Below are 72,089 nucleotides of genomic sequence, written 5' to 3' on the forward strand. Positions count from 1 at the left end.
AATTTAGCATATAAAAATGGATATTGGAATGAGTAAGGATTATAACTAAGTGGCTTTAAAATATCTATATTATTAAAATTGAAGTACAAATTGGGATTGTTCGGCAATATGGATAGTAGTTAAAAAAATAGTTATGTTTGGAAACATTGATAGCAGTAAGTTAGAAAAAAAAATAATGGGTTCATGCTACTAAAAAAATTAAAAGTCCATTACATTGTATTACACAAGTAATGGGTCTATGTTACTTGATATATATATTCAAATCAAAATAATAATTTAAAATTGATTTATATCAAAAATTTATTCAAAAATATACATATATTCAAAATTTGATTTTTACTAACATATTTTCCAATAACTATTATAAAAATATTTTCAATATATATAATAAAAATACAATACAAAGCCCAATTTCAAACACCAACTTAAATTATGGCTTTTATATTTCACATTAAATTTTAAAATATAATATATGTGATTATTTATATGATTGTACGTATAAAATATTATTAATTATAAAAAAACTTATTTGATGGTGCGTATAAAATATGATTAATTATATGATAACACATATCTTGTGACCTATGATGACACATATAGGATATATATAAAATAATGATTAGGTGTGGGAGTTTGGGTTCGTTTTCGAGTCTTTTTGGATTTCGTGTTCAGATCTTTGAGGATTTGGTTCGGATTTGGATAACCAATTTAAATAGGTTTGGTTTAAATATTTGGATAGAGAATTATTAATTATTTAAGTATTTTTGGAGTTTTGAGTATTTTTAATTATTTAAGATATTTACGTTTAATTATTTGTATTTATTTTCAAGCATTTATGCGAACTTAAAGTATCATATATATTCTGGATGTTTCAATTTATATATATTAAATCTAAAAATAATTAATATATATATAAATATATAAATCTATTTTGGATACCCAAAATACTTCGGTTCAGATTGGATTAGGTTTCAGTTCTTCAAATACCAAAATTTTGAATACTTCAGATATTTAATCAATTTTGGTTTGGATTTAGTACTACTTATTCGGATTGGGTTTGGTTTGATTTTTTGAATTCGAGTTTTTTGTCCAACCCTAAATAGTGACATAAAAAGCAAATAGCATTATATTTTTTTAAAAAAAATACATCCGCACGGGCGTGCGGGTCAAAATCTAGTTTGGTTTATAACTGATTGATTTCAGTTGGTTTATTACTGATTTTGAAGACAATGATTTGTAGGGTTCAATTACACTAACCCAATATACGTGCGGTTTATGACTGGATTTAAAAGGTCTGGTTTATGATTTTTCTTATTGTATCAATTACTTAGATGTATTTGTAGTATCAATTTATTTGGAGAACCAATCAAAGGTAATTTGTACGAAGTAAGTTTAAGGGTTGGTCATGGCTGTTGTTAACCGACGAGAAAGCCTATTACTGATGTATTAAAGGAGTAGTTTTAATGTTAATAGCATTTGATTATAATTATTAAGGAAAAATTAGGGTTAGATCCAAATTGTATTTTTATTTTAATAGTTTTAAATTTTAATAGTACTATGCCGTTTTCTTTATATTAATACTGTAGTAGTAGCACTAAGAATAGCTCCATTAGTGGTACTAGATTTTTTAACCGCGCTACGCGCGGATAGATATTATATGTATTTTTCAATTCTAAAAAAATGTAAAATATTGTATTACATTATTTAAAGAATATAAAATAAGACTACATAATATAAATATATTTTTTAAATTTTCTTTGTGGAAATTATTATGTTGTTTGATTGTTGTACTTGATTCACATATTTACATAATTATTTGTGATGGATGAATAACTATATTTTTATTATCAGTAAAAAATATATATTAATTATATAATATAAGAAAAATAAAATTATTTACTTTTAAAATAAATTTGTCTCATGTTAGGGACTCGATTATAGACATATCATATTCGAATGAGACATTTTTACAATTATCAATCTTCTTAACAGTCAAGAAACAAATCTGAATATCAAAACAGTATCTCATACGATCTCTTTGTGGAATAACTGTTCTGAAGAAATAGAATTTAGGCATCAAAAAGAACTGAAAATGGATGTGCAGATGTGTTATATAAATCAGCTTTACAAAATAATATTCATAGTTCATATATCATTTATGTCCATCCTATTTTTTTGTCCATCCTTTCTTAAACATCTTGAAATAACTGATGCTAATTAATAATAAACTTTTGGCTGGAAAAAAAATCAAATTTGTCTAATTATCGCTTAAATATTTTATTAATATTATCTAAGAAACTTTCAATTGATATCATAGTTTAATTTTTATTAGTTTTTTTTGTTTATTTCAGAGTTTTTTGTATTTAAGATTTTTTTCCATATTAAGCTTATATTTCTTTCACATAATATATATATATATATATATATATATCATAAAAATTACCATCAAATCAGTTTTACTTATTTATTATTTTGTTTTTAATGAAAATACACTTTTTAAATAATTTAATTTAAAATAAAATTGTATATTAATTTGTTGTATTCTAACAATTTGATTGATTTAATTAATTTGCTTTGGTGGATAACTTAAAAAGTTTTCATATGAATCAGAGAAAGCAAGCTTATGTCGTTATATTATATTTATTTGTGTATATGTAATCTATAAATAATGCTAGTGTAATAAAGAACGAACATTATTTTTTTGTAACTTCAAAAAGATACATTATTACAATTTGAAATTATTCAAAATTGAATAAAATGGTAATCAAATAAATCTAATTGTTTTTTTATCTTGTTATTGTTTTCTAATTGAAATTTGTTGTGTTATTGTTTTGTCTATAAATTACAAAATTTATTGAATTGATATATTTAATTATGCACCTTAAATAATATTTTATTAAGACATTAGAGAACTATGTTTTGAGTTGTTTTGTCGAAATTGTACAAAAATCTATGTTTTTTCATATTTGTCACAAAAATTTATATGTTAAACTTACTTTTACAAAATTCTTAAGTTTGTCACGAAAACAAAAATCTATGTTTTTTCATATTTGTCAATGTTCTCACACTTTCAAAAAATATATTAGCTCACTTACTTATTTTTTTTACAAAACAAAGTATCGGAGTCTTGAAGGTTGAATCCATATTATTGTAAATGTACATAAGAGTTTGTGATTACATATTTAGTGATTCTTGTATATGTGTCCAAGAAAGTTTCAATGGCTTAGTGGTATCTGCCTTATATTTATGTCATACTAACCCTGTTCGATTCTTTCCTTTGCATTATTTTTTCATTTTTTACGAAAAAATAAATGAGATGACGTGGCAACTTCGGACTCTCTGATTGGACGATTTTTTGTGACTACGTGGACACTCTAAGAGGGACTTATATCTCCCTTTTAGTATAGTATAGATGTGATGGAGTATCTAGAGAACATTTTAATAATATAAAATTGAAAATGCAATAAAAACAAGAGAAAAAAATTACATTACGGTATTTAAAAGAGATACTTTCCCTGACAATTTAGAAACTCTTCATCCATTTAACCTCTCTTTCACTGGACAGTAATTTTCATTAAATAAAAATATTTACTTTTAAATTTTCAACACCTTTACTTGGTTTCTTGATGTTAGGAGTTTTCAAGGCTCCTAATCAAATGTTATAGTATAAAAGATTGTCGAACCAATCCTAGGTGATTCTAAAGCAAAGGGAATGCAAGTTCATGCTTAAGCTAAGTGCAATCCGGTTTTAAAGATGGTATGAACTAAGAACTAATAAGCTAATGCAATAAAGTAATGATCTTTCTTTTCTCAATATGAAGCAAGAGGACTCATGGGGCTAGGCATTTGATCTTGGGTGATGTAGATTCAATCTAGAGGTGGTAAGCTATCAATCAAACACTTTCCTTATGCCTAGACATTAAGCTAAACAAGCTCTATCTCTAGATGAATGTTCTTTTGCTAAAACAACTCAAGCATCTAATCTCTTAGGTTGAATGTTACTAAAGCAAACATTGAGAACAAGTCTAATAGCAATCTTAACTCCTTTAGCAACAAATCTCTTAAGTAAAGCAAGCTAAAAGCATTGAAGAGTTGGTTAAGGCATTTCAACATACACCTTGTGGGCAGGAAATGCCTAGAGATCTATTTTAGTATGATCATGACTAAAATAGCATTGAGAACTCTCAACAAGCAAGGAAACAAGTTTATCTAGCACTAAACATCCTAGATCTTCTCTAATCACCCTTAATCACTATAGCCCATAAATCCAAGATAGTCTACTCACTAATAAACATGAATAACCCCAAAATCATGTATGATTCAAGGCTAAACATGATTAGAGAGTAAGATAATCAAACAAAGATTAGATTTTTCAACTAGAAATTCTTTTTGATTAGATAGAAATTAAGATTCTTTCCTTTTAGGGATTACAAGAGTATTTATATGTATTTGGTAAACTTAATAGTTTCCATTAAAAAGTCTAAAAAGCCCTAAAAAACATTAAAATTCGAGTGAGGAAAAATATCGACTCGGGTAAGATCTTTGGGGCTCAACCCGCGTAAGCTTCCCCGCGTCAAGCCATCGCCACGCCTTCAGTTCATGCGAGCGGGTACATGACCCCGCGTGAGACTGGTGTTGACGTCTCTTCCGGTGCGAGCGGGTATGCGATCCCGCGTCACTGAACCCGCGTGAGATCGTCGATGCGTCTTCCTGACCTCGTCCAAGCCGCGTCGTGAAACCGCGGTCTCTTCCATCACTGGCTCGACTCGCGGAGGTCGTCGCTTCAAGCTTCTGTCGTGGTGGTGGTTGAGCTCGTGCTCTCAGCTCATGGTCGCGTGCTCAGCTCTTCGTCGCCGTCGAGATCGAGCTTCAACGTCTCGGAGTTTCGACGCGACCAAGCTTCTTCGTCGCTTCTCGTCATCGGCTTCTCCACCACGGGATCTCTGGTCCAAGTCATCTCCTCCTCGCCGTGATCGGATCTCCAGGCCGTGGTATCCGCCTCCGCCGTCGTGCTCGTCATCTGCTCGTAACGGAGGAATCACGATGCAACAATGGTGGATTTGAGACGTTTTGCACATCTGGTCCTTATTCTTTTGGCTATTTACGAATTGACCCCAAAACTATCAAACGTGCAGAAAGGTCCACCCGAATCAACCCCAAAGTTTCCAATCGTGCGATTTAGCCCAGGCGAATATTCAGAATTTACAACTTTGGTCCCTGGATTCTTGTTAACATCACAGTGGACCCAAAACTTCCAAAATGTGCAATTTAACCCTTGAATTTCGCCCCAAACTTCCAAATGAGCATTCCAACCCCTATGATATGCAAATGAGTATGCAAATACAACACAAAGACCTAAATGCAACCTAAAATGATCATAATAAGCTAAAAAATGAATCTAAAACTTATTAAAATCATGTAATATCATTTCTACCAATGTGTATGCTCTAAGTTACAAAATATTAATAGCATTGAATACAATTCGCAGAAAGAATTTACTATCGCAGTTGTAGAGGCCGTCATTATGGCTACTCACTCTTTTCCTTAAAGTTATATATATTACATTTTTTACACATCTTAATAAAACACATTAAATCTGTATAGTTTTTTGTATTTATTTTTGTTCCATAATTTTAAGCCAATAAAAGTTTAACTAGTGCAATTAATTTTTTTGAAATTTGCAATAGTTAATAAAACATGTATTGAAAATATAAAAGATGAATCTTTTTGAAACAATTTTTTCTCCAGAATATGTAATTTTAAGGAACGGAAGGAGTATATGGTACTTCCTCCATTTCAGATTACTTAAGTAAAATTTTGTTTTAAAATAAGTATCATTTTATAATTTAAATGTAAAATTTATTAATTTTATATTTTAATCTATTTTTTAATTAGTTGAAATGTTGTTAGATGTATTATAAATTATGTTTTTATCTAGTTAATATACAAAATTAAATATTTTCTTAATTCGTGTCTTGGAAATCTAAAACGACAAGTAATCTGAAACGGATAAAATATTTTAAATATAAGAGTTTTTGAGGGAACGCACCTTCGGGATCTTTCATGGCATTGCAAATTTATGACCAAAGTTTCAACTACAGTTACAGTATGTGTAGAAACCGAAAAATTTAGATTTTTACATCCAAAAAGGTATTTTGAGTTATCACATCTCTAATAAAATTTTGGTAGTGTTACATGTTACCTCACATTAAAGAAAGCAACTTAGTGGTTGCAAAAAGTTCAGTCAAAAAAATACTTAATGGTTGCAGATACTTACACGCTCGTAGAGAGGTCTTCGAACCCGTAACCCGAGAGATCTTAGCATTTTAGATCATCAAATGGAATCCAAGAAAAACAACAAACGACAAAAAGTCGTTTTATTGAACAAGAATGATATTGAAGTTGTTCACTAGAGTTTCGTTAACTCAACTGGAAATGATTTTTGATAATTGTAGTATTAAAGATCCTTGGTTTGCGTGATATTGAAACGTAAGTACTACTCCTTCTGTTTCAGAAAGATGTATATTTAAAATTTTTCAAATTTATTAAAAAACATATCATATTTTAATTATCTTATTTTCCGTTATTAGCTATTCCCTATAACTTTTAACCAATAGTATAATTTTAATAAACACAATTATATTTTTTGAAGTTTACAATTTGCAATTAATTTATGCATTAAAAATGTAAAAAATGTATCTTTTTGAAACAAATTTTTGTTTGAAACAAAAATGTAGTAGATCTTTTAGAAATGGAGGAGGTATTACATAATGTGATTTTGGACTTAAAATGATTACTGACTTTGGTTTCAAACTTCCTCGTATTAAAAAAATGTGTAGGCTAAATTTTATTGTGTATCACATATATACTATCTCTTCTGTTTCAGTTTAATTATCGTTGTAGACTAAAATTTTTATTTCAAAATAAGTGTTGTTTTAAAATTTCAATGAAAATTTTATTAAAAATATTCTCCGGCTTATTTTTCTATTGGCTGAAATATAGTTAGATGTACAAATAATGATATTTTTATTTTGAAAATATGCAAAATTAAATATTTTCTTAATATGTACGCATACACCTAAAACAAAAAATAAAATGAAACGGAAAAAGTATATTATAGTGGAAGTATGTTATATGACACACATGGACTTCTTTTTTCAGTGATTGTTAATAAGATTCAAATCAAAAATTATTTCTACAATGACCCTAACTTGAGCTCAAGAGTAATCAGAAAATTATGTTTTTAAAAACAAGAGAGTTTGACTCAAAATCTAACTTGACTGTGATCCCAACCAAGTGACTACGGCATAGGATATCGAGAGCAACCTTCTCTCAAAAGATGAAATTTTATTTCTCATCAGCTTATCAGTGTTTTGATGGATTTGTAATGAATCCATTCTCGCTCCACCATGACGACGTCTGTTCCTTTCCCACCAAAAGTGAATAAATTGTAGCTTAGAAAATATACCTCATAAAAAATATTGAGGTGTTTCGTCCCCGGAAAAGTCCACCAACAATTTGAACATGTGATTCCAATCCCATGAATAATTCCCTCCTAAATTAAAGTAAAAAAAGTAAGTTTCCTATTATCACATATGAACTTCTCTAAACATAATGCTAATTGTGATTTTATATATATGCTATAAATTGTAAGGAATGTGTTGTATTGTTATTTACAATAAAGAGTTGCTATATACAAGAGGTAGTTTCCTAAAGTGAATCGATTATGATCCCCTAATATATTACAGAGAGATATGAGTGTCGCTAATATGCCCCTTAAGATGGAGGAGGAGAAGAGACTCCAATCTTGTTTCGTAGCTCCATAAATCTACCTCGATGTGATGGTTTTATTAAGGCATATGCGAGCTGATCTCGTGTGTTAACATGAGAAACCCACAGTGCTGCCTTATGGACTTGACCGCGAACAGAGTGATAGTCAATGGTGATATGCTTCATGCGAGAGTGACAGAACGGGTTGGCGCATAGAAACGTAGCCCCCATATTATCATATAGAACTATCAGTGAAGCATGTAAGGTGATTCCGAGCTCATATAAGATGTTGCAGATCCAATTGAGTTCAACAACTGTGTTTGCGACATCCCTGTACTCGGCCTCCATCAAAGATCTTGCAACTCATTCTTGTTCTTGGCAGTCCATGATATAGGTTGTTTACCAAGATATATGATGTATGAGTTTGTGGATATTTAGTCATCAAAGTCTCCAGCCCAATCTGTGGCAGAATATGCGTGTAACGTCAATGGATTTTTGGAGCTGAAGAAAGGACCATGACCTGGAGTTCCTAGTAGTTGTCGATACTTAGAAGGATACGCAAGAGATATGCATGACTCGAAAGTTAGCTTTGGCGAGGAGGCCATTAGTGTTATGACTGGCTTGGCATTCATCATGTTATATTTGTGCAGAAGATCAAGTATATATTTGCACTGCGAGAGATGGAGACCATCATCTGTTTGATGAGCTTCAGGTACAAGGAAGTAGTTAAGATCTTCTGGGTCCTTGACTCAGAATCTTTCAGATTGGAGAGCGAGTATGGTTTGAATGTCGGATTTTGAGCTTCATGTTACCAAAATATCATCAACATCGATTAGTAGGTACTAGGTAAACAAACTGATTTTCTCTCTGAAAGACAAATAATGACGTGTATGTGAGGGAGTTGAAGAAGCCCAAGCTGAGGATAAACGTTTTGATTTTGGGGTACCACTCCCTAGGTGCCTTGTTTAGACCATAAATGGCTTTATGCAGATGAAAAACATGGTCGTGTTTGTCAGAGTCAATGAAGCCATGCGGTTGTTCTATGTACACTTCGTTAGTGACAGTTCCTTGAAGGAAGGCGTTGTTGACGTCAAGTTGTTGTATAAGCCATTTGTTTCTTATTGCGATATCAATGACCAACCGCATGATAGTGGATTTGGTTACTGGACTAAACATGTCACTATAACCTAATTGTTGAGTGTAGTCTTTTGATAAAAGTCGCACTATAGGTGTCTTGAGAGTACCGTCTAGATTGAATTTTTTTTGTAAAGCCACCTGCAACCAGTAACATTGTATTGATTTTGTATGGGCACGAGGTCAAATGTTCAGTTGCGTGCAAACTCATCAATTTCAGTTGACACTACACCTCTTAATATTTTATCGCGTAGAGCTTGAGTGAAGTTTCTTGGTTCATACGGTGTTTATGAAGACATAGCAGCTGAATCTTTTTACTTGGGATTCAGTTTGCTGATCAAGTTCTTCCGTCCGGTCTTCATCGGGTGATTGTTTGTTGGAGCTAGGGCTGGAGCAGGTGTGTCAGGCGGTGATGGAACCGGTGCGGCAAGCGGTGCTGGAGCAGATGCTGCCGATATTGAAGAAGGAGATTTGTGTTGAATCGTGATTCTCACTAACTTGAATGGTGGTTGAGATCGATGACGAGTGACTGGAGACCTGCTCAGTAGATGATGTGTTTCTTAAGGACGGTGAAGAAACATGTACTTGCAGATGTGAATTGAAGCTCGAGGATCCCATCGGCTCTACGAGTGGGGCTGAGGGTGTAGGTTGATGGATTGGTATTTGTGTTATTGGTTAGGGTTGGTTGTAGGTTCGGGTGTGGCAGATTGTCTTAGAGGCCGGGTTGATCTGAAGGTAAAGATGATCTCATCAAAACGAACATGCCGTGAGAAATAAATTCGGCCGGTGTTCGGTTGGAGTCAAAGATAGGCACTCTGCGTTGGTGAGTAGCCGATAAAAATACATGGTGTCGAGCTGTCTTCTAGCTTGTGTGAGTTGTATTGTATGAGCCACATGAAACAGATATCTAAAAACCCGAAGCTTGGAGTAGTTTGGTTGGGTTCCAAAGAGTTTATGGTAAGGAGAATCCAAGTAGAGAAATGGTGTCGGCATGCGATTTATGAGGTATGTTGCAGTCGCAAAGGCGTATGAGCAAAACTTCTAAGGAATTGACGCATGAGTAAGCAAGCTGAGGCTGGTTTCAAACAATATGTCGGTGTTTTCTTTCTGCTATCCCGTTGTGTTAGAAAGTATGTGGATGAGTGGTAAAGCGAGATATTCCTACTTCACTGTGAAACTTGCACATAGCCACAAATTTGCCGCCAAAATGCCAATGGTTGTGGATAAGTGATTTTCCACCAAGGTTTTGAACGCTTTGAATGTTCTAAACACTTGCGACATGAGCTTCAATGGATATATCTAGGCGTATCTCATGTAGTGATCGATGAGGGCAAGGTAGTATTTGTAATTATCTATTGAGGTTACTGGTAAACTCTATAAATCAGTATATATGTAATGAAGAGGCCGGGTTGATTGTATGGTATTTTGTAAGAAAGGTAATTTATGAGCTTTATTGATAGTACAATGTGAACATAAAAAGTTTGATGTTACAGATTTTTCATAGAGTAAAGAAAAAATTGAAACAATAGCTTTAAGAATAGAATAAGCAGTATGACCTAAGCGAAAGTGCTAATCATGCATTTTTATTTTGGGTACTGAAGTCGCGAAAAAGACTGAAGAGTGATTGGTTGGGTAGACTACTCGTAGAATTCATTCTTGGTCTTGCCTTGGATCAGTGAAATTTCTGAGCTGAGATCCTTCACTTGAAAGTAAGGAGGGAAAAATTCAACCAAAACCTTGTTAGTATTGCATAGTTTATAAACTAAGATAAAGTTTTTCTGAATATTTATCCAAGACTTTATATGCAAGTTCAATGGTCAAGTATGTGAAGATAGAGAGATAGATCCCATGTGTGTAATAAACAAACCAGAGCCATCTCCTATGACAACCGAATCATCTCCATTGTTTGGTATGTGAATCGTCATGTTGTGGAGATCACTGGTCAAGTGGTGACTGTCAGGAATCTGATCTGTTGAACTGGTTCGAGTACTGAGTCGCCTTTTTTCCATTCCAATTTCCAGTATTGCCATGATTTTGCTGAAAGTGCTGGTTTTTTGGTCTTAAGAGGTCGCCATATGAGCATTTGCAGGTATCATAGCTATGGTGTTCGTCGAGAGAAGTCATCAGTTTGGCCTCCTTATTGATTAACTTTAAATGGATTTCAATGATTGAAGGTGAAGTGTCTCTTCCTTCCATCTGATCTGCGATTGATTTATACTCCTCGAGAAGGCCATTAATAATGTACTCGACTTTGTCTTAATGATCAAGAGGCTTGCCTAGAAGAGCGAGTTGATCAAAGCAACAGGTTAAACCCTGCATATGTATTCATCAATGCTCTTGTCACCTTCGATGTGCTGCTTAAGATGAAGATGTAACTGTTGAATGTGGCCACGGCTGGGAGTAGCGTAGGTTGCGCTGAGAGACTTCCACACTCATGTGAGGATTTGATGTTGGTAACAAGCGCTTGGATGTAGGGGGAGAGTGTGACGGTGAGGCCACTATAAATGACGCGATCTTGCCTTCGCATTTGGTGTTGGCCGGGTTGACTGTGGCCTTGCTATCAGCGTGAATCATTTGAGCATGCGCTTGGATCAACCCAACAAGGTATCCAGAGAGATCATAGCCGTCAAGAAGATTATTGACTTGTACATTCCATGTCATGAACTTGAATTTTGTGATATTGACCATGTTGACATTGAGGAGACTCTGAGTTGAGTCGATGGTTTCAGCGTTTGCGGCTATGGAAGAGGTTGTGAAAGTTTGAAAGAGAACAAGGTTGCAGCCAAAAGAAAAATTAGGGTAATCATAAGGCTCCGATTATCATGTAATAAATGTGTTGTATTATTCTTTACAATAGAGAGTTGTTATATACAAGAGGTAGTTTCTTAAAATGAAAGGATTGTGAGCCCGTAATATACTACAGAGAAATAAGAGTATAGTTGATATAAATTATTCTAAATTTTAAAATAAATGACGTATTCGATCAATCAATATATACATTGATTGATAGAAATCTTCACACTGATGTATTTGATCAATCAATATCATTTGATATATATATATACTAGGGTCGGCCCGCCATATTAGTTAATTTGATATTCACTATTCGAGTTGAAATTTGTTTTAAGATTCAAAAATTTGGTTAGCTGTTATGTGTTACTTATTAGTATGCGGTGGTATAGTTGTTTTTTGATTATTCTTGCTTTGGTATTGTATCAAATTAAATAATTGTCTAACTCATAATTATAGATGTACAAATGTGGATTTGTGATAAAATTTGATGACAATACTGTTTTTTTTTAATTCTTATTCACAGTGGAGTGTGCATGTGTCAGAAAGAGGCCTATAACAACTTTTATGTTTTTGCGTATGGATTTTAAATATATATTATTTTATATAATGCATACTTGCTCTACAACATTTCCTTGTAGACTAAAAAAACTGTTTTCTATATTTTTAAAAGAGAAAATATTTAGTCTAGAATATAACATGGACATATGTATTGACTATATATAGAAGTTAGATGTTATTTTAAAATGACATATGTATAGAGGTTTTTCAACCATTACTTCAGTGGCACAAAACATTTATAAATGTAAATACTTTCTTTTAAAAGCAAAACTAATAAAAGCGTGTACAACAAATGTATTTTGATATATATTATATGCATCAAGTTATAAAGGTTGAAAGCATTGCAAAACTGTTTGGAGCAAAGTTTTTAACTTCACGATCTTCATCTTGACGTCAGTTCAGTGTCGGCCCTGGCCACAAGCAGAAGTAGCTTGGACTTCCAGCCGACACGATAATAAGTATTTTCGCGGCCACATATTTATAAAAAGTGACTTTAGCCTAGTGGTTCTAAGAGAAATTACCAGTGCTAGAGGTGTTGGGTTCAGTTACCCATGACTGCATTCATTTATTTTGGCCTCAAATATAAAATGGGATACGTCTCACTCCCATAACGCACGACTTGATGACGTGGCATCACAGGAGAGAAGCGAACATATTTATATATATTTAGATATCTTACTATAAATTAATTGAGAAGTCACTTAAATGACTTTTACTTAGGTTGTCATTCATAGGTGAAGTTTTGAATTAATTCTCTTAATTTGATTAATTGTTGGTATTTGAATTTTTATTTATTTAATTAAAGATTTTAAAAGAAAACTAATCCTAGAACTTCCTAATCTAATCTATATTACCATACAAACAATTAAACATTTTAAAGATAGAAGAATTAACATAATTTGTTTATAGAAACAATTAAATATATAGATTATATTATAGAAATTGAAAATATAAACTTTTAATACATATGGTACGATAGAAATAATTATATAAACGATTTTAACATATTTATGTTAATAGTAGATACAATAAAGTATAGATTACATAAAACAAATTAACCTAAACCTAATAATATTTTGTTATATTCACTATATATATTTTGTTTTTCAATAATGTGTCCAATGAATGCAAAACAGTCAAATATACAATTTAAAAAATATTCAATCATTTTTGAGTGACAAATGTTGATTATATAGTTGAATTATTACTTTAAAAAATGATTAAAGTATTTGTATATTTTAAAACAGGAAAATATATAATAAGTCTTTTAAAATAATATTAATAAATAAAAATATTTATTAGAATATAAAATTGAAAAATTGGAACATTATACTAATACAAGACTAAATTTAATATACTCTATTAATATAATTCTTATAGCCTTGATTATAATAAAATTATATGGTAAATTTTTAAAACAATATTAATCAATGAAAAAGTTTATTATAATATAAATTAAAAAACGAGAACAATATATTAATACAAAACTAGAGTTAAGACTCTTTTGATATAGTTTTGATTATAATAAAATTGACATGCTTATTTTGTAATAGAAAAAGAGAGAATGCATATACAAAACATCAGTGAAGAATATTAAAACTTGTTTGTTTTATTCTTGGTTGTATTATTTGTTATTTTATACTTTTATGTACTTAATTTCTTATATGTTTGCCGAAATACATGTTGTTTATGTATTACTATAATTGTTAATTAATTATTTGTTACTATTTTAGTTTTAAATAAAATAAAGTGGTAAAAAATTATGCAAAAATAAAAAGTGATATAAAATATGTTTTTTCATTAATTTTTGATTTTTTTATTAATAAAAAATTATGTCATAAAAGACTTTTTGGAAACTTATAATAAAATTCATAGAATTAACAATATATGTCAATAATCTTCTAAGATTCTACAATACCAAATTTTAATTTTCAATCTATTTAAAATAAAAAGATTATCTTTACTACTTATGATTATTACTCAAAATTATAAAATTATAAACATAATATGTAATTTTCATAAAATATTTATACCCGCGAAATCGCGGACAACTACCTAATATATATTTATATCAAAGTGCTAAAATAATTTGAATATTGTCTTGAAGATTTCTGGGAATTCATGTAAATATTAAAATATTTTGAAATTGAAATCACTTAAGCAGAACACAACATAAAAAATGAACTATATTTTAAAGTAATTGAAATAACTAGAAGTCCAGAACTCGTATATATATATATCAACATAACTAACAAATATTCAAATAAATAAATTTTAGTGTTAAAAAAAGTAGTCCTTTCGTTTTATTTTAAATGTTGATTTAAATCTATGTACACATATTAAAAAGTTAATTTTTATATATTTTAAAAATAAAAATATCAGTACATATACATTTAACCATATTACAATCAATAAAAAATAAACTAGATGATATGAAATATGTTAATTTTATATTAAAATTAAAAATAATACTTATTTAATAACAAAGTTTTTATTACAACAATAATTAATATAAAACGAAGAGAAACAAATATTTTATTGAAAATATTATCAAGATCGCTACCCCAAAATTTAAACGAATATTTAGAAAATCCAAATAGGGTCGATAGTGATTGTGAGAGAAAGCTGGCAGGGACCATTATTCCGCAACCTGTTGGTTGTCACCCTTATTCTCGTCGATAATTATTCACATACTCCATGGGTCACTACTCTTTCTCTTTTCTTATTTTCGTTTTTTCAATACTCTTGTTAATAATATATACGCTTTCATTCTTTTCAATTTTGCTGAACTAGCACAAGAATCATAATCATGATAGCGAATAATGGATATTCACACTACATCTTTATGTTATAATCAAGAGATTTGAAATCAAACTTAAGATAAATGTAATACGAAAGAAATTGTGCATTTGTAAACGATACTCCCTAGACAAAGCTAAATCGAATTTGATGTACACTTTGATTGTTTACTAAATCCTTTAAATATATTTTAAAGCAAAACTGAACTGGACCAAACTTAATGCAGTGAAACAAACTAAACCATACTAGTATTGATTACAATTTAAATAACTGAATGGATTTTGATTATATGAATGATAGTTGTTAATTTAGGATAATTTCCTAATTTTTAATTATTTTTTATAATCCAAAACCGAACTAAAGAGAAAAAAGGAACCAAATAGCCTAGTAGCTGATCAAACTGGACCCCAAAGAATTATGTCCAGTCCACCTCTACATCCATCCTGAACCAATATCCAACAACCTCAACCAACATGACATAATCTGACAGCTACAATTTGAAGTTTCTCATATTTGTGTTTATGCGGTTTCGAATGTTAACCACGAACTAATTCCATAATCTAAGTATTTGTTACGTGTGTACATGTTAGTTATGCTGTATATAAAATAATTTCTAATCCATCTCTATTTTAGATATTTTATTATTACAGAAAAAGACACAACCAAAATATTTATCACCTACGTGAACCGAGAAGTGGCTATTATATACATTAATTTATCATAAAACTATATATATGTTTATATCTGTGATTTTTTTTTTTTTGTGAATCTGAATCCTTATAAGTCTGAGAAAATAAAAATTATCTTTATCATTTTTGGTCGAAAATGAATGTTTATCATAAGAAAATGAATTCGAATATTTCCAAATACTGGAAATCATATTGTTTTGTCAATATCTTGAACATATAATTAAAATTATTTGGAAATATATAATATAAGAGAATGATAATGGGGGTTACTCTGGGGACGTCCATGTGTTCACATTATTGCAGTTCACGTGCATTTGCTTGTCCACTACCACCAGCTTTCTCCTAATTTTTATTTCTCTGCAAATACTATGATTATTATCTTTTAAAATTATCAAAAGCCAGTAGGTCAAACTCTTCCTATTCGATGGTAGTTTTTTTTACCAAAGGGTTCTTTTAATATTCTTAGAACAAAGTTTTTTTTTTTTTGAGAAAGGGCTTCTTACAACAAAGTTGGAATTTAAATTTTGTGAGTATAACATTCTTTATATACTATAAATATATACCTTTGAAAGGTTTACATGTTGTAGTTTCATTTTGTTTTGGGGTGCAAGATGCCCACGATCATTCGTTTTTCAATTTTGATGAAATTTTATAGTTGAGTTTGGGTGAATCGAGAACCACATAACATAGGCTAAGAATTGGAGATGGGAAAAATGGTGGGCCGCATACTAACGATGGACCATCCACCTTTGACTTCTATTCACAAAGAAATTACAAAACATAAATATTTGATGGAGTATACACTAGTAGTTAAAAATAGTGGATGTCATACCTAAAATATAAAGAAACGCCTTTTACTAATAAAAGAAAGAATTTCTACACTTTGTGAGTCTTGCACACATTTTTAGGATAATAATAATATATGAACTAGTTAAATAACAAATATAATAATATGAAAAACTATCATGATATATCTTCAATTATTTTTTTTAACTACTATAATTTTAATTCTTGCACATAGTGATTTATCATTAAAAAAATTATTTTATGTAATGTATTTCTAAATTATATTTCTAAAATTAAAAAATATTTATGATTTTTAATTCATATTTGTAACAATTTAAAATTGTTAATATATTATACTATTTATTATTAATATTTATTTATTTTAAATAACTATAGTTAATATGTAATGTATATAAAATATTAAATAATTTTCTTAACTAATAAATAATTTAAAATTTAATATAATTAATGATAATATTTAAATTAGTTATTATAACTAGTTTATAGTTGCTTTCTAAATTTTAAAACAACTATTTTAATTATAAAATAAATAACATATAGATTTTATTATCTTTTATTTAAAATTTATATAATACTTTAAACCACTTTTTATCCACTTTTACCATTCAAATATATGTTTTGAACCGCTAAATCCGCTAGATCCGCATTTGTACCACTAGATCCGCTAGATCCGCTTAAGTTCCATTTGATTTACTTGATCCGCTAGATCCGCAACTATCGATCCGCTTTCTCCATTCGAAGTCATAATATTCAATATTCGTTTAGTCATCTTTTTGTGTTAGGAATACTTATTTTTCTATTCAATATTCGTTTTGTTTTGAAACTAACCAATATTTTGCATTCAATATTCGTTTTTATTAAATAAAACTAATTTGTACCATGATCATGAAGCATCGAAGTACTAACGAAAAGAAGAATTTTTAATTTTTTTGCTTTTGTACCAAAACATAAGGATTAACAATTAAATATTACATTTCTTAGATTGATATGCCCTTCACTTCAGATTACATTATTATTTAATTATTAGAATTCGTCAATATTTACTGTTTATTAAATTAGCTATGGGTACAAAGTCAGTTAGTAGATTTTTTTTTGTTTTTTGAACAATACTTATTTTGTAATATTTTTATTTAAAATGAATATTAATTTGAAATGAAGAAATTAAAAATATCAAAATTGATACTGATATGCTTTATTAGTGTATATAAATAGAAAAATTGGATAAAACCTTGTAAAACAATTAAAAATAGAAAAATAGAAAAATGAAGAATAAAAGAAGAGGGTGGGGGAAGGAAGCACTCGTGCGGGTGCGGGAGGACGTAACGGCGTCCCAATGATTGTCGACATGAGGCAAGCAGAACGTGGGAGGGCGCCACGTGGCATGTACACTTGTGGGAGTTGAAAGTGATATGACGAGACGAGAGTGAGCTGTGATATAAATGCTCTTACCAAACATTTAGAGCATTTTCAATCCCACTACAAAATGAAGTGGATTATATACTCCCTCCGTTTCGTTATGTAATTAGTTTTGCTTAAAAGCACGGCTATTAAGAAACTTCAACTTTTTCTAAAACAACAATAAAAACGTTTTTGTATTTATTGCACACATTCATTTTGTCTGCAACATTTAATTAGAAAGAGATTATTGTTAGTAATAAAATTAATAAAAAATAATATCAACAATCACACGTTTGAGTTTTCTAAAAACTTTTTTACAACATTTTGAAGCCAAATTTTTGTATAACTAATTTAAACTAAAAAATCAAAATTTTATGATGGAGCCAAAGTAAAACTTTTGAACAGTTTGTAATATGCTTATTTAAGCTTCAATTTCTTTGTCGGGATGAAGCTCTCCAATATCATAATGCATCTTGTTCAAGTCAAATGGCCGAGTGAACATCTGGAGGTTTGATTGTGTTTTGTTGATTTTTTTTAACATTTTCTGTTTTGTATTCTTTTTAACTTTTTTCTTCATTTTGATCCATAGTTTTATGAAGAAAAAATAGATCGAAGAAAGTAAATCAAAAAGAAAAACTAATGGAGTAAGACAACATTTACGGTGGTATTTATAGTGAATTTAGAAATAGATTTTTTGGTAACTAGTAGTAAATATTAGTTGACTGACATTGTAAGTTGTGTTTAAAAAATTGAAAACTAACGACAAGGCCTTTAAGTTTTTTAGTGGAATATTGTATATTTATTGTTTTGGGTTCCGAGAACAACTTATATTATGAAACAAATATTTTTTGGCAAAACTGCTTACATAACGAAACGGAGGGAGTAGTAAATTTTGCAGTGAGATTAAAGATGCTTTTAGTTTTCTCCTTAAAACCACCACCACTTTTTTCTTTCATGAAAAGGCAAATTTTTTTCCTTTTTGTTTATGGCATTATCAAAAACGAAATATATGATTATTTTTTAATTTTTTTGTAAACATTTTGCTTAATTTAAATAAAAAGATCAAATTTTTTACAAAAATTATAGATTCTAATATATTTTTGTCCGAAAAATATATCAAACAAGTAAAACCCAACAACCTTGTTTAAAGTCCAAATAGGAAGCCCAAGAGTGATAGAAGAAGAAAGCCTTAGTTTCCAGTAGGCCTGGACGTTCGGGTATCCGTTGGCATTCGGATCGGATTTTTCGGATTTTCGGATTTTTGGGTTTACGTTCCTAGGTCCCATACTAAAATTTTATTAGTAAGGGTCGGGTTCGGATAATAACACTTCGGATTCGGTTCAAAATTGTATTGCGTCTTAAAATCCATAAAGTAATCATATATCATACGGATTCGGGTTATACCGGTTCGGTTCAGATATAACTGAAGAAAAAAAAAATTAAAGCAAAACATAAAGAAAAACATCTAAATTAAATAAAAATTAATATATCACACATAAAACTGATAAATAACAATAAAATGTTAAATCAAGCATGAAAACAAACATTATTTGTAAACAATATGTATTACCTTATAAAGAGTAGATTTTTTATTTCAATTAGCAAATTATTAAATACTTATTTATAACTAATTGTCTACTTAAATTATTTATTAAAAATTTAATATTTATTATTATATATCATATAACCACAAATATTGAATTTAATAATTGAAATACTTATATATATTTTAAAATATTTATATTAACTATTAGTTTCAAATTTTTTGGGTTACCCGTTCGGGTTCGGTTAATAACACTTCGGGTTCGGATATTTTTTGTACCACCCTACAAGATATGTTCGGTATTTTTACATTTTGGATCGGATAACGGGTCGGATTTTTCGGTTCGGGTTCGGTTCGGATTTCGGGTTTCGGATTTTATGCCCAGGCCTAGTTTCCAGCATTGGAGATTTCAAAGAGAATCAGCCATTCCGAAACCAACTCTGCAACATGGTCGAAGATCTTGTGGGGTTGGAATTACGAAACGATTGGAGCTTGTTCCTTAGTTATCTATCCAGAAGTTTGAAGACTTGATCAGTCGATCGGAAAATATGAAAGTGAAGGCGCACGTTTATTTCTCCCCAAATCCAGAACAAGGTTGATTGCCATGCAAGAAGGGAGAGAAGCCTTTGCGGTAGTGGTGAAAGGAGAGTAGTCATTTGATTTAGTGTGGCCTGCCAACTTCGATGAGGTGTGAGTTGTAGTGTTCTTGCTACCTTTCCCCATAAGTCGATGCTGAAGTTACATGAGAAGTAGAGGTAATCTCGTGATTCCTGATGTGAATTGCAGAGCAAGCAACAATCATCCACTTGAATCCCCCACTGTAAGAGCATGTCCCGTGTCGGGTTCCTGTTCTGGATCACTAACCAAGTATAAAAGCTGTGACGAGCGAGGAACGGCCCTAGAGATCCAAACAACAGTATGCAAGTACATGCACGCATCACGTATGTTTAAAATCATTTTTTTCTTGCAAGACAAAACGAGAGAAAGGTTCGTAGCATATGTATTATTCGTCCATTTAAATTATGTATTTCATTGCAATACAGCAATAGAAACAAGTGTACAAGAAAGCTTCTTTTTTTTTGTTAAAGTGTGTCAAATATTTTTAATACTTTACATTTCGATTCAAAGTATCGGGTTAGAAAACGTTTTGTTTTTTCTTTTTTTTTTGAAAAAGGTTTTACGTTTTGTTTTTTATGTGTACGGTGTAATGGTATAGTCTTAGCACCAAAAACCCCCGGTATAATATGGTATCCTCAAAATAACAAAAGCTCGTAATTTAGTAGTTTGTATTGATGTTGTAGATGTGGTATAGTTTAAATTGACACAGAAATATATGTACCTGTGTGTGAATTGTAGAATACTCAAACATAATTTGGAATTATGTAAATTAGTAAAGTGAGTCAAGACACTGACATAAAAAATTGTTCAGCAATTCTATCGTTTGATGGATGCTAATTCTACCTCATGCATTGTTTTACTTCATGATTACATACACATATGATCATGTACCGTCTAAATCAAATTAGAAAAAATTAAAATTTAAGGTTAAGATGTGAAGAAGGGGTGCATGGAGGTTCCCCCACATCGACCTACAAAGTTATGATTGAAATTCAATCATTGCTCACGAGCGCAACAACCCGTCTCCCGCTCTTTGATTCATTTCTTTATCTCTGTCATTCCAAATTTACTCGGTATATGTTTAAGTATTCACACATCAAATAATATAAGCCCACTACTTTTGAAACTAGTTGCTCACAATGTTTGACTCTTTCCCTTCTATGGTCTTTTCTCCTTTACCTTTTTTTCAGAAAGACTTTGCTAGAATCTATACTATACTAAAAAGAACTAATAAAACCTTCTAAAGCTGTCCACGCCACTTATTAAATTTAGCCAATCAGAACATTTCAATTAAAACTTTGGGCTTTTGTTTCTAATGTGCCTATATTAAGAGAAAAATGCCCAACGACAGTGGGTCAAGAGAGTGTTATCAGCCCAGTTCGAATAAAAAGCAATTAGCCCAATTCAAAAAGAGCTTCCAACCCTACTATGGATCCACGCCGTCTCTTCTCCTCCCCCACTTCGTCTTCTCCGCTTGAAACTTTCTCGGCTGAGTTCTCATCGATTCACTTTCACACATTCAATTTTCGACTCCCGATGCTGTCGGGTATCTCGCCGGAGAACAAGTTCGACGACAAGTAATCGAAGTGGGTATTGGTCCTTTGATGAGATTATCCGATAAGTCGATGAATGTGAGATTCGAGTGGAAGGATTTTGGGATGTTCCCGGAGAGATTGGCGTGGGAGATGGTGAGGGAGACGATGTCGTGCATGTTCCCGAGGATGACGAATAGCCCCGAGGTGGAGACGGGGACGGAGGAGACAGTGAGGTCGGTGAGGTTGACGAGGCGAGCGAGGGAGAGTCCCGAGAGGCGGGGGAAGGAGGAGACGGGGGAGAAGGAGTGGAGCGAGTCCGGGAGGTGAGGGGGAGGGGAGAGGGAAGGGCAGTTGTGGAAAGAGAGGGAGGTGAGGGAGGGGGAGAGGGCTTTGAGGGCTGTGGAGGAGATGGAGAGATCGGAGGAGCAGTTTGTGAAGGAGAGGGAGGTGACGAGGCGGAATGGGGAGCCGGTGTCGCAGGTTACGACGGTGGTGGCGGGTTTTTTGGAGGAGGGGTGGTGGTGGTTGCAGGGGTTCTTGAGGGTGAGGATGTTGAGGGATTCGAGGGCTTTGAGCTGCTTTGGGTCGAGTGGGGAGGTGGAGGATGTGCGAGGGGGAGTGGGGGAGGTGCGTGGGACCAGGACCGGCTTTAGGGGTGTGCGAGGAGTGCTTAAGCACAGGCTCTTAAATTTGTTCTTAAATTTCCTTAAGATTTAGGGCCCAAAAATTTATAAAAATATCATTATCCAACAAATATGCACAAGGGAAAGGACCGAAGAAAGTTCAGAGTTATGGGTATATATCACTGGGGAAGAAGAAGCCAGAAACACGTGTCTTTACCTTGGTGAATTTGTAAATCAAAAATATCTTCAATCCACAAACTTTTAACATGTCATTGTTTTAATTATTTTAAATAATGTGTATATATTTATTTTAATATATAGCACAGGGCCTATGGAAGTCTTGAGCCGGGTCTGCGTGGGACGGGAGAGATGGTTGGAGATGGGGTTGGGGAGAGGGAAAGGAGCGGCTGAGATAGTGGCTGAGAAGAGGAGTAACGGTAACAGAAGTAAATGCTAAGTCTTGGTGTAGAAGACATGTAATGGAATAATACCAGTCTTTGTGAAAATGGGGGTTTTTACGTAGTCTTTGTGAAAATGGAATAATACCAATCAATGGTGCGAAAGAACTTGCTCATGAGATCATGCAGAGAAGGTAAGAAGACAATCTAGACTGATAATATAGATTTTCACGTAAAAGCAGCAGAATCTATCAATTAACGACAAGAATAATCTCATTTCCAAATATTAAAAAAACTAAAATAAAAGAATTAACAGAAGTATTGAATAGCATAAATTAAGGCTTTATAGAACAAGTCAAACCCAAGAGAGTAAATGTTATTTTCTTCCAATAACGTAAAAAATATATTCTCATATCTTAACCATTAACATCCTTCTTCAATCTTCCTCCGAGAGAATTAAATTTCCAAAGTTTCGTCATAAGAAAAAGTGGAAAGACACTATTTCTAAAAACACTACAGAAAAACCCAGCTTTCTGTTTCATATTATCAAAATCAATAGTGAAATCACCATAGGAACTGTCTACCAAGCTCTAACCAAAGCACTACTCCAAAAGACTACGTAAGTGTAAGAAATTCTTTTACAAGCCAACAGAATACAAATCTTAATATGGCTCTCTATCTGACAATTGGTTTTCTTCTAAGGTCCAGATATGAAAGGAATGGAGAACCCACCTCCTACACCCCCTTTGGAAACTGCAGGTACGTGTATTATATAGAAAAACTAGGATCGGCCCGTCCTACGGGCGGGATGTGTTACATTTATATTTTATGTACAAATATATGATTGTTAATATGCAAATCCAATGGTAGAGGTTGGTTTGCAATTTGATGTTGTAGGTTGTTTGTTTGTGTAAAGTTAAATCGATGGATGGACAATTGAAAATGAAAATCATGTTTTTTATATTATTTTGAGTTTTTATAGTTGGGCTTTATTATTTAATCAAGTGTGGTTCTGCTGCATATAATAGAGTGCGATTTTGGTCGAGCGAGTGCATTGGTGGAAATAACATGAGTTTTATAGGTTAGCTATTGTTGCGGACCTCCTGATTTATATTATTGAGTCCGGTAGTAGTATTTCTTTGTGGGGGCTAGTGCAATTTTTATTGTTTTAGCAAAAATATAAGCCAATATAAATTGTTTTCTCCATTGAAGTAGAAGTGGACCGTAAGATAATAACAACTTAAGTATTTTGAGTTTGGTTTGTGTTGGTTGCCGTAGTAATTTACTACCGTAGAGTCATGACAACAATTGCATCTCATGGAGATTTTGTATTGTGTGTAAGGTGAGTGTTAGGATTTTAGTCCTACTATACAAAGCATATTACTTGAATTTTCAATAAAAATGACTATTTGTTTCTGGTGGTCTATTCACGCTAGCTAGCTGACATTATTTCATTGTTATTTGAGTTTAGTTATTTTGGTTAATGTGTTTAACTGTTTAAAAAATATTGATTGATAAGACGGGCTGAGGTAAAGCTTTATGAGGAATTAGATGTTTTGCAGTGAGTATGCAAGATTGTGAAGTTGATTTATGGTATATAAAATTAGCCAACTTAACGTATGAATACTTAGAGAAGTTCTTCGATTGAGATAGGATATTCATAAATAATTTGTTTGTTGTTGGTTATTATACAAAAGAACTGACTACAACTTCATTACTAACTTTTGCCCAGAAATAAAACTAATAATTGTACATATAAAAGAATACATAGAATTTATGATGATAAAACAGAAGGAAAAACACCAGAATCAATCATATATCAAGAGATAATACATACTGCAATCATCATTGAGTTTATCTGGCAAGATCTCAACTGAAAGGAGATAATACATACTTCAATCATCATTGAGTTTCTCTGGCAAGATCTAAACTGAAAGGATAGTAATTGACCTCAAAAGCTTTCACATATCTTAAGAAATTTACTTTTAAATCTTACCCCAAATAGAAGATAACAAATACATGGATCCTCGCCAGGAGCATTTTTTTTAGATCAAAAGCCAAACTCTAGTAGAAGAAAACAGTATAAATATATTTTTTTCCTTCAAAGAATTCCATGTAAAACTATTCTTAGCTAGGTAGATCAACAAAACAAAATATATTAACCATGGAGGCAGTACCAACATCAAATATAAACATATGCAGATGAGAACGTATAAACTACATATAGAATTTATACTTGCATGAGCCTATGGGGAGAAAAAAATATACATTAAGAAAGCAGTAAAACTCCTGCAAATAGAAAAAGGCTGCACTTTTAATGTGTAAAAAGCTAAGAGTAGAAAATAAGAAGTTAACCTTCTCCCCAGAGTTGGGATCAACAACAAACTCCTCAATGAAAAACTGTTGTATTAAGATGTTGCCCTAGTTGCACAAAATATGATCCTCTTGAACACCATAGACTTTTTGCGAGGCTCCAGCCTAGTACCGAATCCAAGCTTTACTTGCTTTGTTGGATCAATAGAATTCTCATGTTAGGAAGGACAGCTTGTACGCCATTTGCAGAAAACACAACTTAAAAAGGTAAAACGGTCGCAAGTCTCGTACTTCCTACAGAAAGAGCCTCGAGGTCGTCTTCACCCACTTGTTATGATTCTATCTACCTCTGTTGAGTGGTAACACTTTTAAAGGCTGAAGCAAAAAGATCACCAGCCTAGAAAACTCACAACAGACACATGAATGCATGAGATACATATCTAATGCCTTAAGATAACAGTTTAAATATGCAATTAGCATAATGAAGTCATGTACAGTCATTAAAATTATACTGAGCAAAGATCATCTTTAACAGTATATTTTACATAACCACAAATCTGTCAAATTAGTTATGAACCAAATGAGGATTCTCTGTCATATTACCTTGTCAAGAAGGAGCTTGTGAGCGATGCAGCTTGTCATTAATAGCATTGATTTCAAAATCTTCTAGCTCTCCAAGTTTGACCTGAAAAAGTGAAAGAAGTAAATCAAGTATTCAAATGAAGAAATGGGAAGCAATGGCTGTCCCAGAAACAAAAAAAAAAAAACAAAGCAAGCACATATGGGTTCACCTCAACATCATCCAAATCCAAATGTTTATAATGAAAGTAATGGTTTATAATGGTTTATAAATGAGCCTTCCTGTTTGAAAGCGTTAACCAGTGTGTGTTAACAGGACCTTGAATCATTGTCGAAGGTGATAGGTCAAAAACAAAAGGAATTTAACTTTCCAGTCTGAATTAAAAAGCAGTTAAAGGAGGAACAAAGAGTTATATGAATTTTTTCTCAAAAAAAGAGTTAAATGACACCGAAATTACCTGAGGAGCATGTCGACACCCATGAGACACTTAAGCCATGAGTTTGCCGCATTTCTTAAAGTTTCAGACTTCCCAGAATCTAAACAATCGGACTCTGACGGTGTTGGAATGGCTTCCAGCTTTGAAGTTGGCGAGTAAAATCGTTGGGACAGCCATTCCTGGTGCGAGATTTTCTAAGGATTCCAATGATGCCAAAAGGAGAATCTGGTGAATCTAGCAGACCGAGAACCCTTATTTATAGGTCTGGGAGACGTGGGTCAGTGGTGTTAAAAGCTAGCCTAAATGAGTATTTTTGAATGCAACAAACGACGGTATCGGAGCGAGGGGATGGAACATCGATCGAGACAATGCAGAGTCAGATTTGTCGAGAAAAATACTTCTTGTTCTTCAGAAGGGACGGCTTCGGTTTAGTAGAATAGAAGAGTACACGACGCGAGTGGAGATAAACAAAGAGATTCTTCATCTCGATTTCATTCAGCAAAATTCCTCAAAACACCAGGTGTGTGGGAACGCTTCTGATTTTTCTTAGAGTTAGCTTATTCGAAGAACACGAACCCTAGCGGCGTAAAGAGATGAAGACAAAAGGTCTGATTGATTTTGGGCTGTAATTATAAAAACACCAGAAAGCCCAAAGTTTTTCCGCCTAAAGTTAAATGAAAAGCAGAGTTTCTGTAAAAGGGACAGGTGTCGCGCTGTGGACATCCAACTTAGTGACGTGGCTTCATGTGAGAGAAGCACACATTACTTTATATAATTAGATTAGATATAATAATCTCCACCCACATGATCTTTCTGTTATATTGAGCCTGACATATGTACAGAGTAATGTCTTTTGTAATGGAATTGAAAATTATTCATATATTTTTAATAACCAAACTTAATGTCACCCTCACAAAAAATTATAATACAAATGGCTTTCTCCCAATTTTTTGTCTCCTCAGATATTATAAAATTTTAACTCATTCGAATTACTAAAATAGTGATCGAATGGCTGAAGAGTATAGCTGATGAATTCTTCTTATAACAAATTGCTGACAGAATTCGTAAGTAAATAATAATAATTGCATCTTCCAATTTCGAATGATAAGTCGTACTGTTCTAAAAAAATTCAAAAGCCTTGCAAAACTTAAGATCAAAAGTCTTGAAGGAACGTAAATTAGAAATTCCTGAAAACACAACAACCATATAAACGATGAAAATATTTTTTAAATACATAACTCACATATCGTTTTGATAACCTAATAAAATAGAAATTAAAATATATTGTAGTAAAATTACATATAAACTACAAAATTAAGAATTTCACTATAGATGGAATGAAGCTGCTCTCGACAAATCTGATAAAACTAAAGAAGGTTAGTAATCAATTTTTGAAAAATCATAGATTATTTTTTTCATTGAATTATTTGTATGCTATACCAAGAATCGTATTTTAGTATTTGTTTTAACTACATATAATAGAATTAACTAAATATAAATTAACTAAACTTAAAATAAAAATAGATTTGTTTTCTGCAATTATTTTAAGAATATATATGTATATATCTAAAATCTTAGACTTAGATATATTTTTCTATCTATCTATTTTGGTTACTTATAATTAATAAATTTGTATACATAATTGTATAGTTATCAAAAGTTAAAACTAATTTTTTAAAATTGTTGATATATAAAATACTAAATATTTAACGATTAAGTATTTATTTAAGTATAGAATTTTGTTGTTTTTTAAGTTTAGTTATGAAGTTGTATAATTATATTAAAACAAAACAATATTTCGAAATTGATTATCATATTCGAATATATTTATTTTAGTGATGATGTATGAATTATTATCATAATTTGAAAATTCACTATAAAAACAATATCAACATGAATTGTAATATATGAGTTATTACCTTAACCAAAATTATAAATTAACATTAAATATAATTATATATGTCATATTTAGCTATACAATGTGTCATCAATATTAATAGCCATGTCAATATTACATAATGCCAATATTCTGCTACTTAAACCCCAAATCCCCTAGCTCTCGTTAAGTAGCCAAATTCATAAATATACTTATTCGAAAAAACGAAAAACTTTAAAATATTTACTAATCCGACCATGCACAAGCATCCATTCTCTATTCCATCGCGATAGGATAACAATGCAACCAACTCCTCAAAAAAAAACTCAAGCTCTTTTGAAAAAAAATAAAATAATTTTAACACCTAAAATTTTTTGTTTCCAAACTTCTACAGGGAACACACATAAAAAGAAAAAGAGGACGTCCACTCGGATCACGCAACAAACCAAAAGGTGTGTCATGACTCCTAAGATATAGTATTTCCTTATTCAAAATCATACCATTTTAAATTATGAATGTATTTTGTAGTCCACCAGATATGCAATCCACCAGCGTTCAAACCAAAGTTTTATGATTGTAAGTTTAAGTGAATTATAATAATATATTCTTTTTTTTTGTAACTAATAAAATAATATATTCTTCACGGTATCTTTTCATAACTAATTGAGTTATCAAACTTGATCGCATAGGTGACTTTGATAAGTGTGACCTTTATGGTGTACAATTCTTTTCAACCTAAAAACATTATTGTTCCTCAATATCTTTCATTCTCCTTGACTGCAACAAAATAATTTCTCATCTGTTTTTCTTCCTTTAAACTAATTTATTATCATCTATTTCCTGACATTTTAATCCATCCACCTATGTCAAAAACTTATAGAAAATGTCAACTTCCAAACAAAACATAATTGAACTTAGCAAATAAATTCTTAATAATATTAAAAAATATTACTTAATAATTTTTTCAACCCCCATTTTCTGCGCGTATCGCGGACAAAGACTCTAGTGATTATAACGAATACAATTAATTAATAATGATAAGTCTCCTCTTTTATTACTTTGATTTCTTTTCTTTCTCTTTCTCTTTTGCGTATAGGTGGTTTTTATAAGGGACCAATTGTATAATCTCTGTTAAAATAGATCCAGAGAAGTACTATTGAGTGAGTTTTGTCTTCACGGATTCACATCAAATACAAAGAACTTTGCATAGACTTGTTTATAATTGTATATTTTCTTCTGACTTTTCCCAACCTAATCATTGACTTTGTTTATAAGTGCATAAACAAAAAATAATCACGCGGAGAAAAAAAAAACTAAAAGGAACAGGAGGGAAGAGGCTAAACTTAAGATAGAAGTCCATAAACTAGATGATGTTTAAGTAAAAGAAAACAAAACCTAAGTGTATCTATGTTATGAAAAGAAATCACATATAACCACGCTCTGTATTTGACTGTAGTAAAGAAAAAAAGACATTACAACGATCAACATTAGGCATGGGCATTCAGTTTGGGTCTTATCGGATCCGAGTCCTTCGAATCCTAGATATTTAGATCTAATAGAGTAATTAGAATTTGTCGGTTCGGATCATGTCGGGTTTATGTCAGTTTGGTTCTTAGATATTTGGACCAATAAAGTAATTAGAATTTGTCGATTCGGGTCCTGTTGGGTCCATATCGAATCGGAGACTAAATGAGAATTTAATTTTGAACATTTTATTAGAATTTTTATACAAATATCCTTATATTAGCTTAAGATCCGCGCAATTACGCGGAATAAATGTTATATATATAAATAATTGTTATATAGTATTATTTATTTGTATTCATTTACGTATTATGTATAGAATTAAATTAGAGTAAGCACATAAATCAAAACAACACATTTTTTTTGTTTACGATGTTTTATTAATTTTATATGGTATTTAACTAAATTTCAATGACATGGACAAAATTTCTAATGTGCGATTTTTTGAATGCAAATTTGAAAATTAAAATACTATGGTTTCAATACTTTTTCAACACAAATTTATAAATTATCATATTTAAGTACTTTTTTATGTTATATAGTTTAATTTTAAAATATATTAATATATAACATGAATGTCTAGTAAATGAAACCTCATATTCATACTATTTATGGTCGTTTGTATCTTGTTATTACCAAAAAAGTTAAACTATTGATCACAAAATTTTAGTGTCAAACATTTAACGATTTTAGTAATTTATAGTCATTTTAAAGATTCAAAATGTAATATACAAGAAAAAAAATAATTTTTTATTATATGGTTAATTTGGTTGTTTAATATCTTTTAATAATATAAAATTAAAAAAATGAGGTAAAACACAAAAATTGTTATCAAATATTTATTATTCATAATCATTAATTGTTATATATACGTTAATCATATTAGATAATTCTGTAACTTTTATTTAAGGAAAGTGTGAAAATAATCTTTTGTACACTATTTGTCAATTTAATAGTTAGTTTAATAAAAAATATAATATAAATTAAGATGAATCAACCTATTTCTTTAATAATTCTGAATTTCATTCTCGTGGTGACACGTGGCTACAAAACAATATTGTAATATTTTTCAATTAATATATAAGAGATTAGTTATTTTGTGAGATAGTTATCAAAGCTTTAATGTGGTCATGTGGTATTTCAATAGGAGTCGGACTTCAATTGTAGTTTTAGTTGATAGTTTTTTAATGAATTACTAAGTCCAAACATCTCACATGATCAATAGAAACAGCTAGAATAAACAAGTCATGCTACTATCTTGAATCAGCACTTAAACGGGTTGTAATATAGCCAAGGCCCATCATTTTTCGGACTTAAAACCAGTTGAAATGGGTTATAAATAGGTTATTAATACAAATAATAACGCATAATCAGATTAAATTTTGGGTATTTGGAGTATTCCATCAGATCTCAGATTTGGGTCGGTCGTGTCTAAGAACCGCGAGTCATTTACAACAAGATTCAATGGGGCAAAATAGCATTACCCATCTGACCAGTTTTTTGGATCGGTTTGGGTTTTGGGTCCGGATTAAATATCCGGACCTAACAAACATTATCTCAACATATAAAAAGGATTAAAGGAGCCATTTTAAACTTTTGGACCAATCAAAAAGTTTAAATCGCCAATTCACTGCTGGTGGGTTAGATTGGGCTTCTGCATTTCATAAAATTTCCATTCGGCCCACCCTGGCATACGGACAAACCTGTTTCATCTTCAAGCATCGAGAGTCTTTCCCTCGAGACTCTTCCACTTCATCTTCTTCAATGCCATATTTTTTCCTCATCTTAAGATGTTTTGTTTCACCTCCCCATTGATACTTCTCCTATATAAACTCTATGTCTAAACCTAAATCTACCCTAAATCAAAATCCATGGCCATGAAATCCACAGCAAAATGTCAGTTTTCTACTGGAAATCTCCAGTCACCCGTCTATTTCAAAGGCTATGGCGGAAATGATAGAAACCGTGATCTGGAGGGCAGGGCCGGCTCAACACTGCTAGGGGCCCTAGGGCAAAAAAAAATTTTTTTACTCTCTAAAATTTATATAGATATAATGTTTAAAATATTTTTAAAATTTAATCAATAATATTTTGTATATTTTGTAATGAAAATAAAATCAAATAATTTTGGGCCCTTTTCAATTTTATTTATTGTATTTATAATTTTTTATATATAAAAATATAGATTTATAAAAAATTGGACCCCTTATTTATTATTACACGGGGGACACGGACTCGGACCCGGAACGGTCGCACCGCTTGTCCCCTCTTGTAAGCCGGCCCTGCTGGAGGGAGATACGAGGAATAGGTGGTGGCCGAGGAAGAAGGTACTACTTGATGTGCGGTCAGAGACTGTTTGGAGGACACGAAGGCGGTGGTGGTGAGTTAGGAGGTGGAGTCACGTACGAAGGTGGTCATTATCAACCAAAATGTGAAGGTACTCTCAGTAACATTGCAAATTATGATTGGTTAAGACAAACTGAATTAGACATCGTTCCACCCATTAGCCAGTTCCAAACACTTTAACAATTAGGACCATACGTGTATGGTAGATCTTTTGCAAACGATTTAGCATTTTCTTGAACTGTGACTACCATTTTTTTCATTAAGATTTCTTGACCTCAGATACAAATATATCTTTGGCAGGAGCTTTTGCTGCTGCTATAATTTTTTCTGTGATAACCTCAGGATCCTCTCTACGATAAGCCCTTGAAGCTACAAAGGTTCCCGCTGATGAATCAGTTCGACTCAAAAAATGCAAATTAACATCTTCCTTTATTCCAGGGTAAATAACACTCGCTTGCTTTTGAAAATTATATTTTTTCTCTAGAAAACAAAACTCTCTACTATGTATTCCAGTTTTAATTATAATATCATATATGAAAAGTGTGAGTATAATTAGTGATAAAGGAAATTCAAAACTATTGCATGACTCATTTTAGAAAGAAATCGGAAGCTCAAAACTCAGGTAGGTATACACTATACTTATATCTTTGAGATCAGCCTTAAAAATGATGTACTTTGCTGCAGATAACATCAGTGGCTGGAGCAGAAATACATAGAATTGTTGCGCAAGTGTAAGGAAACTTAGATCACATGGACGACGACTCAAGAAAATGGTTTTCATAAAACTCTTGAAGAAATCTAAGCAGATAAACTTGGAGAGTGATAAAGAAACCAGATGGTGGTATTTGTGAAAGAAAGAACTTTGGTGTTATGAATTCAGCATGGAAAAATCAGATTTCTGATTGGCTATCAGAAATTTGTATAGACAAAAAGTGACGCAAATCTTTATGTCTTGGAAATAAGAAGTGAGTATGAAACAGAATTGGAAATGTAAATATCAAAGAAACCAATAACACTCCAAAATCGATTTAAGCTTCTTGGATCCAATGAAGAAATGTGTCCAGAAGATATAACTATACACTCAACTAGGGGTGTTAACCTTTTAGTATAAATACATCTCTTGTGAGAACTTTAAGCAAGAAAGTAATGACAGGTTTATGTTTCATCTTTGTCCTCTTCAAGCCTTAAATTTTATGTTCTTACTTTCATATAGTATGAGAGAATGGACAACGACATGGAGCTCTATTTGCAGCCCTCTTTAATATTTCACACAGTGTTACTATCCTGCTCACTGAGCGCAACTACATCCATTAAAAGTGTCAGTCTGAGTCTTCCTCTCATGTCAAGGCCTTCTCGGCTTCATAAATGGATCTTCCAGAACCTCTTGCTATCATCTCAATACCGAATATCAATTGGTCAGATTGAAGTTTCCAACACAGATCATCAATCATGGCCAGTGGCCATGCCATGCAAATATTCTAGGAGGGTAAATTTCACAATAAACTAGTTTTTGTAATATTTTCTCAGTTATTTTTTCTTAAAGAAATACATGTAATTTTTTCGTAAGAAAATCCACTGGGTTAAATGACCATCCTCCTAAAGAGCTGGCTCCGCCAATGGTCATAGCCTCATAAGGTGTCTTCCTCTATATTATTTGAGCTTCAAAGATGCATTCAAACCGTTTCCAAGATTGATAAATGGATGATTGATTACTTGAAATTAAAAGTTTATATGATTAGCTTAGCTCAGCTGGAAGTAACTTTGAAAATTGTTCCGAGGCTAACTGATTTTGTTGATAGCCTTGTCCGCTTGTCGTATGAAGCATCTCAAACCTACGTATCTCCTCATTTGGCCTTTCAAGTCTCAACAAATGACTCAAGCTTCCTTCAAAACAACAACTATACTCCGTACGTACTCATAGTATCAAGATCGTCGGGGCAGGAACAATCGCTTTGGGAGGATCATACTCTATGTCTCTACATGGGAACGTGGCTTTCATCAACAAATCTCGTTGTCAAACAACAACTCTTAGTCATCTGATTCATCAAATAAACCAACTTGTCAGTGCAATGAAATGCTACACCAACATTTTTTTTATCGTATGTGATATTAGCGTTGTCAACATACGTGATAATCATCACTGAGTGGCGTTGGTCTCCATAAAATAACACTTTCTTTAGTTCATATTGTTGGAAGCTAATAAGTCCATCAATTAGAAAATTTACTAGCCAGTCTTAATTTGGATGAAGTAAACCCATAATCTGTGTTGGATTAACTAAAGTTTGGACTATTACCGATGCGTTTATTCATTCCATGATTAAGCAAACCTCGCCGCTGATTTTTGCTCTCACCAACGTAAGTAGCACTTAGGAACAACATTGGATCCTTCCTTTTGTCCACTAAACCAAATGGCCATTAATTAATAGCATCTAAATCTCAATTAAGATACCTTTATGGTCATGCAAACAACAGTAAAATAATCTTCCGTTGTATCCTCATATGACGTTACAGTCAGAAATGACGGGTTTGAGACACCCATTTATTGATTTCTACTGCGATAACACGAAACCACCCATTTGCTTCTTGTATGTAATTTTCCATTAAAACGTTTAATTTTGTTAAGTAAGGTAAGATAACAGTAACACATGAGTTCGAACCAAGCATTTCTAGACCTAAAATAACATCCCCCCCCCCCCCCTCCATTATTAAAAAAATGTATTTTCTACAGTTTTCATGCATATTGGAAATATAACACTACAAGAAAACACAAGTTTTACGAGGGCAGTTTTCCTCGTTACTTCGTCGTAAAAGCAGTGTTACGACGAATTAGCGAGGAAACCCGTTTCGTCGTTATACGTTTGTCGTAACGCATATATCCTCGCTAATTCGTCGTAAGGTAGCGAGGAAATAATTTCGTCGTAAAAGCGAAGGAGGATATTTCATCGTAAAGACCACGTAAAGATTCCACGTAAGGACGTCGCTAAGTTTCCTCGTAAATACCACGAAAAACTTTCCTCGTAAAACCCTCGTAAATAAATACTCGTAAAATAAACGTAAATACCTTGACAGCTTTCCACGTAAAGAAAACATAAAAACCTTGATAGATTTCCACGTTATTTCCTTGTAAATGTTTCCTCGTAAAAACCACGTTAAGCTTACACGTAAAGAAGCCGCAAAATTAGCTACGAATTTACTTCGTTTCATTATTTTATAGAAATATAAAAAATTATAATTATAAATATAATTTAAATTATTTAAATTATTAATAAAATTAAAATTCTAAAAAAATCAAAACCAAAATATTTTATATATAAATAAGTTTTGAATTCATAATACAAGAACCGAAATTAAAAAGAACTAAGGGTGGTCGTTAATCGCCTCGTAGAATTCATCACTCCTCGCCTGAACATCCGCCTCGGCATGTGAGTCGTTGGTCGGTGACTGGCCTGGGATAGGATTTTGTTGTCGCATGGTCCTCAACAAAGTCGCCCATTCCGGATTTGTGGCCGCTACAACGTCCAAGAAGCCCTCGAGTCCACCCATACGAGATCGCAGCTGAGTAGACTCTCTACGCAGCTCTTCGGACTCCCTACGCAGCTGAGAGACTTCATCATCCCGTCGCTGAACATAAGACGATGTCGCTCTCGGAACATCGTTGACGGAACCAATCCCCAACGTCCGTCCCTTTTTTTTAGGGACAACCTTAAAAACAAAAAATAAATTTTGTTAGTAAAAATTTAAAGTTAAATTAAATGAATATTTAAAAAAATTAAAATTTTAGAAAATTTACCTCCTCGTAAAGCTTATCCACTTCAGGTGTGGATAAGGTGACGGGTAATCCATCGGTGGACTGTTGGGTCAGCTGGGTCTGGCGTTCTTCAACCCGAGCAGCCAAATCGTTGTAGATTTGCTCGGACTTGCCATCTATAAATCGGCCCGCCTTGTTCTTGTGGGTCCTCTCGTAAAGTTGCATAAGAGACGGGAATTCTCCCGTCTCTTTGGCCTAAAAAAACATTTAAGAAAGTTGTTAATTAGAATATATATAAAAATATACTAAAAATTTAATATAATTAAATTTTTAATTACCATTTCCAAACGGACACCGGCGTGGGGTTTTTGGCCCGTAGTGTGAAGCATCGGCCCGTTCCCGTGCTCATCGACTGTGTTACGGGAGTTAGAGCAAGACTGGGCGATTCTAATGGAATCAGGAAGACGCCAATATCGGATGAGGCCATCCCAGACATCCGTGGTGAGCTCAGCGGGTTTGCCACGCTCATACCCCTTCACGATCCAGTCACCCTTCCAGTTGGAGACCGTGTCCAACAAGCGAACTTTCGCCTTCGCGACAAACTTCTTCCTCACCCTCTCAGTGATCCCCAAGGCCCAATTATATTTTTGCTGTTGGAAAAAATAATTTATAATTAGTTTTTCAGAAAAAAAATATATATAAATAATAAAAAAATTTAAAGATATATATTTAATTAATAGAACTTACAGCGTAAATTTTGAACCACGTCTTTCTGACGTAGTGGGGCGTCGTTTTCCAGTTCGGATGTGGCATGGAGAAGTAACCTTTTATCGTGTCGGTTACGTCCGATGCAAGACATCCGTCAATCCCCCACCTGAAAAATACAAATTTAAAATATAAATTATTTTTTAAAGTTATAAAAGAATTTAAAAAGAATAAAAAAATAATGAAACATACCATAAAGTTCCGTCCGGTCGGTCGGGGTCGATGACTGGTAAACCTTCTCTGCCTGGCAGACGGAGAATGTCCTCTACGGTGTACTGCGAGTAAGGAGCACTCGGAGGCACCATCAAATCGGGATGAATCTCGGCCGCGGGCATCGGAGGTGCCGGCATCGTAGGAGGCACAGGAGGAGGAGCCATCTGGGGAGGCACGTGAGGAACCGATGGTGCACTAGAAGAAGGAGATCCAATGACTCTCTGAGTGTACTGAGTCTCGGGGACAGTCTCCTGACCCGAAGAACCGGGAGCTGAAGAAGACGACGGGTCTAAACGACTACCCGGCTCACCGAACATCTCTCTGTAATGGGCAGTAAGTCTACCTTTTCGAACCTGAGAAAAAAATTTAATTTTTTAAATTTTCGTGAACAATATACTTCCCAACATTATCCACCTAATCAACACTAAATAACATAAGATCCGTAAACCTATCTAAATTCCCTATACTAACCACCTAATCTATCCTAAACTAATCAAACTAGAGAGGAATTAGAGAGACTTACCATTGCTACGAATTAGGGAGGAAGTGGAGAGGAAGTGGAGAGGAAAGACGGAGCGAGCTCGCTCGGGATATATATAAGATTACTTGTCCTCGTAATTTCCTCGTAAACTTACGAGGAATTACAGAGGCCCGCGTTTTCATTTACGACGAAATAGCGACGAAATACAAAGGCCCGCGTTTTCGTTAACGACGTTTTTACGACGAAATGGGTTACGTGGAATTAACGAGTTAACCAGTTACGAGGAATTAGCGAGCCTTTATTTTCTATAAATACCCACAACTTTCCTTCTCAAACCACACACACAAACTCACAAAACACACCCTATCTCAAATCACACTCCTCACCAAAATACTTTTCAAATTAGAAATATTTAAAAAAAAAAGAAGAAAAGAAGATATTAGAATTTATGTGGGTGAGACTTAAGTCTCGCCACATATAATTCTAGTATCTTTCTTTTTTTCTTTTTTCTAGTTTTTATACTATGAGGAAGTAGCTAGTCTCGCTTTTCACCAAATTAGAAATATTTGGAAAAAAAGAAAGAGAAGAAGATATTAGAATTTATGTGGGCGAGACTTAAGTATTATAATTGCTGGAAGTCTTGCCACATGTAAATCTGGTGTCTCTCTTCTTTTCCTTTTTTTTCTAGTTTTTAAGTCTACGAGGTTTTTACGACGATTTCTGTTACGAGGTGTTTACGACGAAATCATCCTACGTGGAATTAAAGAGTGCCTCCTTCGTCATTTACTTTACGTGGTATTTACGTCAATTTACCTTACGAGGTCTTTACGACGATTCCGTCCTTCGTGGAATTAACGTGTTTCGCTTTCTTTATTTTTTTTTACTTTCGTCGTTATTTCCACGTAAGCTAACGAGTTCTTTACGACGATTCTGTCCTACGTGGAATAAACGAGGATTACGTCGTACATTCGACGTCAAATTACGAGGAATTAACGAGCAGTACGTTTAAATCCCTAAAATCCGAAACCCCAAACCCCAAAACCCCATATTCCTTATCTTCTACTTCATATATTCCAAACCCCATCTCTTATTTCCATTCCAAACCACAATTCCCACATTTACTTATTTATAAAACAAACTCCCACAATTTCTTATTCATAAAACAAACTCCCACATTACCTTATTCATAAAACAAACTCTCACATTACCTTATTCATAAAACAAACTACACAAAATCAAATACATCAATCGGATACATCGACATTCTCGTCATCACTAGAAATATCATCATTTTCATTAAACTCGTCTTCTACAGCTTCGTCTGTGGCATCATCGGTAAGATCTTCGTATTCGTGATTATGCGGATCAATGAGAAGGATGTCATCAACTTCTTGTTCAGGTTCCTCGACTTCATTTATCTGTTCTTCTTGCAATGGTGGTTCTTCTCCACTGATGATTCGTCCTCGAGGTGTAACTTTGATCACTGCTAACCAATTTATACCCGAATCTCTCATCCGAGGGTATGGAAGGAAGCTAACTTGGTCTGCTTGTGAAGCTAAGATGAAAGGCTCGAATTTGTTGTACCGACGTCCACCGTTGACATCAACTACACCAAATTTGTTAGACCGAACACCTCTGTTGACGACGGGGTCGAACCATTCACATTTGAAGATGACGCATTTCAGCTTCAGTATCCCTGGAAATTCGACTTCAATAATCTCCGTCAAGATCCCGTAGAAATCTGTTTCCCCTTTCACACATATTCCATAGTTACTGGTCGCCCGCTGTCTACCATACTCATATGTGTGAAAAGTGTAGCCTCGTGTGAAATACATCTGTGATGTGGTGACCTTTACAAGTGGAGATTGAATTACTTCGTGTAACCACTTAGGATAATCTGCATCGTCGTCATAATCAACCTGCAAAAATAAAGAGAACATTAAAATACAAATCATGTATGAAAAAATAGTTTGAGTTATAATACCTGATTCCGCAACCACTTAATGAAGTGCTGATCTTTCCTTTTGTCTACGTCACTTGTGGATATACCAGGAAATGTTTCTTCGACTTGAGAAACAAATAGGCTGTAAAATTAATCACATTTCATAGGAATGAATCTCTTGCAATTATATAATTAATTATATGTGTTTTGAAGTGTCCATATATGTTACCTTTCAAAATAACGCATCAATGGATCCTCGCAATTGAGTAGAATATAGGTGTGTGCACTATGAGCGTCTTGTTCACTCGACCACCAAACCTCTTTAGACTTCCCACCGAGTCGTCCAATCTGGCTAAAGATGTCTGGAACACCAGCAACTGCATATGTTGGCGCAACTCCACCATCATCATATCTTCTTGGAGCTCTTCTACGGGTACGTACTTTTGACGCAAAGTAGTACGATGTGAAGTGAGAAACTTCTTCCGTCAAACTTCCAGCAATTATAGAACCTTCAACTTTGGCGAGGTTCTTTGCTTTTCCCTTCAAATATTTCATGGCTCGCTCATACTGATACATCCATCCGTAATGTACAGGTCCACGAAGCAATGCTTCATATGGGAGGTGGACAGCTAGATGCTCCATGACGTCAAAAAATCCAGGAGGAAATATCTTCTCCAAGTTGCACAATAAGATGGGAATGTTCTCCTGAAGCTGTTCTACAACTTCTTCTTTAAGAGTGCGTGTGCTCAGATCCCTGAAAAATGCTCCAATGCCTTTTATATTCCAAAAACAATTAAACACATTGTTAGTCGTATATTATTTTGCAAACTAGACCGTTATAAAATTATTGTGATATAAAACACTACGAACCTGCAAGTGCTTCATGTACGTTTGTTGGAAGTAGCTCCGCAAATGCAAAGGGCAGTAGTCGTTGCATAAAGACATGACAATCATGACTCTTCATCCCAGAGAACTTTTGACCCTTTTCAACACATCTAGAGAGATTTGAAACATACCCATCGGGGAACTTCACTTCTGATGCCACCCAGTTGAACAACACCGACTTTTTTTCTGAAGACAGTCTGAATATCGGAACGGGAACTTGTCCATTGCTTTTAATATGTAACTCGCTTCTTGAGCAAATATCCGGCAAGTCCAACCTCGATTTTATGTTGTCTTTTGTCTTCCCTGGGACATTCAATATTGTATTCATGATGTTCTCAAAGAAATTCTTCTCTATATGCATCACATCGAGGTTGTGGCGCAGAAGAAGATCCTTCCAATATGGCAACTCCCAAAATATACTCTTCTTGTGCCAGTTGTGATGAACACCGTAAGAATCAGGCATATTACGAGGGACATGCCAATTACCACCCCAACGAACTGTTTCGTTAGCTCCGTAGTAGTCGATTTGTGCTTCAATTTGTTCTCCAGTTAGATATGGTGGAGGAGTGTCTCTCACAACCCTTTTGTGCCTAAACAAATTCTTGTTTCTTCGGTAAGGATGGCCAATGGGAAGAAATCGACGATGACAATCAAACCAACTTGTCTTCCTACCATTCTTCAGTTGAAACGCATCTGTCGTTCCATTACAATATGGACAAGCTAATCTCCCATGTGTAGTCCATCCAGACAACATCCCATATGCAGGAAAGTCACTTATGGTCCACAAAAGCATAGCTCGCATCGTAAAATTCGTCTTCGTTGAACAGTCATACGTCCTCACCCCTGTTGACCACAAATCCTTCAACTCTTTTATCAGTGGTTGTAGGAAAACATCCAGGGACCTTTTTGGATGGTTCGGACCAGGTATCAATATCGTCAAGAATAGCAACTCCCGTTGCATGCACATCTCCGGTGGCAGGTTGTATGGCGTAAGAAAGACTGGCCACAATGAATATTGTCTCCCTGACATTCCGAACGGACTAAATCCATCTGTGCATAATCCGAGATACACATTCCGGCTATTGCTAGCAAAATCCGGATGTACTTTGTTGAAATGTTTCCAGGCTCTTGCATCTGATGGATGAGTCATCTCACCATCCGTCTGAGTATGCTCGGCATGCCATCTCATCTTTGCAGCAGTCTGCTCTGATTGATACAATCTTTTCAATCTGTCTGTAATTGGTAGGTACCACATCCTTTGGTACGGTACCCTATTACGTCCCCGTCCTTGCGGCTTGAATCGTGGCTTCTTGCAGAATCGACATACTTCTAGCTTCTCATCATCTCCCCAATAGATCATGCAGTTGTCGATGCAGACATCTATCATCTCCGAAGGCAACCCAAGACTATAAACTAATTTCTGAATCTCATAATAAGAATCAGCAGACACATTGTCTTCCGGCAAATACTCTTTAAACAAGTCCGCCCATTCGTTCATGCAACTTTCAGGTAGATTGTGATCAGTTTTAATATTCATCATTCTAGCAGCCAACGACAATTTAGAGAGACCTTCTCTACAACCACTGTAAAGTGGTTGATTCGCCGCGTTTAACATTCCGTAAAACTTTTTTGCATCTATATTAGGTTCTTCATCTTCATCATGAGCTACGAATGCATCAGCTACCATATCATGAACCCTATCATAATCTACCATCTCCTCCTGATGGTAACTATGTTCATTATGCAAATGATGATTAACCGGTTCTTCCTGAAAATTGCTATTACTACTACTAGCTTCATTCTGATCATAATTATAACCTTCCCCATGTTGAAACCAGATATAGTAATTTGGCGTGAAACCTCTATTTATTAAATGCTTCCAAACATTTTCACGGTTTGCCAATTTCGAATTGTTGCATTTCCGACAAGGACAGAACATCTTACCACTTTCTTGGGCGAGCGGTGTTGAATCTGCTTGGTGCATAAATGTCTCCAGCCCCGCAAGGTATTCTTTCGTCACTCTCCCGTTAGCATCTCTATGCATATACATCCAATTCCGCAACTCGTAAATAGTCCCAGAGCCAGCCATTTTTTTTTCTTTCACGTTTTTTGTTGTTGGTGTGTTTAAAATGATGTTCCAACATCCATATTTATAGAAAATTTCGAATCTGGTAGTTGTAATTTTACTATGAAATTACGACGAAAATTAATTGTATGGCCAAAAAAAAACGTGAGCCACCTACCAAGTTGGTGGATTCAAAATTTCCTCGTTAAGTACACGTAAAATATTTCGTCGTAAAGCACTCGCGAAATTTACGTGGCTTTTACGAGGAAAAACTGTTTCCTCGTAAAAGCCACGTCAATTTACATCGTCTTTACGACGAATATGTTTTTTCGTTACCTTACGACGAAATAACGATACTTTTCTTTCTCCACGTACTTTCCTCGCAAAATTAACGTTTTTTTACGAGGATTATTTTTCCTCGTTAAACTTCCTCGTTAAAGTTACGTTTTCTTGTAGTGTAATAAGTATTTGTAATTAAATCTATTATTTCTTTTTACTATATAATTTTCAATAGCTATCAACAAAAATACTTGATCAATTTAAATATTTTCAATTAATATTTTAAGTTTTTTACAAGTTGTTATCTATAACTAATGGAGAAATAATTTTAAAATGTTGAAAATCTATTTTTATGCAACAAGCAAAAATGTAGATTTCAGCCCAATATTATCCATGCACGCATCTTTGGATTGCCGCTTGTGTTTTGGTTCTCTGATAATTAGATTACTAGATTTTGATCCGCGCTTTCAAAGCGCGGATTTATTTTTGTTTTTTTTTCAATTGAAAAATATTTAGTAAATGTCATATTTTCATATATTTATATTTTATTTTATAAAAGACTTAAACTTTTTATTTTTATTTATTGTATTTCATTTTAAATGACTATTTATGTTAAAAAAAATTAAACTTTATTTCTTTAATGAATTAAGTTGGTATAACTCTGATAAACTAATTTTATTATGTGGTTAATATTTTAATAAAAAAATACATACTTTTAATAAAGATTTATACTTTTCAATGAAAAAATTCAATTTTTTTTATGAATGATTAAATTATATTAAGAAAAGAAAAAAATAATAATTAAAAATAGTTGAAAAAAAATTATTTGAACTTGGACTCAATGGCCTAAAGTAAAAAAATGTGAGAATTGGATTTGATTTCTTAATCAGCCCAAATGACCCAAGAGAGATCTAACGTGGACTTGATCCACAAAAATGACTCAATATAAATATGTTATTAATATTACTTAATTGTCCTTAATAAAACATGTAATGTTAGTAAAAAAAAAGCAGCTAAGGTAAAAAAGACAATAAGATCCTGCTGTATAGATATGTTAACAAAATACATTTATGATTGATTCTAAAATTTTGGAGGCTATAAATATTTACTAAAGACTTTAATAATCTTCTAATATTTTTATATGTATGTCCTACCAAAAAAAAAAAAATATTTTTATATGTCAATGTGTCTCTATTTAATAGCATATTCTAACAAAATTCAAAAGGAGCAAAAACTATTGCTTCTTTAATTGCTTATAGTGGCTGAAGTCGCTGAACCCCTTTTTTTGTAGGAAATGGAATTTCAAAGCTGGCAAAATAGTGTTCTCTGGAATTTTGAGGGACCTTGTCACGCCTAAAATAATGTTACTATTTTAAAATTCGAATAAATCTGTAAAGTCAAACACTAGTTTTTGATGGATATTGCACTAAAAAGCTCCCTTAACTTTTTTTTTATCAAATTCAAAAGTAGAAAGATAACCAATACATATTTTATTGCAAAGATGATAATTAATTATTGTTAAAAATGTGTTATCTGGTTCGAATTCTATAGAACGGTCCTGATGAACTTAAAATACACTACCGCCTACAGGTGATGGCATCTTAACACCTAAAATACTCAACGAAGCTTGTAAATCAAAATCACGTAACAGTATAGCATGTAGATATACTAACAGGTCAAAGTCAACAAATAACGCGATGAACTGCATTAAATGAGTAATAGACTAATAGTTATTATGATAACCAGAACACATCAAAGTGAAAATTTTGATCATGTAACTAGACGACAAAAGCGACCATAACTTCAAAATTGCCGTAATTGCTTATCTTCTTTATTTTGTTGTTTATCGACAAATATGGAAATTACTTTTTCAACGTAGGTCTTTGGACCAGCAACGGGGCGGTAACTCCTCCACTGTCCTCACTTAAGGACAAAGGCAGTGAATCTTTTAACTTATTTATTATTGTTATTATTATTGCAAACAAAAACCAACTCTTTCTTTTTCTAGTAAATTTGGATTTGCATAGTAATACTATTAATATTTTTGAATTATTAATACTATAATATATGAAAACTTGAACTTGGATGATGATGACACAAGAACAAGAAGAACATATGACCCCGTTAAAATTACATGTTCTATTTGATAACTGTAGAACTTAGTTAATTTTGTGATATATTAATTAATAAATTTTGTAAGAATTTCTGCGCTTTATATATCATTTTTTCAGATCTGAAATCAGCATTCAGATATTTTAATTTTCAAACCAAATATGGTTTGAACCCATCACAAGAATAAACGTTTTCTTTTCATATATGGAATATAGATATAATGAAATCACTGATACAAATCCTTTTTTTTTGTCAGATATCCATTTTACTAGACCAAATTTTGGTCATATAAAACATTTTTCCGGAAAACATCTCTATCCATCTGACCGTACATGATCTATATAGAAGAAAATAATGTATATGGTCATAGTTTCTTTCGCTAATAATAAATCTATTAAATGGTTCCTATTTCGGAGAGTATGAAACATGTTTACACACTCAAAATTATTGTATAGGCTTTGGAATGCAATGTTCAAAACATGTACCGACAGTCTGATACGAATCTACTCTATCTAGTAACTTTTTTTGGTTTCTTTCTCTTACCATTTAAATTTGAATGAGTAGTCGATAATATGATTAGCTAAAAAGACAGTGAGATTGATATTTTTCTCCATAATATTAAATAATGCATGAGAGTCCAGAATCAAGATAGATACTTGACAACACTCAAACCCCACAAGGATCGACAAAATATTTCTTTTCAGATTGCTCAAAACAATTATTTAAAAAAAAATCCAAATTTTAAAATATTATCCAAAGTGTTGAAAAGTTGAAAGGCGATAAAAGAGAAAAAAAAGTAATAATAATTGTGCTGATAGAGAGAGAAGGAAGGAAGGAAGGAGAAGAAAGGCTCCTTTGTCTCGGAAGAAGAACCAAAGGGAGCCAAAAGAAAACAAAAGGATTGTCGTAGCTTTCCTTCACACGAAATCTCACGAGCCGCCTTATTCTTCTTCCTCTTCTCTCAGAAAAGAAAAAAAAAAGCAGAGAAAGATCAACGGCTAGTCTATTTCCCGGTGAAATCTCAGCCGTAGGATCTGAGAACTCGCATGGAGGAGGAGTTTTCTGGCTTTAAATGAAAAGAAAGTTCTTTTTTACATTTATTAAAATTTCTCATTTTAATCGTTATCAGAAAAGGTAGGTACCTAAAAAGAGAGCTTTTTTTTTTACGAAAAGCAGATTGACTGGTAGCTGAAGAACAACGGAGGAGAATAGAGAGAGAGAGAGAGAGAGAGAGAGAGAGAGAGAGAGTAAAAAAGATGAACCCTCAAGGTTGAAACTTGGTTGACGACGATTCTTCATTTACTTTTTATTTATTTTCCACCCTCTTCCTTCAAAGAATCAAACTAGAAAGAGAGAGAGAAAAAAAAGTTTTGATTTTTATGAAGATGCCGGTAGATTTAGACAAGTCCTCCACAGTCTCCGGCGAGGCAAGTGTCTCCTCCACCGGAAACCAACAAAACCCACTTCCCAAATCCGCCGCAAAGAAGAAACGAAACCTCCCTGGCATGCCCGGTAACATAAAAATCCAATCTTTAACTCAAATCACTGATTCTTTTACTGATTCTTTTTTTTTTTGTACAGATCCGAACTCAGAAGTGATAGCTTTATCACCGAAGACTCTACTAGCAACGAACAGATTCGTCTGCGAAATCTGCAACAAAGGCTTCCAGAGAGACCAGAACCTTCAGCTTCACCGTCGCGGCCATAACTTACCGTGGAAACTCAGGCAGAAATCGAGCCAAGAAGTCAAGAAGAAGGTTTACGTGTGTCCCGAGACGAGCTGTGTTCACCACGACCCTTCACGCGCTTTGGGAGATCTCACCGGGATCAAGAAACACTTTTGTCGGAAACACGGCGAGAAGAAGTGGAAATGCGACAAATGCTCCAAGAGATACGCTGTTGTGTCTGACTGGAAAGCTCATTCTAAGATCTGTGGTACTAAAGAGTATAAATGCGATTGTGGTACTCTCTTCTCTAGGTAAATTAACTCCTTAATAAAAACAATTATATCTGATCTCTCTATGTGTGATCTCTGATTAGTTGTTTCTCTTTGTAGGAGAGATAGCTTTATGACGCATAGAGCTTTCTGTGATGCTTTGGCTGAAGAAAGTGTGAGAAGCCATACTCATGGTAAGAAGCAGAGTCCTGAAATTTTGACCCGGAAGAAACCTGTACCCGACCCGAAACCTTCCTTGGCTGCTGCTCCGGTGGAAACTCAGCCTACTATAGCCATTAAGCGACCAGGTAAACTGGTCGGTGTTCTTGGAGTTTAGTATGTTTTTGTCCGTAGCGTCCGTATATATTATTTATTTCTGTTACCTGATTAAGAACATAACTCGTTTGGTTAGTTTTTGTGTTAGAGAGTTTGATTGATTCTTTCTTTATGATAAAGAAATCAAAAGATATGATTGATTAGTTTTATTATTTTTGTCAATCCACATTTTTGTTTTTATATTTTACTATAGAAAAGTAGTCGCAAAGTTTTATTTTGTTTTGGTAGTCGCAAACTTTTTATACGGTTTTTTCCTTGCAGAATCTCCAAAAACCCCACGTGAAGTCTTGCAAGAAGCTCAAGAACCAACAGGTTTAAACGGTGTTTACTTCGATTCTTCATCAGCTTCTCCAAGTATGTACGCGTCTTCTTGCTCACAGTCTCTATTCGCGCCGTCTTCATCCATTGAACCCATCTCTTTGGGTCTCTCAACGAGTCACGGACCATCTTTTCTCTGCTCACCGCGGTTCCCAACTCAGCCGGCTATGTCAGCTACCGCTCTGCTTCAAAAGGCAGCTCAAATGGGAGCTGCTTCTTCAGGTGGTTCATTGCTTCGCGGGTTAGGCATAGTTTCATCAACTTCACCTTCTATGGACTCAATAGTCCCCAATGGTCTAGCATTGGGACTGCCTTGTGGAGGTGAAAGCAGCTCGGGTTTGAAAGAGCTTATGATGGGGAATTCATCTGTGTTTGGTCCGAAACAAACAACGTTAGACTTTCTCGGGTTAGGTAGAGCGGTTGGTAACGGAGGTGGTCCTGGATCCACTCTAGCTGGACCAAGAGGAGGTAGCATCGATGCGTTGGCGACATTTGGGTCGGGAGAGTTTTCAGGAAATGACATTGGTAGAAGAACATCATAAGTACAGTCAAACTTCGTGTGATATCATTCATGACATTATGACATAAGAACGTCATTAGCTTAGTGGGTGTTGAGTACACGAATGAAAACTTCCTTTGTGAGAAGGTTTAAATTTATATTACTTTGCAGTTAATATTTTTTTCTCCGGCTGTGTCTATCGTATTGTAGGTCCATAATGATAATCTTATTTAATATGATGACAGCCCAACAAATAACATATGCTACTGAATTTAGACACATAGAGGCCCACGAATCAATTGTTAAATCTAGTATCTTGATTTGATACTAAATTGTTTAAAAACATAGAGGCCCACTGCATGCATTTTTTTTTAAATCTCAAATCCCTATACTATATGAAGTGGTTTTGCCACTTGTCCTTTGTACAATCAATTTCACAAAACAAATATGACATGTCTACTAAAATTGATGTCATGTTTTATAGTTTAATATGACATTGACAATTACATTTAATATTAATTTATATTTTTGGTAAACTTTTTAAAATACGGTAATAATTCATAGATTACATTTAATGTCAACTTATATTTTTGAATTTTTTTTTAGAATATGGGAACAACTCATAAATCATCATTAAAATAAATATATTCAAATATGGTATTATAAATTTCGAAATATAATTTAATTATATATTTTTAAATTATACAATTTTATTACTAAAATTTTCAAAAATGTATACAATTTTTTTAGAAAACTATAAAAATTTAATCGTAAAATCATTATTTATAAATATTGTTTAATTTTAATTTTTGGTAATTATGCAACTTTTACAAATTTATTTAATATATTTAATTAAAATGAATAGATAGAAAAATCTATCTAAGATTATCATTTCAAATATATACATGCATATTCTTAAGTATAATTTTTATGTTTAATTAAATCAAATTTATATTAAAATATTGATACGAAAAAAAAAATTGCAATATTAATAAAATTTTATTTTAAAATATAATTTATATTTATCTGTTAACAATATTTTAAATTTTTTTAGAGGAAGACACCTAGTATAATTTTTAATTAACTAAAAAGGGGATTACATAATTGGATCCTACGTTACCGAAGCCGGACTCCTTCCGCCTCTGTCGATCTGCAGTCTTGCCGCTCCTCCAAAACACCGCCACGTAAAGCCATTCCGGTGAGAGACAACCAGGTTCAAAGTAAGATGCATATCGAACAGAAAATCAACGATGGAGAGATAGGCAAAAAGAAAAAAGAGTAACCTCCTGCACCGCTTATTGCTGGACCGGAAAAAGGATCTTTGCGCTTGAGAGCTTTTAAAGAGAGATAGTTCTGTTAGAGAGAGGGTCCACTGCATGCAATTATATATTCTTTCTCATCAGACTTTGATTGGTATGGTGCTTAAATGGGCTGAAAGCCTTATATAGTATTCATCGTTCATGATAATCAATTATATAAGTTTCTTAACAAATAAATTAAAATAAAGATTTTTTGAATGATTGAATCTGAAAAATATATCGCAAAAGCGGCAGCCTAAGGTTAGATCAACTTCTCCATGGACACGTACACTAGCCAGATTAGGTCCTCAAGGGGCCGATAAGGTTCGAAAGTGAGGCTGCTCGGGAAGCCTTCCTCGAGAGGAACTCAAGGCCCCAGGTTAGGATGTCTGTTGAAGGATTCAATCCTTATCGACCTGAGGATGAAATCAGGAGAGAATTGGTTAATCACTTGGAATCATGTGGCCAAGTCTTTAGGGTTATTGTTCCCACAGACCCTATTGTCGACAGACGTGCTTTTGTTATTCTTTTTGGACATGACGCACAAGAGAAAGCGTTGCAACTTAATGGAAGTGACATCGGAGATTGGAACGCCCTTGTTAAGTCTGCACCCGTGGACGAAGAGGAGGAATACCTGATGGCACAACGTTATAAAAAATCTCTGTTTGACGCCCTACTCAAGGACAAGAAATTTAAATTTGGCATTGCGGTTTGGGGGTATGACACTTCCCTTCCTGAAGATGAAGTCGAGAGTGTTTTGAGAGAACATTTCTCTTCTTGTGGAGGGATAACACATGTTTACATTGACGACAAGCGTGCTAATATCTATTTTTCCGAAGAACATGAAGAAACTTCGGCTCTGGGTCTTCATAGAAGTGAAGTGAGAGGATTCAGAATAACTACTAGGCGCTTAGCCACAGCCAGAAGGAACCATTCCCTTGCCCCCGGTCAATCTAGTCGTCGTATTGGCTATACCCGCCCAGCTATTACGATTGAGTTTGCCCCCGAGATAGGGCGCAAGGTCAGGGCTTTTAAGAAGATAAAGAGGATCGTGAAGAAGGTCATGGCTTTGAGGAGGATGAAGGAGGCGACGACGAAGGAGAGGGTCACGGCTTTAATGAAGGAGAAGAGGCTCGTTCTCTCTCCAATCATTCTCTCTCCAAAAGACTAAGAAGCTCTTTGGTGTTTATGAATCCTTTGATAATACAATGTTATCACCTTTATTTTATCACTTGCGCCATCTTAATCTCAATGTATGATGAACCTTTTGTTTGTGTTTGCGTGTGTGTATGGTAAACATAAATCTATTATAAGTTATCTTTCTTTGTGGCCTTATCCAAATCCACAAAGTCATCCTCTGATTTTCTTCACGCATGTAACGCCTTGAAGCTTTGGCGTTCCTTGGCTGGAATAGTATATCTAAAGCAGGAATGGTCAGACTTAGAAAGCTTCTGCTGTTAGCTCCAAAGAGTCAAGACTCCAAACCTTTCTTGACATTGTTTTCAAATAAATGGTCATCACTCCTGTCCTGAAGATCATGCCTTCTAGCTGTGGAATCATCAGCATCACCCAAACGGATCAGGAGGATATTATGTTTCTTTCAGTGATTTAGATCCCAGCTCCTTGTTGCTGAAGATTTCTATTCTTCTGCCTCTAATTCATCTTCCAGTAATTGCCTTACATCGTCCTCTAACACAAGCCTGTGTATCATCAGTCACTAATGGTGGTGATGGGGAAAAAGACCGTCATGAACCCTCAAGAATCGTCTCCTTAACCGGTTAGTTTAATGACTCTTGAGAAACAGAACGACAAGGCAAGAGTTTGTTACGAGTATGTGATTCAAAGCTTGTCCATGATGAAGAAACAGTATACTGAGAAGATCTCGATTTAAAGAGACCAACATTTGTATTCGTCATTTAACAATAGTGTTGCAAAATGTTAAATTTAACAAACAAACATTATTATAAAAAAAAAAATCATTCGGCACATGTGCGCGGATTATCATCTAATGCTAGATTAAAACTGCACTAGTTTATAAAATGTATTTTTTGCTTGAATAAATTCAACACTCTTTCGAAAAAGAACAAATATATATTATATAATATATATACTTAAACACAAACTAGTTGAATCTACGTTTTCTCCAACGAATCCGACTGGTGTCTTGCTTCCAAAACCCTGGAAGCCTAACTAAGCTTGGAACGTAGCTGCATAAAAAAGGCAAACGAATTTCCGATACATTAGCTTTAATTACTTGGAACTCCTTGTCGTTGACGACTCTGATAATAGACAGTCCCTTCATGCCAAAGTGCTTATAAGTTATGACGAGTTTATCGTTTTTGTCGAAATAATAATTCGTAGAAAGGAGGGTGGGACGTGGATATAACAGCGGAAACTCTGGTATGTCCACGACCAATAATTTGGTCCAAGAAGTAAGCATGAGCCAATGCTTCACCCATATGCATATCTTCCTTGTTTTGTGACATTGCTCCAACACCGAAAGCCTATCTCCTTTATAAATCTCTAGTGCAATAGGATTCAACTCATCATAGCTGAATGGCAGGTCATCTATGGGCTGAAAACTCTCTTTGTAAAAGTCATAGCTTTGTACGAAAGCTGTATGATCTTCTCGAAGACCTATACAATAAGGAGTTCCTCTCAGAGACAGGATCGACAATGGCACACTAAGGAACCAATCAAAACTGATGTTATCTATAACCTTCCATGTCTTGGATGCAACTTCACAGACCTCGACTCTTGAAGGTCTATTTCTCGAATTACTAGCACACCGAAACCTTAAGATCCTGAAATCACAATGGCTGAGGTATCCAAGGCTGTAGGCATCATCACGTTGGTGAAAGTCACTACCGCATTTGATCCAAGTCGTTTCCTTCAGTAAGGGGTTCCAAACTAGAAGCTGGTTTTCCATGACACACAACAACAGACCATCGCAATGAACAGCCCTGTACACACTAATTGGACTACATGTTCGAGCTTTTCTAAGGGTAAAGTCTTCGACGATCAAAGACGGAGGATCGTCCACGTTGTTTTGCTGCTCCTCAATGCCCACGGCAGAGATCTTAGGACCACCATGGTCGGTGAGTATAAACCGATGTTCACCGCTATAGCTATGCATGTGAAACGACAAGTTCTTCTTGTTGAGTCTCTCCTCCAAAATAAGACTATTCCAAAGCTTACATACACATCTCAACGTTGCAAGATATTTCCATGGAACTCTGGCGAGAATTTCCTCTTCCAAATCATATGGTAGCTTCAGTGCCATTGTCGTGGAACCTGGTCAACAAAGAGGTAAGATGCTAACAATGTTTTATAACCGTAACATACATATATATATGATAGATGACGATAAACTAGAAATTGGAAATCTAAAAAATAATACGAAACTTGGATAAATAAAGTTTCTATATTTAAGTTATTGATAGTTTCCTATTCTCTGTGTTTTCTTTTTTTTTTGAGAAAATTTCTATTCTTTATTGTCAACACAAAAGCAAAACACGACAACTTTTTGAGAAAATTTCTATTCTTTACAGCAAAACACGACAACTTTTAAACTAACCTATCAGTCCAGTGATTTTCTCAAATCAAAGTTTTTAAAGCCCAACTAATGCTCATAACTGTTTTCACCCTAAGATTCATAGATCGCATCATTAAACTATCATATAATAGCAGACCTCAAGCTTTATAAACTTTTTTGTTTTTTCTTTTGCTTTATAAACTTTCTTATTTCCTACAAGAAGCCATAATCAAAGTTTAAAAACGAACACTTACTCGGATAATAATATTTCCGAAACACACATGAAACTAAGCATTGTTATTTAAGATATTAAACTATTTGATGGAAAATGAACATTTTCTTATACACATATGGCAATGTTATCAATTGACTTAGGTCTATTTCATACCAAAATTCCTCCGCTTTTCACTTATTTATACTCATATTCACATTCTCTTCCCCTAGCCAAAATACTGAAAACCGTATAAGCACCTCAGAAAATGGCTTTCAAATCGGGAAGGCTACAACAAGGTTTTCTTTCTCCAAAATTGGTTTTAGGGTTCTTCGAAATTGGCTTTTCTAGGAAAAGCTTCCATTAACTTTGCAGAATTCCTTACAGAAGCAAACCCATTAATTGTATCCCTTCCTCTCAAGTTTCCAACTCTGGTGCTGTCTTGAATGTAATCTCTCTTCTCTTTTTCTTTTAAAGCATTAGTAAGAAGAAATAGTTCTTCATTGTTGTGTGCAGGTTACCAGGGGCGGACGCAAAGAACATAGGGGTGGCACTTGCCCCATACTAAAATTTGTAATTTCTTCAATAATTAGCTTACAATTTATCTAATTGTACTTAATGTAAATATTTTTTTATAATGTGACGTCGCTGGATCCGCCTACGATTGAGAAGATCCAGGGAGGCATATATTTAAGGTAAAATAGTTTCTATGTAAGTTATGTGTACATGCTGTTATTGTATTGCTTTCAATCCTGTTATAAGATTCTTAATTTCAAGTTATTGCAGATTTTTTAAGATGAAAATAAGGTCAATACTTTCCAAAGAGGATAGCTTCAGAAGCCTACCGAGCAATGATTATTTAGAGTGATATAACGAAGAAGTAAGGTTCTTGGTTTAGAGAGTTACAACTAGCTCAAACGTCCACTGAGAAATTGTATTGATTGTTTGTGTTTTTTCGCAGGAAATGAGCTTAGATGTTAACATGGCTTAGACTGTTGGTCTAGGAGGTTCAACTGATTCCATTATTAGGTTCATGTTTTTTTACTTAAGGACCTCAAGAAAGAGTTTTGTTGCAATGGTACACTGGTTGCAAACACAATAATTGCATATAAATAAATATATTATCAATTCAAATATCACTAGAATAAACTATTTTCATATGTTCAGAATATTTAATATTAAATCAAACATACAGAGTTTTTTTATCATAGAAAATTATTTTATCACATAACATACAATTTAAAAATACTCATGCATTTGAAATATTTAGTAAGAAAATAAATATTAATTTTTTACATATCACAAAGTTATTTATTATAGTAAAATTATCCTTTATCGTGTAAGAATATTAAAAACACTTATGTATATATAAAATTATATACAATATATATAGAGAGATATATCTCTTTTATTTAAAAAAAAAATAATGATGTAAAATATTAATTTTGGATAACACAATATAAATTATTTTTATATAATGATAATTAACAAATAAAAAATCATTTTAATTTATGATAATATATTAACAAACCTAATTATTTATTTAAGATATGAAGACTTTATAACCCAATATAAATTATTTTTAGACAATGATAATTATCAAATCAATAAAAATTCTTTTTAATTAATTGTTAATTATATACTAACAAATCTATTTATTTATTAAGGATAATAAAACTTTTAGTTGCTTTAAATTTAAGTATGAGAGTTCAGAGGCAAAAAATCACTTTACAAATTACAATATAAATTATTAAAATAAATATAAATTAATTAATTAAAAAAAAGTTTAATTATACCAAACAATCCGCGCGTAGCACGGATAAAATATCTAGTGTTTTTTAATGATAGAGCAAAACGCTTTGTTTCATTAATTAACGGAAATTTAAGAAAAATTAACAGTTGACTTTGGGATGTTTAAAATGTGTTGACTTTGGGATGTTTAAAATTGCTGAGTCAACATAAGTTTATGATTAATTTGGGAAAGTTTTGAAAGTTTGAAACTTATTTGGCTCATATGATTTTATTAACATTTAATTTATATATTTGCTGTAACAAAAATTTAAACCGTCAATCACAAAACTTTTAAGTAAGATTTATCAATACAAATTTCAAAATTAAAATATTAAGATCTCATCAATAATTTTTCAATGCATTACATATTTATATATTTTAATATAGTATATAATTTAATTTAAATGATATTAGTACATATATATAATATGAATATCTATTAATGAGACTTTGTATTCATACGATTTATGATCATTTGTATCTTTGTTTGAACAAAAAAAAAGTTAAACAATTGATCATAAAATTTTCAATGTGAAACTTTTACCATTTTTAGTAACTTAGAGTCGTTTTAAAAAATTCAAAATATAACATATATGAAAAATCTAAAAAATATATTATTATATACTTAATGTGATTGTTTATTTTTTAATAATATAAAATTAAACAAAAAAAAGAGAGAGGATACAAAAATTGATATCAAATATGTATTATTCATAATCATTAATGTTATATATATGTTAACCATATTAAGTAATTCCGTAGTTTTTATTTAAAGAAAAAATTAAGAACATTCTTTTGTACACTACTAATCTATTTGTTAGTTAGTTTAATAAAAGTATAATATATATTTGAATGGACCAACTTATGGTTGTAAGGTATTTAATAATCATCCTAGTTGACACGTGGCTACGAAACATGTTGTAATGCTACATGATTAGTATCTAGAGGATATATCAAATATTTTTGGATATCCGTAATTTTGGGTTCGGTTCGGGGGTTTGGGTTTGGATTTGTATCCATTTCTTTGGATATTGAACTCCATGTACCATTCAACTATCTATGTTTGATTGGATTCTGTAGGGCATTTTAAATTTTGGATCGGTTACAATTTTGAATTTCGGATCCAAAAATTTGGCCAGGTCTAGCTGAATGTCAGTGGTTTTTAGGTGTTTTCTTTTCCTCAGTGTTTGGGATTTCAGATTTTATATTCCTTAGTATCTGTTTTTCTTATGAAAAAAACTCAGAAACATTTATGCTAAAACTTTTCTTAGTTGTATTAATAGACGTACACTTCTTATTCACATATATTTATAGACAATAGATATTGTGGGTAACCATAATCAACTTCACACATCAAAATCTATAAATCTATGTCTTATTCACATATATTTATAGACAATAAATCTAGTTGAATCTACGTTTTCTCTAGCGAATCCGACTTGTGTCTTGCTTCGAAAACCCTGAAAGCCTAACAAAGCTAGGAACGTAGCTGCCTAAAAAAGCAAAACGAGTTTCCGTTGCATTAGCTTTAGTTACTACGAATTCCCTCTCGTTGATGACTCTGATAATAGATAGTCCCTTCATGCCAGTGTCATTACAAGTTATGACGAGTCTATCGTTTTTGTCGAAATAATAATTCGTAGAAATGAGGCTGGGACGTGCATATAAAAGCGGAAATTCTGGTATGTCCACGACCACCAATTTGGTCCAAGAAGTAAGCATAAGCCAATGCTTCACCCATATGCATATCTTCCTTGTTTATTGACATTGCTCCAACACCGAAAGCCTATCTCCTTTATAAATCTCTAGTGCAATAGGATTCATCTCATCATAGCTGAATGGCAGGTCATCTATTATGGGCTGAAACCTTTCACTGGAAAAATCATAGCTTTGTACGAAGGCTGTATGATCTTCTCGAAGGCCTATACAATAAGGAGTTCCTCTCAAAGATAGGATCGACAATGGCACACTAAGGAACCAATCAAAACTGATGTTATCTATAACCTTCCATGTCTTGGATGCAACTTCACAGACCTCGACTCTTGAAGGTCTATTTCTCGAATTACTAGCACCGAAACCTTAAGATCCTGAAATCACAATGGCTGAGGTATCCAAGGCTGTAGGCATCATCACGTTGGTGAAAGTCACTACCTCATTTGATCCAAGTCGTTTCCTTCAGTAAGGGGTTCCTAACCAAAAGCTGGTTTTCCATGACATACAACAACAGACCATCGCAATGAACAGCCCTGTACAACTTAATTGCCTCGCATGGTCGGACTTTTGTAAGGGTAAAGTCTTGGACGATCAAAGACGGAGGATCGTCCACGTTGTTTTGCTGCTCTTCAATGCCCACGGCAGAAATCATAGGACCACGGTCTGTGAGTATAAACCGATGTTCACCGCTATAGCTGTGCATGTAAAACGACAAGTTCTTCTTGTTGAGGCTCTCTTCCAATATAAGATATCATCCACGTTGTGATTCACTTTTTTGAATTATAGGATATGCGATAACGCTTCCAATATAAGATATCATTCATCGTATAATATTACATTCGCATCTCTTCTTGTTGAGTCTCTCTTCCAATATAAGATATCATACACGTCGTTTTGCTGCTCCTCGATGCCCAAGGCAGATATCTTAGGACCAGTGTCTAATAATATAAAACGATGTTCACCGCTATAGCTGTGCATGTGAAACGACAAGTTCTTCTTGTTGAGTCTCTCTTCCAATATAAGACTATTCCAAAGCTTACATGCACATCTCAACGTCGCAAGATATTTCCATGTTACTCTGGCGAGAATTTCCTCTTCCAAATCATATGGATTCAGTGCCATTGTCGTGGAACCTGGTTGTCAAAAGAGAGATAAGATGCGAACAATGTTTTATAACCCTAACATACATAATGTAGATGACGATAAAGTGGAAATTGGAAATAACCAAAATAATAGGAAACATGGATAAATAAAGTTCATATATTTCAGTGATATTTCTTATGGTAAAAGTGCCAAATACGAGCCGAACAAATGATCAGTACCAAATACGACCTCAGCTCAATTATAATTCACAAAAAAAATCTAGTGGCCTAGTGGTCAAGGTTTAAATATTTCTACACCCAGGTCCAACGCAATTTCAATAAGAAGAGGTATGGGTTTCAATTCTCGGAGAAGGCGAATTATGCAGAAAATTAAAGAAAATGCTTTCAAGAGATCTTCAGCAAGACGCAAGGAGTACCAATCTCATAGGGCAGGGTGATGCAGTCAGGCGTGGCTGTAATATCGTCTATATAATATTTCTCATAATTTGTAATAACATAATTAACCAGAGAAAAAAAAACTATCTGAACTTTTTAAAACGTGCATAAATCCACATAATTGACTTCGTTGTGATCTAATATTTTTTTAAAATAATATGTCCATTTCAGAACTCGGACCCATGCCTTAATACCCATTTAAATAGGCACATTAACCATTAGATTAAAGTAACTTTTTGAAATATTATTACAAACTGGAAATTATATACACTACTATACTTCTTCATCTTATCCATTTAAGACTTTTGTGATGATTGTTTCTAATTTATATAAATACATAAACCTTTTTTGCTTATCATATCTTTAATAAACATATATCTTACTAAATATAAATAATAAAATATTTATAATTATACAAAATTAAATATACTTTAAACTTTGAAGCTATTTATAAAAAAAATCTTATATAAATTATTTATAATTTTTAGACTTAAGTGGGTTTTTTTTATTTTTCAAAGTTAATGTTATGTATTTGTGATATTTTGATCAAACTATGCCTAACTCGTGAAGCAATAAACCACCTGAAGAAGCCGCTCCCGTTTGAGCTGCCTCGAGAAATAGAGTGGTAGCTAACATTTCGGGCTGAGTTGGGAACCATGTTGAGGAGAAGAAAAATGGTCCATAACTGGTTGAGAGACCTAAAGAGATTGTCGGTTCAATGTTTGAAGATGGCGCAAATAGACTATGTGAATAAGAAGAAGAAGATATTTGGAGAAGGTGACAAAGATTCAGAAAACATGTTGGTTTTGGAGCTGCTTGCAAGATTTCACAAGAGCTTTTTGGGGATGGTTCTGCGAAGTCTAGCTGGAACGGTTTCATTCGGCCAATACTTGTGGATACCAAAGTTAAAGTGAAAGAAAGTTTGAAAAACGATAATGGTGGAGATGTGTTTTTTGTTGGGAAAGAAGTGATGATCGTTGGTGGTGGAGGAGTCGTAGGGTTAAAGCGTAATATTGTGGAGAAGGTGTGTAGTGATAAATGAAGTGGGTGTTGGTGTGAATGAGGTATCAGATTTGGGGTGGGTTCTCAGGAAGAAGAAGAAGAAGAAGAAGAAGAAGAAGAAGAAGAAGAAGAAGAAGAAGAAGAAGAAGAAGAAGAAGAAGAAGAAGAAGAAGAAGAAGAGTGTTTGATGCTGAGTCAAGTGAGAAGCTTGACAGAGGTCATACTGATTTTGGAGTGATTTGAAAGATGGGAGATGATTGATGAGTACATGAGTGATAAGAGGATACTGAAGGCATGAGACATTATGCTCAGTTGCCTAAGCAACATAAGCCTCAGAAGATCCTACAAAAATAAACATGAAAGAAGATGATAAGGAATCGAATCATACCATCGTTGGCAGCAACCGACAAAATGATGGGAGCAGTGTTCTAGATAGCCTTGGTTACCATCTTGTCACCAATAATGAAACTTTTCTCTTTCTTAGCAGTTCGAATTATGCTTTTGGCCATCGCCAAACCAGCTTTGAAAGTGATGACAACCACGATGAACCTCATGAACATCAAAATCCAAACTAAGTAATTGTGTAGGGAAAAAATAATGTTTCAGTCTTTATGTGGGCTTTGGACCAGTTTATGTATCTTAATTGGGATGTACATCTTAATAATTTATGCGCTTGAATTTGACATGGATACTAGTTTTTAAAAAGGGTAAATCAACCTAATAACTACAACAACAAGTAATAGGTGAAAATGTGAAGAGGTGTAGTGCACAATTTTTGTCATTTTTAAGGCAAACAAAACAAAGGAAACCAGACAATCTTAATACCCATGAATCCCTTATATTTGAAATCAAATGAAGATATCCAAGTTGAAGTTGCATCACATCAGTTAATCAAACAATAAGAGAGACATTAAACTCATGAACAAGCCCAAAATTCATGAGCAATCTTCAAAACATTTTCTTTTGATTAATTTTAAAAGTTTACACTGTAGTCTTTTACTTTGTATCTTATTTTTAAATTTTTCCTTTCATTAATGTTCAAAATTTATAGAAGAATACGAATAAAATTAACAAGGCCAATTTGTACCCATTATAAACAAATTAATTGTTGATGTTAGCAAAATTTATTGAAGCATTATGTTCCAATGTAACTAAAATCATCTATTTATTGAAGCATGTGAAAATAACATGGTCTTTGCGTATAGAACAATGAACAATTATGTAACTAACATGGTTGTTTTTTCTTTGGTGTTACACTTTCCATCCGAAGAGATATGAACTTAATGCCCATACTTCAGTGATTTTGTTATTTGTTTTGTCATTTGATATAGTAATTTTAAGTTATAAAGTATTACAAAGCCAATTTTGCTTTTGAAACACAAATCTCTTTCAATTATGGTTTACAAAGATTTTTAAGAAAAATTAGTGCTCAACCAAAGAAGTTTGGTGTATTTAGTGATCTACCAAATTCAACTATTTCTCAAACAAATGTGATGTTTTTGGACTTTGTTACCCCTACTCACACAGTCATGTAGACTACTGTTATTTATAGGCAAAATCTTCCAAGATTTTGTAAGATTTTATCCTCTGCACACAAGATTGTCTAAGATATTATAATGTCATCTAACTCTTATTATTTGTTTGAGTTTCAAAATCAGTTCACATTTTCCTCTTTCATCTCTCCAAATAAACTTTCTGTTTCATTAATTCTCATTCATCTTTCCAAATAAACTTTGTTTCCATCTAACTCATCAGATTCATCGATTTTGCAAGCAAGTGCACTAGTTTTTCCTGCTAGAACATGCAAGAGAATCACATTCCCTCTCTTCAGATCCAATCTATGCAAATTTCGGTCAGTTTCATGAGTCTCCAAGCTCTGTTGCAGTTTACAATCACTAGATTTTAAGGAAACGATCTTTACGGTAAAGTTCTCAAATCTTCTTGTGATTTCCTTATGTCGTCACTTTAAATCTGTCCGCTAATAAATTCTTTGGCTCGATCCCGATACAGATTGTCCGAGCTTTCTCAATTTGGAGTAGATGATTTTCTCAGAAATAATGGTGTTGTGATTAAAGTGCGGAGGAGGTTGTGTTTTGATGGTGGTTATGATTAAAGTGCTCCTGGTGGAAGAAGCTACTAGATGTTACTCTTGTTGGATAGATATTTACATATATGTTCGAGACAATATAAATTTTAACCGGATACTATTCTACGTAGATGCCAAAGCTAGTTGAAAGAACCAGTACATAGACAGAAATCATTTCATTTATACGTGTTATAAAGAAGGAAACTGTAATGTATGTTGTGTTAGACGGCTACAATTTTTTTTGATGCATTGTCACAAACCAAAAGTAATAGACGATTAAAAAATTATTAGTCAGGATACTTAATGTGTTATCTCAAGTAACCTATTTTCTAAAGGTGTAAGTATTATATTATCTGTCCAACAATTTGATATGTACCAACGAACAGATGTACCTAGACAATATTTGTATGTTCATTTCATATGTCATAACTATGATCTTGATTCTTATGGTACCAAAGAATGTGATATACATAATGCAAACATGTTTATCCCAAATAACTTACTTGTTAACTATGTACATATTATATTAGATGTTTAATAACTTGACATTATCAACAAGTCAATTTTTTATCTCAAGTAACTCATTTTCTAACCGTGTATATATTATATTAGCTGTCTAACGATTTGACATTTCCAACGAATATATATACATAAACAGTATTAATATAAACTTTTCCGGCTAAGAACTTGATTAACAGGCTACAAAACATATTGTTCATCCAAGCCTCGCGATAGCTTGTACGACTACGCATTTAGCCTTATATTTGGACTGGTGGGGTTAGGGTTTATAATCATAAAAGGGTTTAGGTTTTAGATTCAGAAAAGGGTTTATTGTCATAAAAGGGTTTAGGGTTTAGGTTATATATGGGTTTAGGTTTATAGTCTCCTAAGGGTCTAGGGTTTAGGGTTTACGAATAGGTGAGGGTATAGGGTAATATAAGGGTTTAGGGTTTATAGTATATAAGGGTTTATGGTTTAGAGTCTCCTAAGGGTTTAGAGCTTATATTCATATAAGGTGTTAGGGTTTAGGCTCTAATATAATATTGGGTTCTTGCAAGTGGTCTTGTTATGTCCAATGCCCTTGCACCTGCTGCATGTGATCCTTCGGCGAACACATTTCACATGTTTACATTTTCAGATATGTTGTGTTATTTCAAGATTACCACGCAATTCAATGTCAAATCAACTACCATATTTACCACGATTAAATTAATATTTAACCTAAATACATCCCACGCGGGTTAAACTTTATCTTATCCGTCTAAAAGTGTTACAATACCTAAATCTAGAATTACTTAGTGAAATACTAACTTATTTCACAATTTATTTACTTTACAGTAAACAAGTTGGTTATTGAATTGGATATGATAGTGTTGAAACACATAATCAGCTGTTTGCGTCGGAGTTATCTTGAAGACACTGTGTTTACCGATGCAATTTCTTATAATGTAAACGAGATCTTTATGTTATCTTGCCAAATCTAGGTAAATATATTGTGTGAGAAATAAAATCCTAGAAACCTACAGCCGAAAAGAAGAGTCATAAAGCGTCAAGGGTAAGCTTGTCTTTTTCAGTTTTCACTCGTCTTTGGCTGCCACGTCCTCCTAAGCTTTTGGTCTTTGGTGTTTCGCTAATATAGCGATCTTTTTATGTTTTGGCCTAAATTGCTCATTTTTTAAAGCACAATTTCATTTCTCGACTTTACATACAAAATAACTAAAACATTTGTATCTTGTTTTTAGAAAAACTATAAATGAATAATAAAATATTATTAAACTTACAACCAAAATCGTACATCAAAAAAATATTTATAAGAACATATAAAAATACAACTCATTTTACTCAAACTCTAGATTCTATGATAAGATGCATCAAGCTAATTTTACTTGTCTAATCCAGTTTCTCGTGATCTTCATACTAATATCCTAAGCCTCTTTAATGTTCAAGGATCTCAAGCCTTCGCAACTGAAGCCCATAGTTAGAGGCCCATACGTGGTACAAGCCAAACATTAAAATTGGTAGAGAAATGGAATCAGAAATATATAATTTTTTTTGTAATCAGAAATATACATCCAGTAACATTATACTTTCATGAAAAATGGAAAAATACAAAAACATGAAGGAAACAAAAAAAACTCAACCACTAAAACCAAAACCAAAACCAGAAACCAACCAAACCGGAAATCAAAGATCAGCAAAACCAAACACTTTCCAGTTTCCACAGCTAAGGTTATTCACTGTACAAATCTAACAAAGCTTTACTCAGCCTTCACAAAACCATCACTCTTTTGAAGTAGAATCCGTCTGAGACACCCCACTACCCTGACGATCTGAGTAAGGTCTAACAAACGATCTCCTCCACCAAACCTCAAAAGCTCTCTGCAGATTCGGACAACCATCTCCACCATTCAAGAAACTCCCAAGCCAAGACATCAAAATCCTCTGCTGATCTTCCAGCGGCAACGTCAGTATCGTCCTCCCTATCCCTTCCTCCACAAGCTTCCCATCGAACGATCTGCAACCGTGCTGCAGCCAGTTATAGTCCTTGAACAAAGGCTGCAGCCACGTGGTCAACAGCAAAAGCCTAGTGTCTTTCGAAGGCAACAGTTCTCCTCTCCCTATCCCTACGAAGAGCCGAGACGTCACACGGCTTATATGGTAACGAGACACCAAAGGAAGCTTCTCGTGTAACAAAGCTAGCTCCGTTTGGTTAGCCCACGTGACTGAAAACTCCTTTGCAGCTTGTCTTTCCGCTAACACATCAAGCAGCCACGTGAGGTTATCAGCTTCCACACCTATCTGTTTAGCATCACTCTCGTCCTGTCTGAACAGAGACAAGACCGTGTCTAAACATCTCTGGCAAGAGGAGTAGATCGTCTCGTTGAAATTCTCAGCTACATTGTTCCCGTTCTGTTCCCTGAGAAGCTTCAGGACTATAGACTTCATCTCGCGACGGCTCTTCTCCTCTTTGCTTCTCAACACAAGCTCGATGATGCGTGAGAGCGTCTCTTTAGGCGGATCCACAGAAGAGGAAGCAACTCTTTTGAGGACAGGAGTAGTCACAACACTAACACCTTCTGTCTTCAACCTAAGTATCGACGAGATCACTTTCTCCTCTTCCTCTTCACCAACCCAAGGCACAGCTTCTAAATAATCCAAACAAGACTGAACACAAGAACCGAAGCCAAGAAGCTCCGCAACCTTAAGGACACGGAGGACTCTGGTCGCGCTCTGTCTCATAAGCCTTTGATTCATGTCTTTACAGTACATAAGCCCAAATCTAAATTACTAGAGAATGTTATATTATATACCTAGATAGTATGATCATTATACACCATTCATATATCAAATTAAATTATTATATATTTTTTCCTTCAATAAAACCTACAGAATTACCTAATGTGATTAAGATATATATTGCAATTAATGATTTTAAATAATAAAGATCTGCTAACAATTTGTATACTTTCTATCATTTTTGTTTAATTATTTTTATTAAAATAAATCACACAATTACATTAACCATATAATAAATTTTAGATTTTCTTGTACATGTTGTATTTTGAATTTTTCAAAACGAGTATAAATTAATAAAATTGTTAAAAGTTTCACATAAACTTTTGTGATCAAGGTTTAAATTTTTTTCTATAGTAAGATACAATGATTATAAAATCAAATGAATAAATAAATTTATTTTAACAGGTGTTTATGTTAATATATATATATATAAATTTAATTTCGTTTAAATTAAACTATACATCATATGAAAATACATACTTATATTTTAATATTTAGTTTGAATACATCTTGAAAAGTTAATATTTTAATTTTGAAATCTTCATTGTCTTTTTAAAATGATTATAAATTACTGAAACCACTAAACATTCCACATAAAAAAATCGTTGGTGTAAAATTTTGTTACACAAAATGCAAATAATCATAAATCATTTGAGTAGAAACCTCATTTAATAAATATCCAAACTATATATCTATGTTAGTATCATTTAAATTTAATTATATATCATACACGATAGATAAAATTGATTGGTTTAATTTATTTATCGTAAAATGATTGCGAATAAACAAGAGCGGTCGTTGATTTATATGCGTATGCCAATTTATTACATAATAGTAGTTATTTAATATATAATTATTATTTTATAATTTCATAATATGCAAAAAATATAAAATAAGTAATAAATATAAAATATTTATTCTGCACAAGGCGCAAATCTTAAACATTTTCTAAATCTCAGGCCAAAACAATATAACGAAATAAGAATAAACTCAAAAATCAATATTTATATCGAGCAATAACCAAAATAAAAAAACGATGCAAAAATGAGAAAAATATTGAAGATGGATAGGATTGACAGTGAACGCAAAGTTCTCATAACAATAATTAAATTTTAAATTGCTAAATCATAATTTAAAATTGAGCTGACATATTTTTATTATAACAAAATAGTAGGCCTGTAATTCTTTGGTCTAACCGTTAGGTTCTGATGCGAAAAGTGATTTTTTGACCTAAAATATTTTAAAAAATGGGATAAGTTCATCAGTAAATAAATTATGTAATTAACAAAAAGTTTTTAAAAACTTGCTTAAGGATAAAAAATTTTAATTCGATCAAAGAATATAAACTTTATTTTTCCATACGATAATTCTTAAATAATTTTCATATAAATTCACTACGCGCAAAGCGCATGTCCTAGTATAACATAAAGAACAAGACTTACGTTTACCCCTAGAGTGAACCTTTAAATTCATCTATCTTCTTATTAACAATAAAAATGCTACCTAGATTAATAATAAAATAGATTAATTTTATTTAAAAAAATCTGAAATAATTAAAAAAAAAATAAAAACGTCAATTTTAATGATGCTAACACCACTAACTAAACCCTAAACTTTAAATTTATACCCTAAACCCTAAATCTTAAACCCAAATCCTAAATCCTAAACCCAAACCGTAAATCCTAAACCCAAACCCTATATCCTAACCCAAATCCTAAACCCTAAACCCAAGCCGTAAACCCTAAACCCAAACCATATATCCTAAACCCAAATTATAGACTATAAACTCAAACCATATATCCAAACCTAATCCCTACACCCTAAACTCAAGTCGTAAACCTTGAACCCAATTCCTATATCCTAAAGGTTTGGGTTAACGTTGATGTTGTTTCTTTAGGGTTTAAGATTTAGGTTTAGAGTCTAGGTTTGGGTTTAGGATCTAGAGTTTTAGTTTAAGGTCTAGGGTTTGGGTTTAGAGTTTACGGTTTGAGTTTAGGGTTTAGATTTTGGGTTTAAAATTTAGGGTTTAGGGTTTAGATTTAAAATTTAGGATTTAGATTTAAAGATTTAGAGTTTAGTTAGTGGCATTAGCGTCATTAAAATGAGCGTCATTATTTTTTTCAATTATTTTAGATTTTTTTTAAAAAAAATAATGTATTTTATTATTAATCTATGTAGCATTTTGATTGGTAATAATAGGGGAGGTGAATTTAAGAGTGAACCTAAGTTTTGTTCTACCATAAATCTCAAAAAGTAACTAAAAGAAAGTAAGGTTAACAAAATCACGTATTTTACGTATAGAGCAAGTAAAACAAAATTTAACACTTTTTTTTTGTTTTCGACACTTTCCAAATAACAAAGATGCATGCATGGTTTAATAGTCCAAATCAAAGAGAAAGAAACAAATCACATGAAAGGAAAAAATACGTATATACGTAAACTAGTTGAATCTACGTTTTCTCCAGCGAATCCGACTTGTGTCTTGCTTCGAAAACCCTGGAAGCCTAACAAAGCTTGGAACGTAGCTGCATAAAAAAAGGAAAACCACATTCCCCTTCATCTGCTTTAATTACTTGGAACTCCTTGTCGTTGATGACTCTGATAATAGATAGACCCTTCATGTCAGTATCATTACAAGTTATAACAAGCCTATTGTTTTTGTCGAAATAATAATTTGTAGAAAGGAGGGCAAGACGTGGATATATAAGCGGAAACTCTGGTATGTCCACGACCACCAATTTGGTCCAAGAAGTAAGCATGAGCCAATGCTTCACCCATATGCATATCTTCCTTGTTTTGTGACATTGCTCCAACACCGAAAGCCTATCTCCTTTATAAATCTCTAGTGCAATAGGATTCAACTCATCATAGCTGAATGGCAAGTCATCTATGGGCTGAAACCTTTCTTTGTAAAAATCATAGCTTTGTACAAAAGCTGTATGATCTTCTCGAAGACCTATACAATAAGGAGTTCCTCTCAGAGAGAGGATCGACAACGGCACGCTAAGGAACCAATCAAAACTGATGTTATCTATAACCTTCCATGTCTTGGATGCAACTTCACAGACCTCGACCCTTGAAGGTCTATTTCTGGAATTACTAGCACAACGAAACCTTAAGATCCTGTAATCACAGTGGCTGAGGTATCCAAGGCTGTAAGCATCATCTCGTTGGTGAAAGTCACTACCGCATTTGATCCAGGTTGTTTCCTTCAGTAACGGGTTCCTAACCACAAGCTGGTTGTCCATGACACACAACAACAAACCGTCGCAATGAACAGTCTTGTACACCCTAACAGGATTACATGTTCGAGCTTTTATAAGGGTAAAGTCTTGGACGATCAAGGACGGAGGATCGACCACGTTTTTCTGCTCCTCAATGCCCACGGCAGAAATCGTAGGACCAGTGTCTTTGAGTATAAACCGATGCTCACCACTATAGCTGTGCATGTGAAACGACAAGTTCTTCTTGTTGAGTCTCTCTTCCAATATAAGACTATTCCAAAGCTTACATACACATCTCAACGTTGCAAAATATTTCCATGGAACTCTGGCGAGAATTTCCTCTTCCAAATCATATGGTAGCTTCAGTGCCATAGTCGTGGAACCTGGTTGTCAAAAGAGAGGTAAGATGCTCACATGGTTTATAACCGTAACATACATATGAGAAATACTTGGGTTCACCCCCTATGGTGAACCTCTAGGTTCACCAACCAATAGTGATTGAGTATTTGAAATTTGATATCTTTTAAAAAAGGAAATAAAATTGAATATCCAAATTAGATTATATCTTTAAAATAAAATAATAAAAATACATAAAAATAGTTACAAAAAATAAATAAATAAATATTGTTAAATCTTCAGCAAAATATTAAATCCTATACCCTAAATCCTAAACCCTAAACATTAAACCATAAATTTTGGATAAACTCTAAACGTTGGAAAATCTTAAACCCTAAATCATACACTAAAAACTAAATTTTAATAACACTAAACCCTAAATCCTAATCACTAAACCCTAAACCCTTGGGTAAACTATGAACCCTTGGGTAAACTCTGAACCCTTGAATAAATCATAAACTCTAGGGTTTAATTTTAAATATTTTTGATTTAGAGTTTATGATTTATCCAAGGGTTCAGGCTTTATCCAAGGGTTTAGGGTTTAGTGATTAGGGTTTAGGGTTTAGTGTTATTAAAATTTAGTGTTGATGTATGATTTAGGGTTTAAAATTTTCCAATGGTTTACGGTTTATCCAAGATTTAAGGTTTATAATTTAGGGTTTGGAGTTTAGAATTTAGGGTATAGGATTTAGTATTTTGCTAACATTTTAACAATATTTATTTATTTACTTTTTGTAACTATATTTATGTATTTTTATTATTTTATTTTAAAAATTTATATCATATTTGGAAATTCAATTTTATTTCCTTTTTTAAAAGATATCAAATATCAAATACTCAACCACTATTGGTTGGTGAACCTCTAGGTTCACCTAGGGGGTGAACCCAAGAATTTCTCCATACATATGTATGTACATATAGATGACGATAAAAAAAAGAAATTGGAAAACATTAATAATCGGAAACTTGGATAAATAAAGTTTCTATATTTCAGTTCTAGTTTCCTATTATTTATGGTTACCATAACAGCCGGTTGCTTCTTTTTTTTTTTTTAACTCTTATTAGTAACATTCTATTAGAAAAGACAGAGCTATAACTCAAAAAACAGAGTTTCATGAAACAAAAACAGAGCAAAACAGAGAACCAGCTATGCCCATTTTCGAAAAAAAAAAAGAATAAAAAACAGAGAACCAGCAGGTCTCAAAAGATAAAACCAAGGAGAAGTAATAGGAAATCCTATATGTCGGCCAAAAGAAGAGGCCGGCTGCTTTAGAGATACTACAAAGTATAATGTAAATCTCAAAAACCGACAATGAATAATTGGAATTTGGAAAGACAAATAAACTAGAAAAATTGGATACACCTAATTACTGACAATTTATAAAATTTAATTTTTTTTTTTACCCGAGAGTTACTTGCACGTCACAATATTTCTTTTTACCAATTTTAAGTCCCATTTTTAATAAAATCTGAATAATTGGTCCTCCAAATAGAACCCCTTCCCAACTCATTCCATCCAAAATTTGGGCTTCTGTCCAACACACTTATTTTCTCACAAATGACGTATAATTGTGTTCCATTGTTTATGTGGTAGGTAGTTTTGAGTTGGACGTAGGGCTGGCAATTAAGGTAACATATCAAGTTTGGTTTGGATATTTCGGATATCAGTTTGGATATAGAAAAATGCGTACCAGTCAGATAATTTAAAATTTTTTATTTGGTTTGATATTTTTCGGGTTTGGTTCAGTTGTATCCGAAAATTACTTGGTTGAGTCCAAATATATAGAAAATAACTGATTTATCTGAAATGCGCGGATCAAATTTTTTATTTATATTTAAACATGTAAAAAATATCTAAATATCCTAAAATAATTGGAAATATCTGAATTATCCACAAACAAAATAACATATCCAAATTTATAGTTATAGTTTAGTAATTAAATTACTATAAGTGGTAATACAACTAGTATTTATATATATATAGTTATACTTAGAATATTTTTGGAAATCCGTTATTTTTTTGGGTTCGGTTCGGGTTCGGATATGGTTCTACGTATATAGAAATTCATGTACAGTCCAGACATATATGTTAGATCGGATTCTCTTGTGTACTTTAAATTTGGAATCGGATCCAATTTTGAACTTCGGATCCAGAAAATTTGTTCAAGTCTAGTTGAATGTATGTGGTTTTTAGGTGTCTTCTTCCCCTAGGTGTTTTGGATTTCAGATTTTATATTTCCTTAGTATATGCTTTTTCTTAAATAAAAAACTCGGAAACATTTATGCTAAAGCTTTTGTTAGTTGTGTTGAGAGACGTACACTTCTTATTACATCTATTTATACACAATAGATCTTGTGGGTAACCATAATCAACTTCACACATCAAAATCTATTGATCTCTGTGTTAATTTCCTCTCTCTCAAAGGAGAAAAACTTTTCAAAGTTCCAATAAGTTTTCTAAAATGTATTATGTATAGCTCAGCTTTCTTCTAGCACCTCTTGTACTACTAACTTCATAATTTGTACAAGATCTACTTCAAATGTTTTCAAAGTTACTAGAGTCCATAACTTTGTATCTGATGAGTAAGCCAATGCTATTCTCCCTTCTTAAGAGAACTCCAGCACCAAGTTTCTCACTTAATATCTCATAATTTAATAAGAAAGGCAAAAAAGAATGAGAGAAACATGCACGGATTCTCAAATCATCGGTCATAACATACTCTTGGAACCTCTTTTGAAAACATGTCACTTGGTAAATGAATTTGATTTTTCTTTTTAAATAACAAACTAATAGAACATATTATAATAAGAATATTTTATGTTTGAGAAATTCGATTTGAGGATCTCACGGCTGAGGTTTCTCTAACTCAGTGGAGAATGCTTTGTCGTCCTAGTCATTGTACTATCCATACAACACCGGAATGTAAACATTTCAAATCGACAATGGAATATGTGTAATTAATGCTTCTTTTCACTTGATCCATTGTTGTTACTAGCTTCATTTAGTATATGGACTCCAATGATGCATTTCCAACTAGTTAGTCAACCTATACGTACATAGGACTCCCTTTAGTTATTCTCCATGAATCAGTTCAGCTCCTAATGTTAAAACGTGAAGCCCATAATCATGTTTGATGGTAACTTTATTACAACAAAATGTTATATAGATACAGATGGAGGTTTATCTCGGTCTCTTTGCTGTCATCATTACCAAGGATTCCTTCTTAATTCAGGCTTCACTGCTTTAACTTGATCTCCTAAACCAGTGTGAGAGCATTCACTATTTGTTACTTCTAAAATATGAGAAGCATATAAATTAAGTAGCGCACTTGAAAAATATGAAGGACAAAGAACAATTATACTAAAGGCATGAGTTGCCTAAGCAACATGAGCTCCACAAGAACCTAAGAAATAAAACACAATGAATTATATACAAAAGATAAAGAAACATGGAAGGAGATGATAAGAAATCAAATCATACCATCATGTGCAGCAAGCAACAAAATGATGGGAGTAGTGTTCTCGACAGTTTTGGTTACCATCTTGTCACCAATAATAAAACATTCATTTTCCTTAGTAATTCTAATTATTACTTTGGTCATCGCCAAACCGGCCTTGGAAGTGATGAAACCCACGATGAACCTGCTTCATGAACATCAAAATCCAAAATAAATAATTTTGTAGGAAAAAACTAACGTTTCAGTCTTTAGGTGGCTTTTTATGTATCTTAATTGGGATGTAAATCTTAATAATTTATGTGCCTGAATTTGACATGGATACTAGTTTTTAAAAAGGGTAAATCAACCTAATAACTACAAAAACAAGTAACATATGGAATGTGAAGAGGTGTAGTGCACAATATTTGTCATTTTTAAGGCGAAACAAAACAAATGAAACCAGGCAATCTTAATACCCATGAATCTCTTATATTTGAAATCAAATGAAGATATCCAAGTTGAAGTTGCATCACATCAGCTAATCAAACAATAAGAGAGACATTAAACTCATGAACAAACCCAAAATTCATGAGCAATGTTCAAAACATTTTCTTTTGATTAACTTTTAAAGTTTACACTATAGTCTTTTACTTTGTATCTTATTTTAAAAAAATTCCTTTCATGAATTTTCAAAATCTTACAATACAAATCCAAAATTAATTATTTTGGATTAATCCAAGACGAAGTAGTCTTGGATTACTCTGTCTTCTCTAGACCTATGATTTCTTGCCTTACCTGAAATCACTCCTGATCATCAATGATAATCTTTAAACTCTTCTTCAATATTCCTTTCACCTTCCCTTGATCCTTCTCCTATATAAAGGCTATGCCTAAACTTAAGTCTTCCCAAAAGCAAAACATACTCTAAAGAAGCTACATCCATGGGGCCATGAAATCAACCGGAAAATGTAAGCTCCTCCACCGGAAAGTCTCAAGTCGCTGTTTATTTCAATGACGTCTCACCAGTACCAGCTCAATCAGATCGATCATGTGAGTTTGATCTTATCCAAAGTCTCAATTTCTTTTGTTCTTCAGGGAACTGATGTATTTTATTTTCAGTTAATTTTCTAGGTTATATTGATATGGTTTTTATTTTTTTTAAGCTCTGTTTCATGTTGTAGTTTTTTTGTATTCTCAAAAATGCCGAGAAATAAAAAGTGTTACTTGCTGACCCCAAAGAGG

The 72,089-nt window shown here is 33.1% G+C and overlaps 5 protein-coding genes, 2 long non-coding RNA genes and 1 pseudogene across 7 annotated transcripts; 3 read left to right on the forward strand and 5 right to left on the reverse strand.

Moving 5' to 3' along the window:
* The first annotated feature begins 21,734 nt into the window (after positions 1–21,734).
* LOC125578178 (glycine-rich cell wall structural protein 1.0-like) lies at positions 21,735–22,297 on the forward strand. The gene is made up of 2 exons (XM_048740515.1): positions 21,735–21,797; positions 21,842–22,297. The coding sequence occupies exons 1-2, from the start codon at positions 21,735–21,737 to the stop codon at positions 22,295–22,297; spliced, it is 519 nt and encodes a 172-aa protein (XP_048596472.1).
* Positions 22,298–24,803: 2,506 nt separating this feature from the next.
* LOC106351989 lies at positions 24,804–26,632 on the reverse strand. The gene is made up of 3 exons (XR_001271478.3): positions 26,016–26,632; positions 25,582–25,663; positions 24,804–25,375 (listed from the first exon to the last, which is right to left on the reverse strand). It is a non-coding gene; the product is annotated as an uncharacterized LOC106351989 (long non-coding RNA).
* A 5,053-nt stretch (positions 26,633–31,685) lies between these two features.
* On the forward strand, positions 31,686–32,787 carry LOC106426083. The gene is made up of 3 exons (XR_001285249.3): positions 31,686–31,831; positions 32,041–32,179; positions 32,425–32,787. It is a non-coding gene; the product is annotated as an uncharacterized LOC106426083 (long non-coding RNA).
* Positions 32,788–44,986: 12,199 nt separating this feature from the next.
* On the forward strand, positions 44,987–47,494 carry LOC106405699 (zinc finger protein GAI-ASSOCIATED FACTOR 1). Its single transcript, XM_013846232.3, has 4 exons — positions 44,987–45,742; positions 45,812–46,208; positions 46,287–46,474; positions 46,764–47,494. Exons 1-4 carry the CDS (start codon positions 45,610–45,612, stop codon positions 47,360–47,362), a joined length of 1,317 nt encoding a protein of 438 aa, XP_013701686.2. The 5' UTR covers positions 44,987–45,609; the 3' UTR covers positions 47,363–47,494.
* Positions 47,495–50,673: 3,179 nt separating this feature from the next.
* On the reverse strand, positions 50,674–54,302 carry LOC125578411 (putative F-box/LRR-repeat/kelch-repeat protein At1g11620). Its single transcript, XM_048741022.1, has one exon. It carries the CDS (start codon positions 51,898–51,900, stop codon positions 50,740–50,742), a length of 1,161 nt encoding a protein of 386 aa, XP_048596979.1. The 5' UTR covers positions 51,901–54,302; the 3' UTR covers positions 50,674–50,739.
* Positions 54,303–55,558: 1,256 nt separating this feature from the next.
* Positions 55,559–57,177, reverse strand: LOC106405718 (annotated as a pseudogene).
* Positions 57,178–62,508: 5,331 nt separating this feature from the next.
* On the reverse strand, positions 62,509–63,778 carry LOC106415692 (BTB/POZ domain-containing protein At3g50780). The gene has a single exon (XM_048741023.1). The coding sequence runs from the start codon at positions 63,761–63,763 to the stop codon at positions 62,774–62,776; it is 990 nt and encodes a 329-aa protein (XP_048596980.1). The 5' UTR covers positions 63,764–63,778; the 3' UTR covers positions 62,509–62,773.
* Positions 63,779–64,766: 988 nt separating this feature from the next.
* On the reverse strand, positions 64,767–67,386 carry LOC106405708 (putative F-box/LRR-repeat/kelch-repeat protein At1g11620). Its single transcript, XM_048741024.1, has one exon. The coding sequence runs from the start codon at positions 67,384–67,386 to the stop codon at positions 66,295–66,297; it is 1,092 nt and encodes a 363-aa protein (XP_048596981.1). The 3' UTR covers positions 64,767–66,294.
* Between the last annotated feature and the right edge of the window lie 4,703 nt (positions 67,387–72,089).

This window comes from Brassica napus, chromosome A9 (assembly GCF_020379485.1).
Source record: "Brassica napus cultivar Da-Ae chromosome A9, Da-Ae, whole genome shotgun sequence".
Lineage (NCBI taxonomy): Eukaryota > Viridiplantae > Streptophyta > Magnoliopsida > Brassicales > Brassicaceae > Brassica > Brassica napus.

Coding starts and splice junctions, on each gene's coding strand:
- LOC106405699 (XM_013846232.3), top strand. CDS start 45,610: ATGAAGATGCCGGTAGATTTAGACAAGTCCTCCACAGTCTCCGGCGAG. Junction 46,209..46,286: donor TGTGGTACTCTCTTCTCTAG/GTAAATTAACTC, acceptor TTCTCTTTGTAG/GAGAGATAGCTTTATGACGC. Junction 46,475..46,763: donor TATAGCCATTAAGCGACCAG/GTAAACTGGTCG, acceptor TTTTCCTTGCAG/AATCTCCAAAAACCCCACGT.
- LOC125578178 (XM_048740515.1), top strand. CDS start 21,735: ATGAATGTGAGATTCGAGTGGAAGGATTTTGGGATGTTCCCGGAGAGA. Junction 21,798..21,841: donor AGAGATTGGCGTGGGAGATG/GTGAGGGAGACG, acceptor GATGACGAATAG/CCCCGAGGTGGAGACGGGGA.
- LOC106415692 (XM_048741023.1), bottom strand. CDS start 63,763: ATGTACTGTAAAGACATGAATCAAAGGCTTATGAGACAGAGCGCGACC.
- LOC106405708 (XM_048741024.1), bottom strand. CDS start 67,386: ATGGCACTGAAGCTACCATATGATTTGGAAGAGGAAATTCTCGCCAGA.
- LOC125578411 (XM_048741022.1), bottom strand. CDS start 51,900: ATGGCACTGAAGCTACCATATGATTTGGAAGAGGAAATTCTCGCCAGA.